General features: G+C 37.5%; 3 protein-coding genes across 6 annotated transcripts in view; 1 reads left to right on the top strand and 2 right to left on the bottom strand.

The window, feature by feature from the left end:
• The window catches only part of fam163aa (family with sequence similarity 163 member Aa), a 5,798-nt gene extending 587 nt beyond the window's left edge, over window positions 1-5,211 (bottom strand). Inside the window, exon 1 of the mRNA XM_067363916.1 lies at window positions 5,119-5,211. Coding sequence (XP_067220017.1) covers window positions 5,119-5,211 — 93 coding nt within the window. The remainder of the gene's footprint in view (window positions 1-5,118) is intronic.
• A 23,383-nt stretch (window positions 5,212-28,594) lies between these two features.
• nrd1a (nardilysin a (N-arginine dibasic convertase)) lies at window positions 28,595-51,001 on the bottom strand. Of its 4 annotated transcripts, none has more exons than XM_067362491.1 (31): window positions 50,945-50,982; window positions 50,335-50,571; window positions 49,847-50,102; window positions 47,817-47,898; window positions 47,567-47,720; window positions 47,339-47,412; window positions 46,034-46,129; window positions 45,826-45,948; window positions 45,683-45,740; window positions 45,531-45,604; window positions 45,378-45,447; window positions 44,122-44,199; window positions 43,862-43,982; window positions 43,505-43,563; window positions 43,331-43,385; window positions 43,066-43,170; window positions 42,809-42,932; window positions 40,080-40,166; window positions 39,862-39,981; window positions 39,670-39,721; window positions 39,368-39,518; window positions 39,150-39,277; window positions 38,672-38,834; window positions 35,930-35,961; window positions 35,685-35,823; window positions 35,523-35,570; window positions 34,753-34,805; window positions 34,582-34,665; window positions 33,142-33,349; window positions 32,938-33,027; window positions 28,595-31,217 (listed from the first exon to the last, which is right to left on the bottom strand). In XM_067362491.1, exons 2-31 carry the CDS (start codon window positions 50,508-50,510, stop codon window positions 30,996-30,998), a joined length of 3,282 nt encoding a protein of 1,093 aa, XP_067218592.1. In that variant the 5' UTR covers window positions 50,511-50,571; window positions 50,945-50,982; the 3' UTR covers window positions 28,595-30,995. The 4 variants fall into 4 exon arrangements, with proteins under 4 accessions (XP_067218592.1, XP_067218593.1, XP_067218591.1 ...); XM_067362492.1 differs by having other exon boundaries at window positions 50,949-50,974; XM_067362490.1 differs by having other exon boundaries at window positions 28,596-31,217; window positions 50,335-50,635; window positions 50,949-51,001.
• Window positions 51,002-58,662: 7,661 nt separating this feature from the next.
• On the top strand, window positions 58,663-61,308 carry slitrk3b (SLIT and NTRK-like family, member 3b). The gene has a single exon (XM_067363473.1). It carries the CDS (start codon window positions 58,663-58,665, stop codon window positions 61,306-61,308), a length of 2,646 nt encoding a protein of 881 aa, XP_067219574.1.
• The last annotated feature ends 10,781 nt before the right edge of the window (window positions 61,309-72,089 follow it).

The following is a 72,089-nucleotide window of genomic DNA, read 5'->3' as shown; positions in this document are numbered from 1 at the left end:
TTGAGACTTTAAAGGGTTAGTTCAGCCAAAAATCTGTCATTAATTACTCACCCTCGTGCTGTTCCAAACCCGTAAGACTTTCATTCATCTTCAAAACACAAATTAAGATATTTTTAATGAAATCTGAGAGATTTCTGTCCCTCCATTGACAGCTACGCAATTGAAACTTTGACGCTTCATGAAGAGATCGTAAAACTAATCCATATGAATTGAGCGGCTTAGTCCAAATTTACTGAAGAGATTTGATCGTTTTAGATGGTGAACAGATTGAATTTAGGCTTTTATTCACATATAAACATTCATCAACTCACACATCAGTTGTGGTGAATGGAAGCTCAAGCATGTTTGCTTAATGCATACGAGAATGCTGTTCCGCAGCACGTTTGAGCTTCAGGAAGAACCAATGAGGTTCATTCTCGTGTTACGCAGCACGTTTGAGCTTCAGCAAGAACCAATGAGGTTCATTCTCATGTTACGCAGCACGTTTGAGCTTCAGCAAGAACCAATGAGGTTCATTCGCATGTTTCGCAGCACATTTGAGCTTCAGCAAGAACCAATGAGGTTCATTCTCGTGTTACGCAGCACGTTTGAGCTTCAAGAAGAACCAATGAGGTTCATTCTCGTGTTACGCAGCACGTTTGAGCTTCAGCAAGAACCAATGAGGTTCATTCTCGTGTTACGCAGCACGTTTGAGCTTCAGCAAGAACCAATGAGGTTCATTCTCGTGTTACGCAGCACGTTTGAGCTTCAGCAAGAACCAATGAGGTTCATTCTCGTGTTACGCAGCACGTTTGAGCTTCAGCAAGAACCAATGAGGTTCATTCTCGTGTTACGCAGCACGTTTGAGCTTCAGCAAGAACCAATGAGGTTCATTCTCGTGTTACGCAGCACGTTTGAGCTTCAGGAAGAACCAATGAGGTTCATTCTCGTGTTACGCAGCACGTTTGAGCTTCAGGAAGAACCAATGAGGTTCATTCTCGTGTTACGCAGCACGTTTGAGCTTCAGCAAGAACCAATGAGGTTCATTCGCATGTTTCGCAGCACATTTGAGCTTCAGCAAGAACCAATGAGGTTCATTCTCGTGTTACGCAGCACGTTTGAGCTTCAAGAAGAACCAATGAGGTTCATTCTCGTGTTACGCAGCACGTTTGAGCTTCAGCAAGAACCAATGAGGTTCATTCTCGTGTTACGCAGCACGTTTGAGCTTCAGCAAGAACCAATGAGGTTCATTCGCATGTTTCGCAGCACATTTGAGCTTCAGCAAGAACCAATGAGGTTCATTCGCATGTTCCGCAGCACATTTGAGCTTCAGCAAGAACCAATGAGGTTCATTCGCATGTTCCGCAGCACGTTTGAGCTTCAGCAAGAACCAATGAGGTTCATTCTCATGTTACGCATCACATTTGAGCTTCAGCAAGAACCAATGAGGTTCATTCTCATGTTACGCATCACATTTGAGCTTCAGCAAGAACCAATGAGGTTCATTCTCATGTTACGCATCACGTTTGAGCTTCAGCGAGAACCAATGAGGTTCATTCTCATGTTACGCAGCACGTTTGAGCTTCAGCAAGAACCAATGAGGTTCATTCTCGTGTTACGCAGCACGTTTGAGCTTCATCAACAACCAATGAGGTTCATTTGCGTGTTACGCAGCACGTTTGAGCTTCAGGAAGAACCAATGAGGTTCATTCGCATGTTCCGCAGCACATTTGAGCTTCAGCAAGAACCAATGAGGTTCATTCGCATGTTAGGCAGCACGTTTGAGCTTCAGGAAGAACCAATGAGGTTCATTCGCATGTTTCGCAGCACATTTGAGCTTCAGCAAGAACCAATGAGGTTCATTCGCATGTTCCGCAGCACGTTTGAGCTTCAGCAAGAACCAATGAGGTTCATTCGCATGTTAGGCAGCACGTTTGAGCTTCAGGAAGAACCAATGAGGTTCATTCGCATGTTTCGCAGCACATTTGAGCTTCAGCAAGAACCAATGAGGTTCATTCGCATGTTCCGCAGCACATTTGAGCTTCAGGAAGAACCAATGAGGTTCATTCGCATGTTCCGCAGCACGTTTGAGCTTCAGCAAGAACCAATGAGGTTCATTCGCATGTTAGGCAGCACGTTTGAGCTTCAGGAAGAACCAATGAGGTTCATTCGCATGTTCCGCAGCACATTTGAGCTTCAGCAAGAACCAACGAGGTTCATTCGCATGTTCCGCAGCACATTTGAGCTTCAGGAAGAACCAATGAGGTTCATTCGCATGTTCCGCAGCACATTTGAGCTTCAGCAAGAACCAATGAGGTTCATTCGCATGTTCCGCAGCACATTTGAGCTTCAGGAAGAACCAATGAGGTTCATTCGCATGTTCCGCAGCACGTTTGAGCTTCAGCAAGAACCAATGAGGTTCATTCGCATGTTAGGCAGCACGTTTGAGCTTCAGGAAGAACCAATGAGGTTCATTCGCATGTTCCGCAGCACATTTGAGCTTCAGGAAGAACCAACGAGGTTCATTCGCATGTTCCGCAGCACATTTGAGCTTCAGCAAGAACCAACGAGGTTCATTCGCATGTTCCGCAGCACATTTGAGCTTCAGGAAGAACCAATGAGGTTCATTCGCATGTTCCGCAGCACGTTTGAGCTTCAAGAAGAACCAATGAGGTTCATTCTCGTGTTACGCAGCACGTTTGAGCTTCAGCAAGAACCAATGAGGTTCATTCTCGTGTTACGCAGCACGTTTGAGCTTCAGCAAGAACCAATGAGGTTCATTCTCGTGTTACGCAGCACGTTTGAGCTTCAGCAAGAACCAATGAGGTTCATTCTCGTGTTACGCAGCACGTTTGAGCTTCAGCAAGAACCAATGAGGTTCATTCTCGTGTTACGCAGCACGTTTGAGCTTCAGCAAGAACCAATGAGGTTCATTCTCGTGTTACGCAGCACGTTTGAGCTTCAGGAAGAACCAATGAGGTTCATTCTCGTGTTACGCAGCACGTTTGAGCTTCAGGAAGAACCAATGAGGTTCATTCTCGTGTTACGCAGCACGTTTGAGCTTCAGCAAGAACCAATGAGGTTCATTCGCATGTTTCGCAGCACATTTGAGCTTCAGCAAGAACCAATGAGGTTCATTCTCGTGTTACGCAGCACGTTTGAGCTTCAAGAAGAACCAATGAGGTTCATTCTCGTGTTACGCAGCACGTTTGAGCTTCAGCAAGAACCAATGAGGTTCATTCTCGTGTTACGCAGCACGTTTGAGCTTCAGCAAGAACCAATGAGGTTCATTCGCATGTTCCGCAGCACATTTGAGCTTCAGCAAGAACCAACGAGGTTCATTCGCATGTTCCGCAGCACATTTGAGCTTCAGGAAGAACCAATGAGGTTCATTCGCATGTTCCGCAGCACGTTTGTTACGTGTTACGCAGCACGTTTGAGCTTCAGGAAGAACCAATGAACCAATGAGGTTCATTCTCGTGTTACGCAGCACGTTTGAGCTTCAGGAAGAACCAATGAGGTTCATTCTCGTGTTACGCAGCACGTTTGAGCTTCAGCAAGAACCAATGAGGTTCATTCGCATGTTTCGCAGCACATTTGAGCTTCAGCAAGAACCAATGAGGTTCATTCTCGTGTTACGCAGCACGTTTGAGCTTCAAGAAGAACCAATGAGGTTCATTCTCGTGTTACGCAGCACGTTTGAGCTTCAGCAAGAACCAATGAGGTTCATTCTCGTGTTACGCAGCACGTTTGAGCTTCAGCAAGAACCAATGAGGTTCATTCTCGTGTTACGCAGCACGTTTGAGCTTCAGCAAGAACCAATGAGGTTCATTCTCATGTTAGAACCAATGAGGTTCATTCGCATGTTAGGCAGCACGTTTGAGCTTCAGGAAGAACCAATGAGGTTCATTCGCATGTTCCGCAGCACATTTGAGCTTCAGCAAGAACCAACGAGGTTCATTCGCATGTTCCGCAGCACATTTGAGCTTCAGCAAGAACCAATGAGGTTCATTCGCATGTTCCGCAGCACATTTGAGCTTCAGCAAGAACCAATGAGGTTCATTCGCATGTTCCGCAGCACATTTGAGCTTCAGGAAGAACCAATGAGGTTCATTCGCATGTTCCGCAGCACGTTTGAGCTTCAGCAAGAACCAATGAGGTTCATTCGCATGTTAGGCAGCACGTTTGAGCTTCAGGAAGAACCAATGAGGTTCATTCGCATGTTCCGCAGCACATTTGAGCTTCAGGAAGAACCAACGAGGTTCATTCGCATGTTCCGCAGCACATTTGAGCTTCAGCAAGAACCAACGAGGTTCATTCGCATGTTCCGCAGCACATTTGAGCTTCAGGAAGAACCAATGAGGTTCATTCGCATGTTCCGCAGCACGTTTGAGCTTCAGCAAGAACCAATGAGGTTCATTCTCGTGTTACGCAGCACGTTTGAGCTTCAGGAAGAACCAATGAGGTTCATTCGCATGTTACGCAGCACGTTTGAGCTTCAGGAAGAACCAATGAGGTTCATTCGCATGTTCCGCAGCACGTTTGAGCTTCAGGAAGAACCAATGAGGTTCATTCGCATGTTACGCAGCACGTTTGAGCTTCAGGAAGAACCAATGAGGTTCATTCGCATGTTCCGCAGCACGTTTGAGCTTCAGGAAGAACCAATGAGGTTCATTCTGGGACATTGGTGAAATAGGGTAGATGTAACGAAGCCTCGTTTACATTGGCAGTTTGATACACGCTCTGAACCACTGATTCGAAACAAAAGATTTGTAAAGCTTCAAAGCTTCATGAAGCAGTGTTTTGAAATCCCCCATCACTAGATATTGTCGAATAAAGTCGTTATTTGTTTTTTTTGGCACACAAAAAGTTTTTGAACCACTGTAGTCACATGAACTGTTTTAAATATGTCTTTAGTAGCTTTCTGGGCATTGAAAGTGTTAATTATCTTGCTTGCAATGCAGGCCTCACTGAGCCATCGGATTTCATCAAAAATATCTTAATTTGTGTCCCGAAGATGAACGAAGGTCTCACGGGTGTGGAACGACATCAGGGTGAGTAACTAATGGCAGAATTTTTATTTTTGGGTGAACTAACCCTGGTAAGCACCCTGCAGTGAAATGTAAATGCAGTGCTCACCTGGAGTCTACAGTAACAAAGCACTGCAATGATACAAAGGAGTATCACTGTTGCGAGAATTCCTCCGGTTATGACAACAGTTCCAGCTGTCATCCGACCAGATCTCCATCAAACCCTGAGAAAAAGAGAGAGAGAGAGAGTCAATTGTCTTACTGAAACTTCATTTCCATATGTAAAACCAGAGAGAAACTGTGTTGTTAATCCGGTCACATCACCAAAACAAAGATAAACATTTGAAACCATTTTAGTTAAATAACATTCAAAGAATCCTCAGTACAGCGCAAACATTTGATTTATGTGTTAAAGCCTGTGGATGGGGTTATACTCAGAAGCACTTACATTAGAAGAGAGCAGAGGGGACGACAGGCCACAGAGGGTTTGTACTGCTGCTTCTCCTGACGCACGGCTCATTGGTTGCAGACACTCACCAGTATACTTTCTGGATATCACAAAAGAAGTGGAACCTGTGATATGTAAAAACAGATTTGTTAAAATAGATAATAAAAAAAAAAAAACATTCTGGCCAAAAGGAGGCAGTATAATATAAGCAGTAGAACATCACCACAGCAAAGTATACTTGTATGGCATCACATATAGGTACACAAATGATGCTCGCAAACTATTTAAAAAGTAAATTTTAATAGTTAAGAGAACAAAGAATAATGTGTTAAGAATATTTTAATATATATGCAAACAGTGCAAGTGAAATGTGCAGAACAAATGCAACAACATAAGGTAGAGAGGCAACATTACTAAAGAGCACTTTGTAATATGGCACTGTTGAAACAAAAATGAACTAGTAACTAGTATGGCAAGCCGTTTTAGCTTAAAATGTTCCCAGCGTTACTCGTCGTAATTGCATTTTTACTAGTAATTAAATTAGAGAGCTCTTTAATGATAATTTTTACTAGTAAGAAATGAATTAGAGAGCTCTCTAATTTAAGGGGCTGTTTACACAGCACCGTTTTCAACTAAAAACGGAAAACGTATGCATTTTGGCCATTAATTTACATGACAACAGCGTTTTGGTGGCCTGAAAAAGAAAACTTTTGAAAACGGGTTTCAAAATGCAAGTTTTTGAAAACGATACCGTTGTTATCTCCGTGTAAACCGCAAAAACGCAAATCTGAAAATGGTGAAGGCATGCACATGTGTATTATGTGTTTACTCTATTACCTTATTTTTCAACTCAAAGGTAAGGTGTTTTCTGTGAATGTGTTGTTTCCCCGCTATAGGGAAACAACGAGAAGAATAACAGAGTTCAATAAACTGTAAAAACAAAATGGATAGGCATACGTGTTTGGCACGAGTGCTCTGTAAAAGAATGTGTATGCGCAGGTGCGTAGTCTTTCTTTACAAAGTGATGTCGCCATCTACTTGTCTGGCATGTGTAATACAGAGTTTTTAGTCATTCGTGTGAACGGGGATCGTTTTGATTACATTGTCATCTGTACAAAGAAAAACTTTGTTGTCATGTAAACTAGTGACTATGCAATTACGACGAGTAACGCTGGGAACATTTTAAGCTAAAACAGCTTGCCATAATCTAGTAATTGTACATTGTCTACAATAACTGTACATTTGTACATAACTTCTAAAATTGTACATCTGTAAATTACTGTACATCATAAACTACACACTTGTAAATAACGTATCTGTACATTCATTAAAACAATTCTATTTTTCTTTTTATTTCTACTACTGCATCCTATTGCATTATTAAAATTTTTGTTTCGTTATATTATTGTTATATTACATTCCTACTGTGTTATTCCTATGTATATCTGCACTATCATGTATTTCTTCTGCACTGGAAGCTCCTGTCGCCAAGACAAATTCCTTGTGTGTGTAAACATACTCTGCAATAAAGCCCTTTCTGATTCCGTAAAATAATAAGTGTTGCCTTAACTACAGAACCCAGCTGTCTCTGGTTCAAAATCAGGGATGCTCTCCGACCCAGCACACATCCTCCTCCTGACCATTTTTTTCCCCCCAGAGTAAAAGCACTAAATTATATACAGGAATGGTGGAATGCTAATGCTGTTAAAAGCAATGTGCCATCTATTCTCCCTGGAATGAGTCCAAGCAGTGTGTTCCTGTCCCCTGCGCTCCTTGCCAGCGGTTAAACTCTAAGAAAATACTGATCTGAGTTTATGTGGTGGGCTGCTGGGGGTCAAACCCCTCCATCATGGCAACAGTGACAGCAGCGGGCCACTGATGGGACATGTTTGGATAATTACAGTTGATGGGCTAGACAAGGTCGCTGTAAGTACACTGAGAACATTTGAATAACAAGGACTGGTGGGGACTGGAGAGAGCTTGTGTTTATCCAAGTATTTTCTTGTGCTAATTTGTGGTGATACTAAACTGAGAAATTTGACATCAAAGTAATGTTATTTCTGCACACAATACCAAAATCTAAAGTCTGTTCACTTGGTGACAATCTTGGCAATGCAGCTATTTTCAATTATCTACTAGAATAGAGAAAGGCAAATTCAAAATATATATATATATATATATATATATATATATTTGCTAAGCTTATAATGCATACAGCAAATAATGCATATGTACAGTAAGCCGTTAACGAAAAAAAGAAAGAAAAAAAGATTAGGACACCGTTGCGGAGTGAGTAGGTATGGAAACTTGGTAATTGCAACTTTTTATCTCAGAATTCTGACTTTTTTCACTCAGAATTTTGTGGTATAAACTGGTAAGAAAATGTCAGAATTGTGACATTTTTCCTCAGAATAGAAGGTATGCGTTGATGTCACTTTCCCGCCGGAACACGCTCCCTCAGCTGAGCTGAGTGGCAAAAGCGCATAACTGGATTTAAAAGAAACTGCAAAAACGCGAGTAAAACAAATGATTACACTAAAGGTTGGGCTTGAAAGTGTTCCTTATAACATTCAAATAAACCTAATCCATGGATATTGGCATGTAGCCAGGAATCGTGTTTCCTGAGCTTTATAGGAGGCTGATTTCTATGCCGGGGAAATACATAAAGCCAATCTGCCTGTGAACGCTACAATATAGGTAGGTCTAAATAGGAGTGATCACTTATATATATCAATGTTATACAGTGGTGGTCAGAATTATTGGCACCCTTGGTAAATATGATCAGAAATGACTGTAAAAATAAATCTGAATTGTTTATTCTTTTGATCTTTAAATCATAAAATTAGCAAAAATTTAACATTTCATTGAAGGAAAAATTGAAAGTGGGGGAAAAAATCACATTATGAAATAAATGTTTTTCTCCAAAACACTTTGGCCACAATTATTGGCACCCCTAGAATATTTTATGAGTAAAATATCTCTGAAGTATATTCCCATTCATATTTACATTTTTTTTTAGCACAACAGGGTGATCATGAACATGAAATTGTCCAGCCGAGACTTCCTGTTCCACGGGAGTATAAACATGAGGAAACGCAAAGGCCAAATTCCCTTAATCATTCATCACAATGAGTAAAACCAAAGAATATAGTTCTGATGTGCAGCAAAAGATTGTTGAGCTTCACAAAATGGAAAGCTGTAAGACCGCTTTCATTTCATTTCCGAATAGCTGTAAGAAAATAGCTAAAGCATTGAAAATCCCCATTTCCACTATCAGGGCAATAATTGAGAAGTTCCAATCAACTAAAGATGTTACAAATCTGCCTGGAAGAGGACGTGTGTCTAAATCGTCCTAATGTGCAGTGAGGAGCGTTTGAGTGGACAAAGACTCTCCAAGGAACACAGCTGGAGAATTGCAGAGATTAGTTGAGTCTTGAGTCTCAGAAAACCTAAAAAAAAATCAAACAGCACCTACATCCCCACAAGCTGTTCAGGAGGGTTTCAAGAAAAATCCTCTGCTCTCATCCAGAAACAATCTCCAGCATATTCAGTTGTCAGACACGACTGGAACTTCAAACGGGACCAGCTTCTACGGTCAGATGAAACTAAAAAAAGAGCTTTTTGGCAGCAAACTCACCAGATGGGTTTGGTGCACACATGGATGAAAAGTACCCCATGCCCACGGTTAAATATACTGCTGGATCTTTAATGTTATGGGCTTATTTTTCTGCTGGAGATCCTGGACATCTTGTTCAGATTCATGGTATCATGGATTCTATCAAATACCAACAGATAAAAAAAATCGAAACCTGACGCTTCTGCTAGAAATCCAATAATGGGCCGTGATTGGATCTTCCATCAGGACAATGATCCAAAACAAACATCAAAACCAGCACAAAAATGTGTCACTGAGCACAAAATGAAGCTTCTGCCATGACCATCCCAGTCCCCTGACCTGAACCCTAAAGAAAATGAGTCGAGTGAACTGAAGAAAAGAAGCACCATCATGGATCTGGGAATCTAAAGGATCTGGAGAGATTCTGCATGAAGGAATGGTCTCTGATCTCCTGTCAGGTGTTCTCCAAACTCATCAGGCATTATAGGTGAAGACTCAGAGCTGTTTTCAAAGGAGGTTGCAAAAATTATCATATAAAAGGGTGCCAATAATTGTGGCCAACGTGTTTTGTAGATAAACATTTATTTCATAATGTGATTTTCCCTCCACTTTCAATTCTTTTTCTTGCAAATTTTATGAATTAAAGATCAAAAAGATAAACAATGCAGATTTATTTTTACAGTCATCTTTGATCATATTTACCAAGGGTGCCAATAATTCTGACCACCACTGTATATATCGTCATATACAAGCCCTAAAACTTGTATAGTTTTTGTCAGTGTTTATTTAAAAACACCCAATTATGCAGAATATAAGATGCTAAATATTTAATTGATGAGTTGTTAACACAGTATATAACAATATATAGGGTATGATTTTACCCCAAAATCCAACATTTTGACATAAAATGATAACTGCAAAACATGTTTCTCTGCTTGGAGTGCAGTAGTTTCTGTGAATTGCAGCGATTAGTTTGCCTCTTTTTGCAGTAGCTTTTGGCAGTCTGTAAAAATATACCTCAGATTTCTTGTCAAATCTATTTGTACAGTCAGTTGCAAAGCTCTTTCCTGTTTTGGATGTGTTTTTCATGGCATTCAGCTGAAAACCAATGCTGCCGCTCAGTCTTTTTGCCACTCAGTGGGCGTGACCGCAGGCATAACGGCTGACGGTGATGTCACGTGCATACCCTCTATTGGACTTTATAACTCATGAGTTTAAATCTCACAATTCTGAGAAAAGAAGTCACATGCCTTGATGCCTTCCTACCTTGGAATGCATCCTCAGAAGGCAGCATTTTTTTAAGCTTTCGAACGCAACTGGGATGTGATTAGATCATCTCTCGAGTAATGAAATTGTTCTGCATAAGCAACGTTTGTGTAATTAGACACATTAAAGGGGATTTGTCTATTGAAAATATAATATTTACTTTAAATCTGTAAATGACTCCTAAATTTACTTTTCAAATGATGAAAAAAAATCACTTCAATAAGGGTTAATACATTTTGATAAACGATCCCAGTGAGTAAAATGAACTGAACTTCCCATTACAATTAAAGGGTTAGTTCACCCAAAAATGAAAATTCTGTCATTTATTACTCACCCTCATGTTGTTCCAGTAAGACCTTCATTCATTTTCATAACACAAATTAAGATATTTTTGATGAAATCCGAGAGGTTTATGACTCATCTATACACTTTCAAGGTCCAGAAAGGTACTAAAGACATTGTTAAAACAGTCGACGTGACTGCAGTGGTTCAACTTTAATGTTATGAAGCGATGAGAAATACTTGTTGTGCGCAAAAACAAAACAAAAAAACTTTATTCAACAATATCTTCTCTTCTGTCATTCACATATGTTGTTTTCATCCAGCTCTTCCAGGTTCTCCATCAGAACGCCAACTCATTATTGGCCGGCTCCTGCGTCAGCATCCCACGCATGCGTCGTGCTGATCACATGATCAGCTTTGGCCAATACTGAGCCGGCGTTCGGACGTAAACAAGGAAGCCTTCACTGTGCTTACTGCGTAAAGATAATGACACAGAAGAGAACAGATTTTTGAATAAAGTCGTTATTTTTGTTTTGTTTTTGCGCACAGAAAGTATTCTCGTCGCTTCATAACATTAAAGTTGAACCACTGCAGTCATGTTGACTGTTTTAATGATGTTTTTAGTACCTTTCTTGACCTTGAAAGCGTATAGATGAGTCATAAACCTCTTGGATATCATCAAAAATATCTTAATTTGTGTTCTGAAGATGAACGAAGGTCTTACAGGTGTGGAACGACATGAGGGCCTTTTAAATGTTATTTTTCTCGTTACATGACAGCCTCTTGTTTGGAGACATTAATGCAACTTCTTTACTAATTTTTGGGTGAACTAACCTAGTATGCTATTTTGAATTCAGCCGCTGTGAAGATTTTACCAATAAAATGATCAGTTGATCTTTTAGCTGAGAGCTATGTGGGTCTTCCTTTCCTACCACCAACTTTTAGAGCAATCATATTAATTTTGCAATGAATGGCCTGCCTCGTTCTGCTTACACCCAATATGACTCTGACCCTACATACTGCATAACCATATTAAAGATAAAATCACACTGCAGTGAACACTGAAGCCAAAAAAGCAGAACCATTAAATTGAGCTGTGCTTTACATTGGTCCTCAAGTCCCTGGAGAGATTTTTTTTTTTTGTAAATGGAGAGTCAATTATTCATAGTGAAAAGAAAAAGACACCACTGTGCACAATGAACACTGAGATAATACTACTACCATACCTTTTGTTTGGTGGATTATATTGTGGTGTTTTTGAGGTTAATGTAATGTAATAATATGAGAAGACCATCCCATATACATGTATGTGTTATGTGGGCATGTGAGGAGAAGCAGACAGAGATGTGGTGCAAGAGGAAGTGTGACCCGGTGCAGGCCTTGTCAGCATGCTCGTTTATCACCTGGCTCACTCTATTACACCAATGAGTCTGCAGATCAATAGACAGATGCTCGTATATCTCCGTTGCCATGGTAGCCAGGGCTTCTGACCCACTTCTCCCCAAATACCCCAACACCCCTCTCCTTCGCCCATTCTCTTTATCTTCTTTTTTTATCTTTCCCCCTCCATTTCTAGTTACCACTTTATTTCAGTACGTCACCAGTATACGTCATCCATCTTCACACACTGCGAAGGTAGCACAGAAACCACATCTGAAACAGTATACTATGAAAATGTGTTTTGGTATTGGTATTGACTTCATATATAATATAAATACTGTGTATATATATATGTATTAGGGCTTTTCAACGATAACCGTGGTTACAAAATAAGAGTCTGTGTTTATGTAATATATGTGTGTTTGTTTTGTGTATAATTATTATGTATATATAAATACACACACATACATGTATATATTTAAGAAATATAAGCAATATTTTTATATATTTAAATTATATATAAATGTAAATATTTATATAGAAATATAAGATATTTTTCTTAAATATATATACACATGTATGTGTGTATTTATATTATATTCAAAATTCTTTGATGAATAGAAAGTTCAAAAGAACAGCATTTATTTAAAATAGAATATTTTCTAACATTATAAATGTCTTTACTGTAACTTTTGATCAGTTTAGCTCATTCTTGATGAATAAAAGTATTGATTAATTATATTTCTAACCCCAAAAATACTGACCCCAAACTTTTGAATGGTAGTGTTTAATGTTACAAAAGATTTAGATTTCAGACAAATGCTGTTCTTTTGAACTTTCTATTCATCATAGCATCATGAAATAAATAACTGTTTTCAACAATGATAATAATCAGAAATGTTTCTTGAGCATCAAATCATCATATTAGAATGATTTCTGAAGGATCATGTGACACTGAAGACTGGAGTAACGATGCTGAAAATTCAGCTTTGATCACAGAAATAAATTACACTTTACTGTATACTGACATAGAAAACAGCTGTTTTAAATTGTAATAATATTTCACAATATTACTGTTTTTGTTTGTATTTATAATCAAATAAATGCAGGCTTGGTGAGCAGAAGATACTTCTTTTACACATATATATATATATATATATATATGCATCTGTGGAAAAATCCTTTACAGGCAGTAGACAATTAAGGTCACATGGAGTTGCAATAACTTAGGACACTAAAGAGACCCTTCTACTGACTCTGTAAGGCTCTGTTTACACCTGGTATTAAGATTTACATTTTTATGCATTTGGCAGATGCTTTTATCCAAAGCGACTTACATTGCATTATACTATACAGTTTGTATCTGAGTCTGTGCAATCCCTGGGATCGAACCCATGACCTTGGCATTGCTAGTGCCACGCTCTAACCACTGAGCTACAGGAATTCAAGGAAGATGCATTTTGGTCAGTCGGATCACAGGTGGACGACTCTAAATACAGGTGTAAATGGGGTCTAAAACATTTTGAGTTTGTCCACTTTTGACCACTTTCAGAGGTAGTCGAAAAAGCATTCGACTGGATTGCTTTCGTAGTGTAAATGCTCATGTGGTCGAATGTGTTTGAACAGCCACAAAAGACCGCTTACTGACCTAATGAGTAAACTGGCCAGATTTAAACTTTGATGGCTAAAGACCTAGATTTAGTTTGCAGACTAAAAAAATGTACCAAGCACAATGTTCTCTCACCATTCCTGATTTCTAACACATAGTCACCACATTCGGCCGGTCTTGTTTTTCTGTTGACTCCGGTCATGTTCATATATAAATTGTGTGAGCTTATTTTGTTCAATAGATCGAAAGATCTGAAAAAAAACCCATACATTTACCCACCCATAAATCAAGACATAAGTGGTTGAAAGTGGACAAAAGAGACAGAAAAAAAAAAAACAGGTGTAAACGGGAATGTGTCTCCCTCATCTACTTGTGATCTGATTGACCAAAACACATCTTGATACCAGGTGTAAACAGGGCCTAAAACACCAGGAGAAAGATGCCCAGAGTCCCTGATCACCTCTGGGAACATGCTATAGTGCTGGCATGAGGACTGCAGATGTAGACAGAGCAATAAACTGCAATGTTCGTAATGTAAGATGCCTAAGACAGTGCTACAGGGAGACAGAAGGACAGTTGATTGTCCTTGCTGGACTTAAAGCAGCTTTGATATTGACCACCCCTCCCCCCTTTGTTCAGGGACTCATTACATTGCTATTCATCAAATGTCTGTGAAATTTGTTCAGTTGTTGAATCTTTTTATGTTCATACAAATAGTTACACATTAAGAAATGTGTTGGGAAAAAAAAAACAGTTGAACGTAAGTTGTTATTTATATATATTGCATATTTTATACATGGCTCATGCATCTTTACAGTCACCTTTAGATCTCTGGAACATCACAGAGCTCTCGTCACCTGCTCGGGTTTCTTGGCTACTTTCTCTTTTTCTCTCCTTGCCTCAAAATATATGACTCTTCTCACTTCCTTAGCTTCCCCTCTGCTTCTTTTTAAAGAAGCACATGATGCCACTTCCCCTCAGTGCTCTGGTAGTGTCTGTCCTTCCTGCCTTTGCTCCAGAACAGTTATGGACTTTTTATCTGGCAGCTCTATCTGACCTCTTATCTGTCTGACTGCACCAGGCCCAATATAGCTGGGGGGGTTCCACATGTTTATGACACAAATATGTCTGCAATGTGAAAAGTAAAGTCAAATCATATTAAACATGATGGGAAAACAACACTGAACTGAAATTAGTATAGTGTAAAGAAGTTGCATTAATGTCTCCAAACAAGAGGCTGTCATGTAACTAGAAAAATAACATTTTAAAGCGTAAGTTCACCCAAAAAAGGAAAATTCTGTCATTAATTACTCACCCTCATGTCATCCCACACCTGTAATACCTTTAAGATAATTTTTTTAATTAAGATATTTTTGATAAAATCCGATGGCTTTGGCAGTTTGATTCACGCTCTGAACCACTGATTCGAAACAAAAGATTTGTAAAGCTTCGAAGCTTCATGAAGCAGTGTTTTGAAATCGCCCATCACTAGATATTGTTAAATAAAGTCATTATTTATTTTTTTTGATGCATAAAAAGTATTCAAGTGTTCATTTCATCAAAAATATTTTAATTTGTGTTCTGAAAATGAACAAAGGTCTTACAGGTGTGGAACGACATGAGGGTGAGTAATTAATGATAGAATTTTCGTTTTTGGCTGAACTAACCCTTTAAGTTCCGTTTGGTATGAATGTGTATAACATCCATTATGTTGTCATTTGACCTACAGCATCAGTTGCGTCGCTTCACTGCCATTCACAAATTCTCTCCCGTGGCCTCATGGGATATCAAGTGTCCACTGGATGCACACTTCAGGATCTCGCTTTTTGACTACTGTTTTATGAATACTATGAATTCGGACATACTACTCGACTTGCATACAGTTTTCTGCCTACTAAGTTGTATGGAAGTAGGTGTTTCAGACACAGGGCAGGCTGCAGTATGAATTCCCATGCTAGTCCAAGCTGGTTTACGTAGTGCAATTAGCTTTATTCTTGTTGGTTAGCCTAGTTAAGAAGCATGGTGGGGCACCAATATCAAAAACAACAAACAGTAGGCTGGAGAGCAACTACTGTGGTCTTTTCAGCAGCAGTGTTGTTTTCTCAGTGTAAATAACCTCATATATCACTATTTAAAGTGGCAGCAAAACGGTTCATGTCACTGAGCAAGCTAAACAGGGCAAAATAAATGTCCTATGGTTAAGAAAATGCTAAATATAAATGACAAGCATTGAACAAACTTCTGTTTGACAAGTTGAACACTGCGTGACCATCAAATAGCTAATTTCCTTCAACATTCTCATTTTCCTTCCTTATGATTTCGCCAGCTTTGGAAGAAAACACAGCAGCGTGGTGCTAATAGAAAATAACTTGCAAAGAGCTGAGATTGCACTCTGTATGGACAGCCCAATGGGCCATTATTGGAACAGCCCAAGCTTTCATTTACTCTAATTGCGGTTCTAGCCTTTATAACATATACTTTAACCACTGGGACTAATAAGAGAGGAGAGACGGAAATCAAATCCCATTCAGCGTAAATTCTCTCATAATCCTTTTCGTTGTGGAGAATTCTCTTACAGTGGGCTGGTTTCTTAAAGGATTTAGAGAGATCATGTTCAGCTTCTCTTTGGGAACTGAATTGCAAGTAAAAGGTTTTATATTAATGCATTTTCTTATCACAGGTCATTCTGGAGTTTTTCTTTAAATTGGTGGTTGATTATGATTTCACTTTTTAAACTTTAGTTAGTGTGTGATGTTGCTGTTTGAGCATAAACAACATCTGCAAAGTTACGACGCTTAAAGTTCAATGCAAAGGGAGATATTTTCTTTTACAGAATTCTTTAAGGACAAAACACAAACCCTACAATATACATAAAGCCCTGGGAATATGCAACAAAGGGGGCGAGGCCATGTTGGGCTGCTTTAGAGAAGAGGAAGAGTTGTTGTAGTTGAGTGTTGTAACCATGCCGTCATTTTACGCCGGACTGCTTCACAAACGAGGGTCAATTCAATGCTGGATTTGCACAAAAGATTAACATGACGACACATGCTAGTAGATGAGTTGAATCAACTCCACAGCAACTGCATACATTTATCCACTAACCATTCAGAAGTGTCCAGTTTCTTTCTAAAAGTTGTAACTTCTTCCTGAGTCTCTCCATCAGTGTCGACTCCGGTTTGAAAACCATCCTCATTTTGGCTGCGTGAGATTCTCCAGCTTTGTTGTTGTTGAGCAACTGAAGCGTGAGCTGTTAAAGCTCCGCCCTCTTCTGGAAAGCGGGACGGGAGCAACACCTAATTTGCATTTAAAGGGACACACACAAAAACGGCGTGTCTTTGCTTAAACCCAATTAGGGGCAAATCTGACAAGCTATAATAAATGATCTGTGGGGTATTTTGAGCTGAAACTTCACAGACACATTCTGGGGACACCAGAGACTTATATTACATCTTGTGAAAGGGGCATTATAGGTCCCCTTTAAAAAAATGTGGATTGTACTCAGTGTCAGACCAGACCCGGAAATAGATTAATAATAATATTTGTGTGGGATAAAACTCAAATTAACATGCCATAACTGATTCTATCTGTCACATAAATTAGCATTCTGTCATCATTTACTCAGACTGTCATTACAGACCTGTATGAAAAATCTAATAAAAACAAAAAAAAAACACTGACTTTCATTGTATGGACAAAAAACGGTCATTTTCCAAAGTATCTTCTGTTCCACAGAAGAAACCACACAAGTTTGGAATGAGATGAAGTTGAGTAAATTACAGACTTTTGGGTGAACTATCCTTTTAACACCAGATTGCTCTGGAAATAAGGTCCTGTAAGTCATTTTGGATAAGTTGCAGTTAATAATATCAAGTAGCTGACAGCTGTGAGAAGCATCATACATGCATATATTAAATACTCCCTGATGTATAGAACCACTCAGTTCAGCTCAAAGGGCTTTGACACAGTCAATGAGAGATAGTTAAGAAACTATTTAAAGGAATCACAGGACTGACTGACTCTGAGTTGTATCAGATCAGACTCGGAGCCCATGTCTCTGGTGACAGTTGCTGAAATTTGAGTTTGGTGAGAAACCGATAATGAGAGAGAGCTTGATAAGCTCAGTGTTCCCACCTTCATTTTACTCATTCCACCATCATCAACTCTAAAGATCCTGGTCATTCAGCTTTAAAGTCTCTTGGATTGATTGAAATAGATCTGTGCTTCAAATTCTTGTTCTGTTTCCCACTTCTCATTTCCAAGACATCAAATCTAAAATCATAAACATTTTAGAGTTTTTCATAATACAAATGAGACATCCAAATCTATAAAGTCTGAAGCAGCTTTAGTTTTAGCTTCTCTCTCTAGCTGGGCCTGTATGCCAGCGGGTCTCTGCTGCCTGATTTATGGACGGCCAGCATGCACATCCCGCCCCAAGGACAAATCAAGAGACAGCTTCAGATGTCAGGCTATAAAGCAGCTGCTGACTGGGTTCTTATTCAGCAATTGCCGCTACACCACTTAATTCACTGGCGTTTATTTAAAGCACAAAGAGAGACTATCAAAAATTGTGGGTTTTTTTTAAGGAAATCTTGACAGACATGAGGCTCATGGTTCAAGGTGACAATCTATGCACAAAGGCTTTATTGTGTCAGTTTGATCTTGATCAATGTGCTTTAAAGAAAAAACACTTGCAAAGCACCGATTGTGAGTAAAAATAGGTGTTGGGCGAGTATATGAAACAGTGTCAATCACCAGGTGGCTGGTAACATTTTTATGAATCCTAAGGGTCGTTCACACAGAACGTTTTTCTATTCCAATGCGCTACTTTCCCATTGTTTTTCTATGTAAACACGCTCTTGACAGATGTGCATGACCGTTACGCTAGCGTCTTTTGCAGTGCCTCGCACATGAGCGCTGTGTTTTTTTTTAAGACGCTGTGTCAAGTTAAAAGAATTTCAACTTTTACAAGCAGGGCCACTCATCAATGTCAGTTCCAAAACAGTGGACCAATCAGAAGGAGGGCAAGAGTTTCAAGCTTCTGTTTACAGTAGCAAGTTGGCATGGCAACATTTTTATTTTACAGCAACATGGCGGAGGATTTAGTGTGATTATTTTCTTTTTTTTTTCCATGTCAAAAATAGTATCTATCTATTTCGATTATTTCCGTTGTTGCCATTATTGCGTCACGTCTCAAAAGTGCGTCTCGAGACCCTCGCGTTCTGTGCTTTTTTAAAAACCATTCCTGAGCACCGTGTCTCGTGTTTTTAGACGCAAAGGCGCGTTCTGTGTGAACATCCCGTAACAATGCACTGTTGTGCGAACGTGATACGTGAACAAACGTGAATGATGCTCTAGCCAGTGCTACATCGTCACAAAACTTTGAGCCTTTTCCAATTTAAATATTCAAGCTCAAGAAGATGCAAAAAGGAAGTTAATTCATTACTCGCGCTTTGTGGGAAGTTTTCTGTGTGCAAACATACGAATCACATCTGAAGCCGCATTTCAGACAGCACACGAATACTGAATTGAGCTTTCACTTCTTGCGCTTACAATCATACAAATTCACACAACATTATGAAAAAATGATGGCCACCTCTGCGACTATCCTAGTCAACATACACATAGTTATGGCTTAAGTGGATGTAAACAGTTGAGAAAGACAGCACATGTGTGCAGTATCAGTATGTTGGATCTGTGCATTATGTCTTAAAGTGACAGCAGCCTAATATTTCTGCTTCTGTGTTTTTAATGTTAAAGGGTTAGTTCACCCAAAAATGTTTTGTTTTGGCGCACTAAAAGTATTCTCATCGCTTCATAACATTAAGGTTGAACCACTATAGTCACATGGACTATTTTAGCAATGTCTTTAGTACCTTTCTGGACCTCAAAAGGTACAATGACGTTGCTGCCTATATGTAGTACAGAAACCCTCGAATTTCATCAAAAATATCTTAATTTGTGTACTGAAGATGAACGAAGGTCTTACTGGTTTGGAACGACATGAGGGTGAGTAATTAATGACATAATTTTCATTTTTGGGTAAACTAACCCTTTAATCAAACAAGAAAAGACGGAAAAAAAACTTTATTAAGTAACTTTACTAAGGATTACTGTTATATAGTGGGGACTATTTAGTGTTATTTTACATTTGCTCACTTTATTCAATTTCTGTACCTGAAAATTGTAAATTTTCACTGGTATCTAAAATGTTGGTGTCATTACTGCCTGTATTTGCAAAAACATGTCGACATGTTTCATGTCGGTAAAAAAATCGGTAAATTTTCGGAAGTCACCGGCCATTGGCAGGTGTGGCAAAAAGTTTGTTTTATATATGTGTATATATTCATTTATTTATTTGTATTACGCTTTTTTATTTCATGTTCAGAGATGATGATAATTTCTAAAATAATAAAAAAAAAATGTTAAAAATCGAAAGCTCTTAAAGAATTAGAGATGTTCATGTCCACATGCTACATTATAGCAAAACATAGTTTTAAGAAGTAGTTGTATTGATTTAGCAATATTGTGGCCATAAAATGGTAATATATTGGCAAAAAGATAAATAAAACTTATTTTATTATTTTATTTTTTGAATTTTACCTGTCACTCAAAGTATAAATGCACATATATTTGCTTACATATACAAAGCTTGATTGCTTGTATCATTGCGAAATGTAATCTATATTATCACCCAGCTCTAATCTGCTAAATGAATGGCATGAATACAAGATATTATAAACATTACCATCATGATTTTCTATAAAGCTGCTTTTTTGCGTATTGAGAAAAACACTTCACAGATACATTTGACTTGACTTGATGAGCAGACAACTATTTCAGGACAAGAAGTCAAATAAAAAAAATCATGTAAATAAAATCTCATAAAATTTGTTCCCACATTGCAGACGTGACTGACAAAAGCTCGAAACGAACCTACAGCAAAGCTGCAATGCTAATGTGTTCATTCAGGAGAAAAATGAACTTTTTAAATAATTGTTTACACAGCGTGAGTCAAATAAAGTGCAAATGGCAACGCAGTCAAGTGTGCACATGTCCAACTCAGCAAGAAATATTAAACTTCTTTCTTTGGATAGCTCGAGCAATACCGAGCTGATGACTCAGATGCCGTGTGCTCTGTTCACTCGTAAACACATTGTAATTTGTTTTTGATGTGTGCTACATAAGTCAGCAACAAACAGGAACCGCCGCAATCACAATGCTGAGAGGCTTCTCTTGACAGCTTGTCGGCCTGATCTATGATGTCACTTATAACAACGCTGTGGGGAGATAGTACGGTGAACGTCCTTCTTCATTATTAAAATGAGTCTCTCCTCCGCAGCCGCGCAGAGCCGGTTCTCGCGCTGTGAAATGGAGAGGCAGGAGCTCTGATCATTTTTGAATGAATCCCTTCCACTGACTGTTAAATAATGGCATGAATATTTCGGTGAGGAAGCCTCTAACTTTGCACTTGAAATCATGGCAAGCCTGCAATTTTAAAGTCGGCCCTTTTCAATTATTCAAATATCATTCCTGTAACAATATTTTTCCATCACCAGGCCATTTAGCCAGGTAGTGAAGGAAGGATTTTTCACCCCATTCTCTTCAAAAAGCACTCATCTCTGCTGTGTAAGGAGAGAATATATTTATGTCTAAATCTGGGACAGTTGCATGGATTTCAAAAAATGAACAGAGAAAAGAGGAATATCATCATTCTCTTTTCTTTGTCCAAGAGTATAATTTATACAATGTATGTAGGTACGATTATTATTACTTTAAAGGGTTAGTTCACCCAAAAATGAAACTTCTGTCATTAATTACTCTCCGTCATGTTATTCCACACCCGTAAGACCTTTATTCATCTTTGAAACACAAATTAAAAAATTTTGATGAAATCCGAGATGAAATCCCTGATGAAATTTGATGAGGTTTTTTATCCTCCATTGAAAGCAACGAAATTACCACAATGTCCAGAAAAGTAGTAAAGACATAGTAAAACAGTTGACGCGATTACACTTGTTTAACCTTAAAGGGTTAGTTCACCCAAAAATGTTACTCACCCTCATGTCGTTCCACACCCGTAAGACCCGTTCAGATTTTTGTCAACTTGCGCGATTCGCGCGAATCACGTGTTAAGCGAAGAATCGCTCAATTCACGCCACGTCATTCACGCATATCGCGGCGCAGGATGTCAATTCGCGTCTTTGCATTGACTTAACATGTAAATCACTCACGCTTACCGCTTCATTCGCGTCCGGTGTGAATGCACCATTAGGAACGCAAATTAAGATATTTTAGTTGAAATCCGGTGGCTCAGTGAGGCCTTCATAGCCAGCAATGACGCTTCCTCTCTCAAGATCCATTAATGTACTAAAAACATTAATGGTCCAAAAAAACGAAATAATGACTTATATAGTGATGGCCGATTTCAAAACACTGCTTCAGGAAGATTCGGAGCACAAATGAATCAGCATATCGAATCATGATTCGGATCGCATGTCAAACCGCCAAACTGTTGAAATCACGTGACTTTGGCACTCCGAACCGCTGATTCGACACACTGATTCATACGAGAATACTTTTTGTGCACAAAAACAAAACAAAAATAACAATTTTATTCAACAAATTCGTCTCTGCCCTGTCATTCTCCTACACTATTTTCTGACATAAACATGGAAATGCAGCACTGCGACAACAGCGTAACAGACTGACAGAGAGGAGGAAAAAATGTTGAATAAAGTGTTTGTTTTTGCGCACAAAAAGCATTCTCGTTGCTTTATAACATTAATGTTGAACCACTGTAGTCACATGGAGTATTTTACTATGTTTTTACTACTTTTCTGGACATTGAATGTGGTCATTTCATTGCTTTTAATGGAGGATAAAAAAAAAACCTCTCGGATTTCAACAAAATATCTTAATTTGTGTTCTGAAGATGAACGAAGGTCTTACGGGTGTGGAACGACATGAGCGTGAGTAATTAATGATAGAAATTTCAGTTTTGGGTGAACTAACCCTTAAATGTTAAGTTGTTCCAAATTGGTTCCATGGATGTAGTCAAATATGAAAGTTTAAGAATCCGCCATTGAAAACCCTTAATTGGCAGCTAATTTTGGGGGTCAGTAAAGTTATTTACAGTACATAATCAAATAATTTTCCAGCAATTTCTCTTTTTACCATAGTATAGTAGTATTACATCATGTTCATGTACATGTGTCATCACCCGTTAGCATTCAACAACATTGCTTGCAACAGACAAGAATTGTTAACAGAAAAACCCTTGATGGGCTCTTCCTTGAGACTGTGTGGTTTACCATAGCTTGACTCAGTCAAACAGGCTCCCTCAAGCAGTACATCTGCCAAGAGCACACTGCTGGAGAGCTTGCCATGTAAATCCAGCAAAACAAACAGTTGAAAAGCAGCTCCAAACACACCAGGCCCCCTTGGCAGATACAACATCACTGGCCTAGAAATCATGTCTCCACTAAAACAGCATCTGTGTATGTGTCGTGTCTGCTAGAAACAGACAACATATGCTTTCCCCTGTGGAAAACATGACATCTTCGCCAAAAGCTATAGCTTTGCATGAGACATCTGACTACTATTAGGCTCAGATGTCTCAAAAATGAAATATACACCATGCCTATCTGTCTATCTCTTTCCCTTTGATCAATCTGAACTAATTTAACCACTATAAAGTAGAATAATCAAACAAAATAAATAAATCTGGCACAATGTAATCACTTTATAATTTTTTTTATATAAATAAAAATGATATACAGTGATCTTCAATGCAACAAAATTGATTAAAATATGAATATAGTACTTTTTTTGGAGATGGTGACAATGTTATATCTTACCTAGAGTGCCAGAATCACCAGATTCTAGTTTTTTTTATCCTTCATAATTCAAGTTTAACCCACACAAGGCATACAACATGAACAAGTGGAAAACAATTATGTGCATTGTGTCCAAAGGTTCAGGATAGTGATCCCACTTCATAACTGTTGAATGTTTACTATGTGTGTGTAAGAATTTTTTTGTTATTCATGCATTAAAATTCATAACACATTTAGAGATTGAATTGCCACTTCAACACTTACATTAGACTGCATCCACATCAAAACCATTTCAGCACAAGTGCATGTCTGCTCATAGAAGGACATTTCATTTACCTTAAACCTGTTTCTCCTCCTCCCAGAATGTTTGTAAAGCAGGGTATTATTCCGAATGCCCGCTGTCTGTCAGTGCTGAACACTACTGTAACTGTTCATCTGGGAAAGGATCGTCTGAGGCTTTGCTTCGTTAGCAGAAACGCAGCGTCCACTGCACAGCTAGCTTTTATTATTTCTCTGAACGGATGGCTGTCACATCATCATTTGTTGCGGATGTAATTCCGTGTATTCCCAGCGAACAGCCGCGTGTGTACCGTGAGAGACAATATCACACATCCGAGTTCGCAAATGAACGAGTAGTATTACCCAGAATGCGAATTGTAGAGTACGGGCAGAGGGAGAGAGAGAGCCGACGGTCCCTCAGGAGGATGCAACAGCCTGTGAGATGATGCTGCACGCGCGGAAAGGGTCAGGAAATGAACCCACACCTTTACAGACGTTAACCGAGAGGAAAGCGTCAGCCTATGAGCGTGCGTCATGCGTTTCACATGACCACCGTCCAGAGAATATATTACAAAGGAATAAAAAGTGACAGCATTCACATGCCACTTGGCTTTATCTTTAGGAAACGTGCTTGGTGAGTTTATAATAGTCAGGTAAGTAGGGAACATGAAGTCTTAATTTTTATGACTACTAGATAGAGAAAAGTAAGCATAGGCTATAATCAGAGCTGGGTAGATTACTTATGAATTGTAATCAGTAATATAATCTCTTAGATTACATTTTTTGGTAACGTAATCTGACTACTTTTGGATTACATTTAGATTACTTTTGCGCTAACCCTTATTTGATGTCATAGGATAATCTTGTACTATTTTGACTGATACAAAGAAAAAATATATTCCAAAAAATATATTCTATTCACCAACAAAAGCCTCAACAGACTTATGATTTTAAAACATATTTACTTAAAATTAAGTACATTTAGAAAACAGCCACATTACAAAAACAAATATTTATAACATGAAATTCACAGCAATATCACTGCTACATCAAACATTTCATATATATTTCTCTATATTTCACCTATATTTTCCCCTCACCGCAGGAAAAAACTCAAAGAATCACAAACGAAGCGGCAGGTTTACTATGAAAAAAATATAAATGTTAAAAAAAATGAAAAATTAGGAGAGTCAATTAATTGTGAACAACTTACTGCCATTGTCTAAATAATATAAAATCATGTAATCCATAAAAAAGTAACTGTAGTCTGATTGCGAATATTTTAAAAAATAGTTTACTCTAATTACAAGTACTTTTTAATTTTTGGAATCTGATTAAGCAATTCAGATTACATGTAATCTGCTACTTCCCAGCTCTGGCTATAATATATATATAATGCAAAATATTTTATAAAAAATTATACAATTTTTTCTTTCTGAATATATTAAGGGAGAGAAGCTCATAATTTCATGTCAGTGCTGTTGCAAGAAACTGACAGATGACTCTATCTGGTCCAAAATAACCTCTATATCAACAAAAAACAATAATAATACTATATCCAAGGCAAACTATTTTATATACATAATATATTAAGACTTTAACATATAGTATATAGTAGAATTTACAGGCTTTTTTCTTCATGTATCACTGCTGTTGCAAGAAACTTGCAGATGACTCTTGAAAATGTACCATTTTCAAATCACTTGTTTGAAACACTACTGATTTATTAATTGCATATTTCATATTCATTCAATTCACAAGACTTGAGCAAATAAGCACATCAGTAAATTAATATTCAAACCCCAAAAAAGAGTGAACTTTCCCTTTAAGTATCAATATTTGTCAGTCTGTTTTTGGCAAGCAAAACTAATGAAAATACCCTCTGTTTACAAACAGACATGTTCCAGTATGTGGGAAGATTAATTATGTTTGCAGACTTAAAAGGTTAGTTCACCCAAAAATGAAATTTAATTACTCACCCTCATGTCGAAACCCATAAGACTTTCGTTAAAGATCTTTCTTTGGTTCAAAAGAGAAGCATGACGCATGCGTGTTGTATTGATGCGAGAGCAGATTTTGTGTGAATGCACGTTGGAGATATATTTTGTAAATAAAGTGGTAAATTATGCTTTTTTTGCACAAACCACTTGCTTCATGAAATTGAGGTTAAACCACTGGAGTCAGATGGATTACTTTAAGGATGTCTTTACTACCTTTCTGGGACTTGAAAGTGGTAGTTGCATAGTCTGTCAATGAAGGGATAGAAAGCTCTCAAGATTTCATAAAAAATATCTTAATTTGTGTTCTGATGATGAACAAAAGTCTTACGGGTGTGGAACGACATGAGGGTGAGTAATTAATGACAGTATTTTCATTTTTGTGAGAACTAACCATTTAATTATTAGGATTAGTTCACTTCTGAATTCAAATTTGCTGATAATTTACTCACCCTCATGTCATCCAAGATGTTCATGTCTTTCTTTCTTCAGTCAAAAAAAAAAAAAAAAACTAAGGTTTTTGAGGAAAATATTCCAGGATTTCTCTCAATATAGTGGACTTCAACAGTTACCAACAGGTTGAAGGTCCAAATTGCAGTTTCATTGCAGCTTCAAAAGACTCTACATGATCCCAAAAGAGGAATAAGGGTCTAATCTAACAAAAATTTTCTTAAAAAAAACAAAACAAATAGATACTTTTAACCACAAATGCTTCATCTAAAAACTTCATCTAAATTTCATCAACTTCAAAATCATCCGATATCCTTGTTTTACCTCTTTTTTTTTTTTTTTTTACAGGCATTTAGCTTAATCTTTGCACGTTTGCTTTGTAGACACTGGATTGGTACTTCTGCCTACGTCACACAACCTTTGTAACATGATTACGCAATGTGTGACGCATCGCAGAGCTAGTGCTAGATGAGCATTTTTGGTTACACATTTAATTTTTTTTTAGAAATGACCGATCGTTTTGCTAGATAAGACCCTTATTCCTCGTCTGGTATCATTTAAAGCTCTTTGAAGCTGCACTGAAACTGTAATTTTGACCTTCAACCATTTGGAGTCCATTGAAGTCCACTATAAGGAGAATAATCCTGGAATGTTTTCATCAAAAAACCTTAATTTCTTTTCGACTGAAGACATCTTGGATGTCATGAGGGTGAGTAAATTATCAGGAAATTTTCATTCAGAAGTAAACTAATCCTTTAAGTCAAAGGAGGACACGATCACCCACATACAGTACGCTCAAACTCAAGCTGCACCTCTCGTGTATGCATGCATGCACATTTATCTGTGCTCACACACACAGCAAGGTGCCACATCACAGACACATTTGATTATGACAGCTGGCAGGGATTTGTTGCATAAATTACAATATTACCAGCAGAAGGGATCTGTGACAAAGCTGAATGAGCCTGCTGTGTCAATGCATTTAATGCAGGTAATGCGCTTTAGTGCAAAGCTACCATACTTGTCATTTGACATCTTTCTAATTCAATATTACACACGACAAGGGAATGCAATTCCCTCTTCCCTCACTGCCATTACACTATGTCTTTAGATGCAAAGGAATGATTACATTAAAACATGACTTCGATAAGCATGAGATGGTTTTTTTTGCTGCAATGCCAGACACACTGATCTTTTACCAAGTATTTTTTTTACGACAGTGATAAAGATCAGTTTTTAAAACTCCATAATAGAACAGTTTTATAAACTAAAACATGTATCTGTTATTAAATGAATTAAATTAGGCTGTCTGAATCTAGCATTAGATGCCATTATCTCACTATCGAAAGGCCAAACCCAATTAACCTGACTTACAGAAGCCCTTGTTTCATTCCCTTGCTTTGCTGCCTGGGAGGCACATAATTCATGTCCTTCTTATATTTTCATGATCCGTAAGAGCAGCAAGGCTCACAGCTCCTTGAGTAAAACTGAGAGAACTCTGGCTGACTTTCCCCATATATCTGCCTTATTTATTTATATCATCCAATCGTTTTCTGTCTTAGCTACACCTCCTCCCACTTAAGCAGCTTGTCAATTAAGACACCCGCCGGAGTGAGATGAAGTGACAGCGTGGTGACGAATCGTCCAACTACAAAAGGCAGGCAGTGTATTCCAAGGCGGTCTAAATATTTAGAACGTGATCCCTGTGCCGGTTTCAGCAGACTGATGAAACTCTAGCCAGTGTACTTCAGGACAGCAGTGTCAGAACAACGAGAGGCGGGGTGGTCAGAGAAGAAGAGCTATTCTGGAGCACAGAGATCATCTCTCTTGCTGTGCTGCTATGTGCCACCTGCCTGGACAAGGAGACACAATACCAACTCTGTGTGATGCCTGGTAAGAGTTGGCACCGTGACAATTCTCAATGTATTTTCAGCTGAATCTAAGGTCACCTTTGGAGAGTTGAAGGCATTAAAATGACATATAAATCACATCCATATACGACTGATACAGCTCACATAATTTCAATATCCTGCTATCCACCTTATTTTTCAAGTATAAGAACGGGTTCAGCCCTTTGTAATTTCCGGTGTTATATGCGTTTAGCTGTACAAAACAGCTAGTAAAGCTGCCTGATATTGTAAACTGGTATTTCTTACCAAAATATTTTAATGTATTGTCTTAATTAGCCTATAAACACACTGGTTTGTAGCTCAAATAGTTTTACCTTTTACTGCACTTTATTCTTCTCATTATTTCCCTATAGCAGCTAATTGGAAGTCTCGCACATTCGCGTTGAAAAATAAAGTGGGTACACAGTTAACCATTTGCAACACATTTAACTTCAATAATCAGACAAAACAGCATTTATTTAGGCCATTTAGGCCTATATATAGTTAGTGTGTGATGTTGCTGATTGAGCATAAACAACATCTGCAAAGTTATGACGCTCAAAGTTCAATGCAAAGGGAGATATTTTCTTTTACAGAAATCGCTTTTTAAGGACTTCAACAAACGGCTGGTAGGGACTACAACAAAAGGGTTAGTGACATCACTAACCCCAAAATTTACATAAACCCCACCCCTGTGAACACACAACAAAGGAGGCGGGGCCATGTTGGGCTGCTTTACAGAAGAGGAAGAGTTGTTGTAGTTGAGTGTTGTTGTCATGCCGTCATTTTACACCGAACTGCTTCACAAACGAGGGTCAATTCAACGCTGGATTTGCACAAAAGATGAACATGAGTCATGTTGACATGTTACATGACGACACATGCAAATGGATGAGTTGAATCAACTCCACAGCAACTACATACATTTATCCACTGACCATTCAGAAACGTCTAAAAGTTGTAACTTCTTCCTGAGTCTCTCCATCAGTGTCGACTCCGGTTTGAACAATGTAAGGCTGAACACCGTTACTGACAATCCTCATTTTGGCTGCATGAGATTCTCCAGCTTTGTTGTTGTTGAGCTGTTAAAGCTCCGCCCTCTTCTGGAAAGCAGTAGCTCATTTGCATTTAAAGGGACACACAGAAAAACAGTGCGTTTTTGCTCAAACCCAAATAGGGGCAACACCGTCCTCATTTTGGCTGCGTGAGATTCTCCAGCTTTGTTGTTGTTGAGCAACCGAAGTATGAGCTGTTAAAGCTCCGTCCTCTTCTGGAAAGCAGGACGGGAGCGGCAGCTCATTTGCATTTAAAAGGACACACAAAAACAGTGCGTCTTTGCTCAAGCCCAAATTTGACAAGCTATAATAAATGATCTGTGGGGTATTTTGAGCTGAAACTTCACAGACACATTCTGGGGACACCAGAGACTTATATTACATCTAGTGAAAGGGACATAATAGGTCCCTTTTAATATAACTCAGATTGTGTTTGGCTGAAAGAAGATACACCTACACTCTAAAAACTGATGGGTTAAATATGGACAAAACCAGGGATTGGGTTGTTTTTGCCCAGCCATTTTTTTTTTCAACCAATTTTGGATTTATTTTTTTAGCCAGCAATATATTAATATAGTAAAAGGCATGTTTTTGCTCACCCCCAAATAGGGGCAAATTTGTGGGGTATTTTAAGCTGAAACTTGACCATACCAGAGACTTATATTACATCATATGAAAGAGGTCATAATAGGTGCCCTTTAACCCAACCTGCTGGGTTTGTCCATATTTTTCCCAGCTTGGGTTTTTTTAGCCCAGCATTTTTTAGAGTGTAGGATGGCTTGAGGTTGAGTAAATTTGTGGGGTAATTTTTTTTATTTTTTGGGTGAACTAATCCTTTAACACACTGGCGACCGCAACGAGAACCGATTTGGCTAAGATCCGTGGGTTTTGTTGCAGACCTTGGTCAAAAGTCAAAGGTCATGTGTGTGTGCTCTGTGATGTCAGACGAAAAGAAAAGTCCTTAGAGTGGCGGATAAAATTGTAACATTTTGATTTTTTTTTTTTTTTTAAATAAAGTTTTTATTAAGGTTTTATTAAGAATAATGTGCACCAATTAATTGCATGAAATAATACCAGAATAATAAGAAAGTATATAGTAAATTCTGAATCCATGTTGACTTTTAATTTTGAAATAATCAAATGGTGATTCATAATAAAGATGAAAATACTGAAATGCAGACAGGCCATTAGTAGTTTTACGGTGCTTTTAATAAATATATTTGCACACTCTAAATTCAAGCAGTCATATTAGCCATCCCTCAGATTGCAGATTGAAGTTGTGCCAAATGCAGAATGATGCTATAGCAATAAGAGAAGAGAAGCATCATCATTCTGGCCTTGCATGCTCAAATGCCCACCTCTGAAGCATCATTACACATCCTCAGTATCAGGCATCATCAACTGGCTACATAAAAAGCAGTCCAGCAATCTCTCTTACTGCATCTCGTTCAAATATATGTCATACTTTTCAGCAGTGTCATTACATTATAAATTTATTAGTACAAACTTAACACTGCAGTCCTATTGATAAAATACACACAATTCTGAGTAATTTAAGTCATGATTATGCTCTAAAGGTCCACTACAGCCAGGGAGGGATATAATGAGACCTTGTGATCTGCGTCTGCAGCAGGACCCCCAAACTGAGCCCCATCCGTGCCCGCACACACAAACACACAACATTCACAGCAACGTCATTTCAACAGCAGGGCTCATTATGTGAATGTACACACGGCTGAAGCTCGAATGAGAGTATGGGGAGACCGCCATTCCATGCTCATCTTTGCTCGAGTATGACAGAGTAGACAGGAGAGGATGGAAGACGGAGGTAAGGGAGCGTGCCTGCTTGCCAACTGGCAGAGTGAGTCCATGCTTTTGTTTATTTGAGAATCTTGTGGTAAGGGTAGAGATTGAGGGTGGAGGTAAAGGCCTGGATGTCTGTGATGGTAGTGGCTGAGGCCAGTAAAGTGGAAGCAGGAAGGAAGGTGAGTTTGGAAACCTCCCCATACAATGACATCTTACTGCCCTCCTCCTCCTCCTCTCCAGTGGCCGGAGGTTCCTTACTAGGAGGGTCGTTTTCTTCTACTCCATAACCAACAACCTGAAAAGAAACCAATTATCCTTCAGACTGGGATCTACAACTCTAGACTCGCAATACAATATATGTATTTCTTTTTAGATTATATTTGCATTTTCTAAAGGAAATAACCTTGCTTGCAGTTACCTAAAAGTTTTTGGTAAAATCCACAAAAGGAGGGCAAACAAACCTCTGCACTGAGTGTATACATTAACAATGATGTATGGTTAATAATAATTAAAATATAAATTTTAATATGAATAATACATATTTATGTATGTATGTATGTATGTATGTATGCATGTATAGCTCTGTCAAATAATTAATCATATTTTTCTGTAATTAATCGCAATTAAATCAAACCTAACATTAAACATTTTAATATATTTTTTATATTAATGATGTATGTTTTATAATTGATTAAAATATACATTTTAAGAATAATAAGTATTTGCATGTATATATATATTATATATATAGCGTGTATATATATATATATATATATATATATATATATATATATATATATATATATATATATATATATATATATATATATATATATATATATATATATATATATTATATATATATATATGTGTATATATATTATATATATATATATGTGTATATATATTATATACATATATATATATATATATATATATATATATGTGTATATATATTATATATATTATATATATATATATATATGTGTATATATATATATATATATATATATATATATATATATATATATATATATATATATATATATATATATATACACATACATACACACACTCTGTATATATTCTGTATAAAAAATAATATATAAAAATATATTTTTTACATTAACAATGATAAATGGTAATTAATGAATAAAATATACATTTTACTATGAATAATATATATATACATATAATATACACACATACACATATACATATATATATATATATATATATATATAAACAAACACATTTTTCTGTAATTAAATCGCAAATAATGGCACCTAACATTAAAGTTTTTAATATTTTTTTTAACACTGTAATACTTTGACATTGAATCTCCAAAATAATGTAGAAACAACATTTAGATGTTAAATATTTGTTTAATGGCATCTTTTTCCTAAGCACTATGAATGAAGGTCAGTATCATTGATACTGATACTGATGTCTATTAAAACAATTTTAGTCATTAATTATAGCCATTCAACATTTCAGTATAATTGAAAGCTGTTAATATTAACATTTAATAGGCTTTAAAAATATAACTTTTAATTTGCATGAACTTAAATAAATCTTTAGATAAACCCACTGTACTAAATGTCACTTTTATCTGTGCATTTAATATATCCGGGCTCAACGCTAAGTTTTTCTCTACTGGCCCAGTCAGGTCTGTTCAGATTTTGACCTGCCCTGCCAAAATGCACAAAAAAGTTAGTTTTCATTGTTTTCAGTGCCAATACAGATTTGAGTTTTTTTTTTGTGTCTTATCGTTCTTGAATTGTTTAATAACACTTGAATGAATGATAGCATGATCATATACTGTAGCGCAGCCAAAGGATGACAGGAAAAAATGGAAACTGCATTAATAGTGTTAAATATTTTTTATATATACACAGGGGTTGGACAATGAAACAAACACCTGGGGCCTGATGTAGAAATGTTGCATATGCACAAAATGGACACAGAAATGTAGATTCACTAAATAGAGCGAACGATATGCGGATAAAACTCACATGCACACTGAGCTTCCTGTTGCTTTCACCCCTGTGTTCCATGAACCAGTTCACCAGTTCAGCCTTGGTCATGAGTTTCAATGCATCAATCTGTTGAACAAGTAAAAAAATATAACAATCTCCAAGTATATTCCCACAATTCATCATCAACACATTGCTGAGCTGTCAGACTTTGCTCATGTATATATATACAGGGCTCCTCACCTCTCGGCTGAGTCTGTCGAAGACGTATTGCTGTGTGACCACCTCTGTCCAGTTCCTGTCCACCTCCTCGCCAAGATGGGTGTCTTCGCAACCCTTCAGCTTGACGAGAGCAGTCACCTGTGTCTTAAAAGCCTCATCACTCAAGCTGTTCATCTTCTCTCCAAAGCTCACCAGAAACTCCTCAATCTTTGTCTCCACCAGCTCAGTGCTGGAGTGCAGGAAGTGAGTGAAAGGAGGAGAGAGTTTTTGTCAGTTTCAGACCGCATTCATGCGGCAAATATTCCGGCACCCAGATTAACAGGTTACATTATGTACAATGTGCATAAACTGTAACTGGACAGAAAACACTATAAACATAATAGGGTTCCCACACTTCCTGACCTACACTACCATTCAAAAGTTTGGGGTTTGTTAACATTTGTTCAAATATTTTTTGAAAGAGGTCTCTTATGCTCACCAAGGCTGCAATTATTTGACCAAAAATACAGTAAAATAGTAATATTGTGAAATTTAAAATGTATTACTTTTTTATATTTTAATACATTTTAAAATGTAATTTATTCATGTATTGCAAAGCTAAATTTTCAGCATCATTACTCCACTACGTGGCACTAGCAATGCCAAGGTCATGGGTTCGATCCCAGGGATTGCACATACTCAGATACAAATGTATAGTATAATGCAATGCAAGTTGCTTTGGATAAAAGCATCTGCCAAATGCATAAATGTAAATGTAGATAATGATTTGGTGCTTAAAATTTTTTTTGTAATTATCAATGTTGAAAACATTTATGGAAATTTTTCTTAAGGACTTTCTGAAGAATATAACGTTCAAAGAAAGAACAACATTTATTTAAAAAATGAAAAATGTTTTGATTCATTTAATGGATCCATCCTTGCTAAATAAAAGATGAATTTTCTCCACTTTTCCAGTTGTTTATGAAGACTGGATAAAGATTTTTGTGTTTAAAATCATTCGATAGGGACCACAAGATTATTTCTAGATAAAGAAGTACTTTACAACTAAAATAATTTAATAAAAACTACAGAAATTTCCATAACCTTTTAAGATTTTTAGAAAAATAACACTTTTGAATAATTATTCTGATGTTTTCTATGGTAGGTAACTCTGATATAAATTAACACAATGTTTTGCAATATAGACCTTTATGAAATACAATATTTTGCATGATTTAATACATGGATGTATTGTTAACATTCAGTGTATTTCACTTCAGAAATAATAAAGAGCCAATCAGAGTAAAATAACACTGCAATTTAGTTGAGATAGAGGTGGAGATAAAGGTTAATTATGAATCTGAAGTCAAGAGGCAGCAGCTGCAGAACATAAATCAGATCATTCTGATGCAGCAGTGAGAAGTGCAACCAAAAAAAAAAAAAAAAAAAAAAAAAAAAAAAAAAATCACAGCAAGAGCTCACTTGAACTTCGTGGCCTGAGTCTCCACTGTGACTGAGAATCCAAGGACACCTGATGTGTTTCTACAAGTTGGGTAGACGTGATATCTGTGAAAACAGATGGAGTACAACTAATTAAAACCAGCAAATGGAGTAAGATAATGTCTTAATGTCATCCTTGCACCACAGACTTACCCTAATGTCTCTTTGGTTCGGAGGAAGTCAAAACACGGCTCCTCCATGTGCATCTACAACACAGCAGTCACAATGATAAGACATGAGTTAATGTAATGCTGCCCACGTACGAACACACTTTACTCTGCAGCCAAAACAGCAGAAGTCGCCCTATATTGGATTTTTCTGATATGTGGTGCAGAGAGGTAAACATTTCTGATCAATTAGCCATTATATTTTCAATGCGAGGAAAAAAACAACAACATTCCCTTAGTTTTCCTTTAGTGAGGCTTTAGTTTAATATCCACACAATAATCCCAATTAAGAAAAAATGTCAGGGATTGTCCACCATGAAAAAAAAAGATACCGCTTATTAACATTTGTTTTAGCTGATATCTGATAGTTCCAAAAGCTGTTATCAGCAGCGATTAATTGGCAAAAATAAATAAATCGTTGGACCTTTAGGACAGTACATTACACTTTACAATGAGAGCCAGCTCAAGCTGTCAGAGTGTTTTAAAGTAACTGCTGAGAAAGACAGAGAACTGGACAGCATCCAAAGTCAGTCTTCAGTATAAAGTAAAGTGGATGAGTTGAGCTTATGGCCATGCAGATGTGTGTGCTCAGCGCCCTAGAGAGCAATATCTGAGAACTTCTTTTGAAACTGGCTGGAGAGACTGACTTTATTGCTTAAAAACCCCTGGGGTGGCTGTTCTTATACATATATAAAGTTTACTGTAAGTGATACCCTTCGGTATGAAGTCAGCTACCAAAACGGGAGTCATACTCACCACTAGTAGCTCCATCAGAGTGTGTTCACGTAGGTTCTTAGGACCAGACTACCAAAAGACAGAGGTGGAAATTAGGGAAAATCACTGCTATAAGAGCAATATACAAAAAGTAAATATGCGCTGCTGTCTTGTTAATTGGTTTCAGCAAAATACAAATATTACCTGGTAATACACAGTGACCTCAGAGTTAGCATCTCCCTTGTTGAGAGACTTGACTTTGCAGAGATGATGTTTCTGAGGGAGCTCTACCACTCTGAAGAGAACAGGGACCTCTACTGACAACTTCTTGAATTTCAATTTGCTGAAAGGGGGAAAAAAAATGCAATGCTATTTTTGATTCTGCTTTTTAAAACATTGTGGTAATGCTACACAAAATTACTGGTAGAAATAAAAACACAAGTGCTTACTCTGTAACATACTGCAGAAACCCCATGGATTCCTACAGGTGATGAGAAATGAAAGATTACACTGTTTGTTTCTTAACAGATCAACTGTAGTTCTGAGAATAAAAAAGTTTTTCACAAATGTTGTACAATATATAATTATATAATATTCTAGGTGTACATTAATACAAGTTTAGCACTAACAGCAGCATTCATAGGATGTTTTGAACATTTAATGTTCCTTGAAAAACAAACACGCAATGTGTGCCCTAGTGAAGAATAAAAATACCAAAATGTATTTATAACATTTATTTTATGCTAAGTATTCTACAAATACATTTGCATATTTATGTACTTAAAATGAATACCCAGCCATTCTACTTTTGGAATACTAAATTAATATACTTATATAATACACGATATGTAATTTTTACCACTAGAGGTCACTTATTCAAAACAAAGGCGTAGCTTGATGACGCCGAGATTGAGCGGAAGACCCGTAAGATCTCCGTTCATCTTCAGAACGCAGTTTAAGATATTTTAGATTTAGTCAGACAGCTTTCTGTCCCTCCATTGAAAGTGTATGTACGGTATACTGTCCATGTCCAGAAAGGTAATAAAAACATCATCAAAGTAGTCCATGTGACATCAGAGGATCAGTTAGACTTTGTTAAAGCATCTAAAATACATTTTGGTCCAAAAATAACAAACTACGACTTTATTCAGCATTGTCTTCTATTCCGGGTCTGTTGTCAATCCGCGTTCACGACACCGCTTCTGCTGCTGCTTCTTCTTTCCTGTTTTACGGCGGTTGGCATCCAGCTTATTGGTGCATTACCGCCCCCTTCTGCTCTGGAGTGTGGTTCACGACTCCACAGTGACACTGCTGACGTAAGACGCTGCTGATGTAAGCTGCTGGTGACGTGTTATCTGGTGCGCCTGAGCTTCGTTTACAGTCTGAGGGAGACGCAAGCTGTATTCAAGCTATTCTACATTGTTTGTATTTTGGTATTGCTATATTTTTTTAAATTGTGCGCAAGTGTGCATGTCGTGGATGTCCTAATCGCCAAAAACAACCATGGCGATGTAAAAGTGCATTACCAACGCTGACAGATGAAAAGATTCAATGGAATCAATTCAATGGAATCAATTCAATGGAATCAGTTCAATGGAATCAATTCAATGGAATCAGTTCAATGGAATCAATTCAATGGAAAGGATTCTGGAAGAGAAGACAATGCTGAATAAAGTCGTAGTTTTTGTTATTTTTGGACCAAAATGTATTTTCGATGCTTTAATAAACTCTAACTAACCCACTGATGTCACATGGACTACTTTGATGATGTTTTTATTACCTTTCTGGACATGGACAGTATACCGTACAAACATTTTCAATGGAGGGACAGAAAGCTCTCGGACTAAATCTAAAATCTTAAACTGTGTTCTGAAGATGAACGGAGGTCTTACGGGTTATGTCTTTAGTATCTTTCTGGGCATTGAAAGAGTTAATTATCTTGCTGGCAATGCAGGCCTCACAGATCCATCGGATTTCATCAAAAATATCTTAATTTATGTTCTGAAGATGAATGAAGGTCTTATGGGTGTGGAACGACATGAGGGCGAGTAATTATTGACAGAATTTTCATTTTTGGGTGAATTAACCCTTTAATGCACTTTAGTTATACGGAAGTAGTGCTGAGGTCCAACTAAATCTATACTTTAGTATATTTGATTGTGCTAAAGTGGAACTATACTTTAGCTACACTTTAAATATCTTGCATTTAAAGACTGATATTCTACAGTGATCATACTGTCCTTACTAATAGTGATATTAAAACATTTTAGGCTTAAAGGGTTAGTTCACCCAAAAATGAAAATAATGTCATTTATTACTCACCCTCATGTCGTTCCACTCTCGTAAGACCTTCGTTAATCTTCGTAACACAAATTAAGATATTTTAGTTGAAATCCGATGGCTCAGTGAGGCCTCCATAGGGAGCAATGACATTTCCTCTCTCAAGGATCCATAAAGGTACTAAAAACATGTTTAAATCAGTTCATGTGAGTACAGTGGTTCAATATTAACACTGCTTCATGAAGCATCGGAGCATTAATGAATCAGTTTATCGAATCATGATTCAGATCGCGTGTCAAACTGCCAAAGGCTGAAATCATGTGACTTTGGCGCTCCGAACAGCAGATTCGACACACTGATTCATCTGTGCTCCGATGCTTCCTGAAGCAGTGTTTTGAAATCGGCCATCACTAAATAAGTCTTTATTTAGTTTTTTTGGCGCTCCAAAAATATTCTCATCGCTTTATAATATTAATATTGAACCACTGTACTCACATGAACTGATTTAAAAATGTTTTTAGTACATTAATGGATCTTGAGAGAGGAAATGTCATTGCTCCCTATGCAGGCCTCACTGAGCCATCGGATTACAACTAAAATATCTTAATTTGTGTTCTGAAGATGAATGAAGGTCTTATGGGTGTGGAACGACATGAGGGTGAGTAATAAATGACATTATTTTCATTTTTGGGTAAACTAACCCTTTTATATTAAGAAATGTGCATTGTGCAATAAATAAGTTCTCCAAATAAAGTTTGATTATAATATTTCTATCAGTAAGTCTCAAGCGATATATGTCAGTAAATATGTTAATCAATTTGTAGTATACTTAATATGGAATAAATGTATTTTCAAACACATTTTGGTAAAGGTTTTTCACTTGGGTGTATATAAAAAGTGTAAAAACTTACACTGCTAGTAAAGTTTCCCTGCACTAGTCCTTCAGCATACAGCTCAGACTTGAAGCTGCTCACAAACTCCATGAGCTCATCCACACTGAGCCCATCCAGCACAGCCTGGTACTTCTGAATGGTTGACCAGCGAGAGTGCTCTAGAATCAGAAGCCTCACGTCTCTGAGGAAACACATATGACAAACACAGAGAGAGAGCTATGAGAGGAAGATCATGCATTTCTTTTTCCCCCCCAATCAAACAGATGCATATAGCAATAGTTGATTCGCATGCATATCGGCCAGGAAACATACCAGACTTGCAGTTTAAAGACCATGTGAAAAAATATTAAAGACTTACATTATTCCACTAGATTCACATTTTCTAAATGAAAGAAACTGGGCTAAGAATGTTGGCGTACGATGTCACTACTTGTGTGTGGGGCTACGGGGCAAATAAAGTGTAACTGCAGTAAAGGCAAACATAAAACAGACGCACTTTCCAAGCTTCTCAGGCTTGATGAGGATGTTAAAGTAGGTTTTCTTCAGCTGCTCTGCAAACATGCTGAATACGTCAGAAGCGGCGGAGAAATCGGCAAGATAATCCACGATCAGGTTGAACAGCAACTGCAACAAATGTCAGCAGTTTAAACAATAAATTTAAGAAAATAATAAAACCAATTTCTGTATATAACCTGATTTGCACACGATATTTACCGGTAGTTTGTGGTTGAAGCCCTTAACCTTGATGACCAGACCATGCTCTCCTGCAACCAATTTATATTCTAGCTGGGCCACATCAGCCTCGTAAGCCGGCTCCGCCAGGTTATGCACCAGGATATTCACAAACAGGTCAAAAAGCACCAGGCTAAGAGGAAGAGAGAGGAGAGAACAAAAAGAGAAGGTCAGATGAAACGGCAAATGGATGAGCAAGAATAGAAACTAGAGGGTTTCCATGGCTACAACATTTACAAGATCTGCTTGAACGACTGTACGTGTTCACATGATCTTCAGCTTACTTTTTTGGACATTTCTGAACCACAGGTGATATGAGGTGGAAACGCACGTATGCTGGAGGAAGAAAGCAAACAGAAGTGTGAGCTGGGCAAGTGGGCACAGAGGTTCGGCAAGAGACTTTTTGAACTTCCCATTCGATCTGTTTTGACATCGGATACATGATTTATTGACTGTAGAGACAAACACAATGACACCTTTGGGAATCTTGAACTTGTTGTCCTTCTTGTACCACAGACACCCTCTCTCATTGTTCATTATTCTGACAGGGTACTCCGTGTCTGGACAGTCAGAGGTTTTGAGGGCGAAGTCAGTGGCTGGGGAAGAAAAACAAACAATTGCAAACGGTCTTGAAACAGGCTGCAGATCCAGTACCTGACAACAACATTAAAAGACATCAACCAAAGACACCCACCGATGAACTTATTCTCAACAGGTAGGTGAAGGCTTGGGTTTAAATCGAAATCCCCCGCCCAGAGCTCTCTCCAGTGCTGCTGTATGTCTGTAACGGAAAATAAAAACATGGTCCAAACAAGGGTTTGTGTCTCCAGAGCGGCACAATATAGAGGAAAAATGCTTAATGCTATTTCTTGCATAATGTGATTAACTAAAAATGTATTATTTCCAAGTAAATTTAAAACCAGGAAACAATAACATCTGCCTCAGAAAGGAAAGCAACTCCTCAAAGTGCACTTGAGCAAGAAATAACAAATCTTTTACCTAAACATCAATCTGTAAAAACTATTATTCAGCATTAATGTCAATCAAATAGTCATCTCACCACAGGTAGGCTTATATAACAACTGGGGACACACCGAAATTTTAGCTACCAAACATTTTCAGCTTTGGGACAAAACGTTTTTGGAGTATGATCAGTGACTGAAACAGATGTTTAATTAGCGCTTCTCTGATGGCCCGTTTTTAATGTGTTCGGCGTCTATTTCGCGCACACAACATGGATAAGCTACAACAGATAAACATGTCAGCTGTGCAAACACTAGCTCTGGATTGACAGTATTCATTTCTCATTTTTAATCGGTTTCTTAAATCTTTTAGTCTGTGCCGTTTTCTGTTGATGCAGAGCCTGAACAAAACTTCACTAAACATCTGTAGCACACCAGCCAAAAAAATACTTTGTTACTTTTAATATAAGCAATGTCTCAACTTTAAAATTATGTCAATTTTATTACGAAATTCAAACAATAATTGTCATTTTGGCGCCCTTTAACATGGCATGACAGATCGCCGTAGCACCTCGTTTCAGGCGAGTATGAACCGATCATCTCATATCCTCTTTACTGCTCGTTACAGCACAAAATAAACATGGGTGAACACCAGAGGGTATGTTGAAAGATACATTCCGACTTATTGAAATTAATCCTATTTCACGTAATCGCTCAGTCAGTGTTTCAACCGGGGAAAAATAAATCAGCTTGTAGGCTATACATTGACTCTTAAAAGGAACAAAATGAAAATTCTGCCATCATTTACTCACCCTCAAGTAGTTCCAAACCTGTATGAATTTCTTTGTTCTGCTGTACACAAAAGGAAGATATCTGGAAGAATGTTTGTAACCGTTTGTGATTTCACCCCCCCATTGACTACAATAGTATTTATTTTTCCTACTATGGTAGACAAATGGGGGGGTGAGATCACAAACGGTTACAAACATTCTTCCAAATATCATCCTTTTGTGTGTGGAACGACTTGAGTGTGAATAAATGATGACAGAATTTTTGTTTTTGGGTGAACTATACCTTTAACATTACATTTACCTCAAGCAAGCTATTCAATGTCCATAAATTAGTTAACTAGAAAAAAATAATTTTAATATATGCACTGCATTACATATTCATTATATTTATACTTACATTAATTAATGAAGATATCACTAACAGGTTATGTTTGAATAAATCTGTCATGAAAACAAGTTAAAGTTAAAGCTCCCCCACCCCCGGAGCTTGCGCTTGCCTTTAACAGCATAAACAAAGTTCACATAGTTAATATAACCCTCAAAATGGATCTTTACAAAGTGTTCGTCATGCATACATCGGATTATGTCAGTATTGTACTTATTTGGATGTTTACATTTGATTCTGAATGAGTTTGATAGTGCTCCGTGGCTAACGGCTAATGCTACACTGTTGGAGAGATTTATAAAGGATGAAATTGTGTTTATGAATTATACAGATTGCAAGTGTGTAAAAATGAAAATAACGACAGCTCTCGTCTCCATGAATACAGTAATAAATGATGGTAACTTTAACCACATTTAACAGTAAATTAGCAACATGCTAACAAAACATTTAGAAAGACAATTTACAAATATCACTTAAAAATATCATGTTATCATGGATCATGTCAGTTATTATTGCTCCATCTGCCATTTTTCACTATTGTTCTTGCTTGCTTACCTAGTCTGATGATTCAGCTGTGCACAGATCCAGACGTTAATACTGGCTTGTCTAATGCCTTGAACATGAGCTGGCATATGCAAATATTGGGGGCGTACACCCCGACTGTTACGTAACAGTCGGTGTTATGTTGAGATTCGCCTGTTCCTCTGAGGTCTTTTAAACAAATGAGATTTATATAAGAAGGAGGAAACAATGGAGTTCACTGTATGTCAGGGCACCTTTAATTTCAGTGCATCCCTAATCATTTTTATGTGCAATATGACATCTAGAACATTAAGATAAACAAATTATGGAGAGAACGGAGAGGGTTAGATCCACTCATGCTTACAGGCTTGGACTTAAGATGTATTTCCCTTCTGATTAACCACCCACAATCTTGTGGTTGTTGTTTACTGCTGTTATGTTTAAAACCAAAATACTCCCACACGACCGAGGAGCTTCCTAATTTTGGCATCAGATCTTCATCTGCAGCTGCAGTGGCTGCACTGATTAATTTGGATAAGCTAGCTCATGCTCTCCACTTCAAACTGGCACCAATTCCGCTTGTTTTTTTTAAGTGTATGAGTATATTAAAAGTAAATGTAAGTATATAGTTCATTAAAAGCTTATTGCGATAGGTTAACCTGCAATGTTACTTGAATATTACAGCTTTTTAACTTTTCAACTTATTATCCTGAATATTGTTTTTCCAACTGAACTGAAAAAAATGGAGAAAAGATGTACAAACCCTCCACACTGTATTGGGTCCCAAACCACTTTTCCCTGAGTGGACACTGGCCTTCATGCTCAGGGGACAAAAGGAGCAAGTTGGCCTTCTCTGGTGTGAGGAGGTTCAGTGCAGCCGAGATCACCTAAGAGAAAAAGATGTACACAATTATAAAGAACTTTCTTTCACTTGGCATGCTAAAATAGCACACATTTGTACCCATATTTTACAAAACCTATGATAAATTAAAATCAATAGTGCCTGTGAAGGACAACTACCTCTGGTTTGAACTCAAACATTAGCTGGTCTCCTGTTAAAAAGTCCTCTTTCGGGAAGAGCTGCATGTTTTCACAGATGTCCTCCACATACTCAATAGGATCAGTCTGTAAAAGCAACACTGCAAGTACTGAGTCTACACACAAATAATCTACTTCTAATATTGTTCCAATAGCCAGAAAAAAAATAAATAAAAAAAACTCAATTTTTGGTGAGAAACAGCTAAGTGTTCATAAGCTGACAATACTATAAAATGCTTAACCGTACCTGCTCCTGATAGTGGAACTCATTGGCCTCGATCTTTTGAATTTCTTCATATATTCTGGTGAAAAAAACAAAGCTTTTCATAATGCCTTTTAAGCTACATTATTGAGTGCAAAGTTCTGCAAAGATTCTACTTCAATAAATCCTTGCGTAGCACACTTAATGTAAAGGACCTACCTTTGTTGGGGCCCAAGAGTCCGAAGCATTTTCAAGTACTGGAAGACCAGATGAGCAACCTGAATGAAGAAAAATATGCAAATGACCATGGATGCATTCATTGTGAGTGGGACTAAACTTTACTGCAATCGTGCCTTTTTTAATTTGGGATGCTAAAGGGGCCTCAGAGGCTTTGTAATCCTATTTTACACACATCTAGCAAGGCTGTTAGTTTCTCAGCTTTCCCCCTGTATTTCCTTAATGACATTAAGTGTGAAAAGAATATTATATCTTAAGGATCCTTGTAAATATAGTGCATATTTTTGACATGAACTAAGTGTAGAAATGTAAAACAATGCAGTGTCTGGGCTTGCAGACCTCATAGAAGTTCTGGAAGCCCTCGTCGGTCAGAGTGATGGAGATACTAAAAATTGAGTAGGTGGTGTTCTGATCAAAACCAGTTTCACTGTTTCCACCAAACAAAGCTAGAGCCCAGCACCTTGTCAGAGAGAAGGAGAGATCCAGTTGAATAGTTTTTTGGGGTTAGTATAAAAATTATGCACAACACTCTATTATGCTACATGTACAGGTCACAAAGAAAGCCGAAACCACCTCATGAAAAAAAAAAAAGGCCTTACTTCTTCCTAAGCATGGACAGAATACTTCCAGTTCCCTCGTGGCCAATCAACCAAGCAATGTAATGCAAAGGCTTTACCCTGAGGACCAACATAAAGAGCTTTGGATAAACGTCACATTATTTGAGAAATAATACTGGCATTCCAATAAAGAGCAACAAAATCGATACGTAAAGACCCAGTGAAATGGCTTAATGCCATCTTTATAAAGAAGATGTGGATATACTATAGATGTTCTCAAAGCTAACAGACACAGACTTAAAGGGTTAGTTCACCCAAAAATGAAAATTATGTCAGTAATTACTCACCCTCATGTCGTTCCACACCTGTAAGAGCTTTGTTCATCTTCAGAACACAAATTAAGATATTTTTGATAAAATCCGATGGCTCAGTGAGGCCTGCATTGCCAGCAAGATAATTAACACTTTCAATGCGCAGAAAGATACTAAAGACATATTTAAAACAGTTCATGTGACTACAGTGGCTCAACATTAATGTTATGAAGTGACGAGAATAAACAAAATAAATACTTTATTCAACAATATCTAGTGATGGACGATTTCAAAACACTGCTTCAGGAAGCTTCGAAGCTTTACGAATCTTTTGTTTCGAATCAGTGGTTTGGAGCACCAAAGTCACATGATTTCAGCAAAATGAGTCTTCGTTACATCATAAGTGTTTTTAAAATTTCAATAGTTCATGTAACTTTGGCAGTTTGATACACGCTCCGAACCACTGATTCAAAACTAAAGATTCGTAAAGCTTCATGAAGCAGTGTTTTGAAATCGCCCATCACTAGATATTGTTGAAAAGTCATTTTGTTTTTTTTTGGGTGCACAAAAAGTATTCTTGTGGCTTCATAACATTAATGTTGAACCACTGTAGTCACATGAATTGTTTTACATACATCTTTAGTAGCTTTCTGGGCATCTGAAAGTGTAAATTATCTTGCTGGCAATGGAGGCCTCACTGAGCCATCGGATTTCATCAAAAATATCTTAATTTGTGTTCTGAAGATGAACGAAGGTCTTACGGGTGTGGAACGACATGAGTGTGAGTAATAAATGACATAATTTTCATTTTTGAGTGAACTAACCCTTTAAATCAACATAAGTCTCCTGTTGATTTCATTGTGATTTTAACAACACTTTTCAAAAGATGTTTAAAGAATGAAGTAAAAATACACTTTAAAAGTGCTACACCTGGATCACTATATTTTTAAGAAAAAATTTAACTGAGCACCACCTTGGCTGGTTTACCTGTAATGCTTCTCTTGAGGGGGTAGAGCCCATGTGATGGTGAGGGCATGTACTTTTCTAACAGGCACCACTGCAACAAACCACAAACAAAATATTAATATTTAGTTTCTGAGTTTGTTAAACCTCATTTGAACATTAAGTTCTTTGACATACCTCGGTAAAGTTTGTTGAAGGAAGGTGTTTCAAAGGGGCTCAGTTGGTCTGAAAAATCAGGCTTTGCCTGCCCACTGAAAGGAATTGAAAAAAACTTTTTAAACACATTCATATTATCAGATTTTCAAAACTCTCAGAAACTCTTCGCTTACTTGTTGGGCACCTGACTGAAGATTTCTCTGACCCATTCCTCAAGGGTGTCGAGATTCTCTGTGAAGGTAAGAGTAAAGAAATTTTAGGATAATTTTCCATTCGAAATTCTATATCCAAGTCAAGTTCTGTGAACATTACCTACCTTTAGACTGCACAGCTAAGGTCATATAATGAGCAGAGTAGTACCTCTTCCAGAACTCACGGAGTCGATTGTAAACGTTGATATTCTTTTCCTTAGGTTCAGTCTTCAGGGTCTGCGCATTTCCTTAAATACAGTCACCAAAAAAGCAACTGAAGCTCTAGAACATATCAAAGAGCTACTCTGAAGCAGTTTTGTATGTTTGACTTACCCCAGCAGAACTTGCCCATGGGATGGTTGGGCTTTGCTAGGCTACCAAAAAGCATTTCCTTACGGTGAGAGTCTGAAGGCTTAGCAAGCTGATATTCTGTGACAAAAACAAAACAAAACACAGGGCTGTTAGGCTGCCTAGTTAAGCTATCAACACTAGGGCTGGGTACCGAACTCGATACTTTTTAGGTACCGAACGAACTGCCTCGATACTACCGAGTATCGAAAAGTGTCTTGTCATTCGGTACCAAATTTCGGTACCTCAGAATGGAGCCGAGGAGAGGGGCGGAGAAATGCTTTCGCTGTCTCGTTGAGGAGCAAGTAACGTTGCGCTACATTGTTATTTATATCTAAATATATAAAACTATACGCGCGAGAGAGACCCTATGTGCGAGAGGGCGATTGAATCAACGGTTTCGTTTTCAGTTTATCTCCGAATGGACGGGTGAGAAACGGCTGTTTATGTGAGCAGCCGGTTCACTACAGATACTGTTAACAGAAAACAAAAGTGTAGCACTGCCTGCAGAAACAGCGGAACGCGCAATGTTTTTTGTAGTCTAAGGTACAACACACAGCAGCTTTACATCAGCGTTCGTCCCTCAAGTCTATGGAAACACGCGACCGGTTCGTGACGGCCTCTAGTTCGCCTGCACGAGCACAGTCTCTGCCTCTGGCTCCAGAACGCAAACAATTCTGCTGAAAAAGAGGTATCAGCGTCCTCCTGATACTGCGGATAATTTGCGGGTCGGGCCAAGTAATAAAAAAAAAAAAATAACATTCAAATTAATTGCGGGTGGATGAGAGATGAATCATTAATGTGTTGATTTTAATAAAGACACAGAACTCTTATTTCACGGTAAGACGCAACGAACTTGCGTCACTCTTACTTCCACTTTGATCTTGTTAATAATAATAAATTTTTTGAAGAACAATTGCTGAGTGATTTAAAAAAGAGCCTCACATACTTAATTTTTGCATTGAAAACTAAACTTTATTAAAACTATTTGCACTGATTTATTGTGTTGGGTAAATTTTTTTAATTTGTGCTTTTTTTATTCCCCGCAGTGGCTCAGGAGATGAGTCTTTGAGTCTGAAAAAAAGTCAACAAAGTTAAAATATAAAACCAAAGATTTTTTTGAGGTTATGTAATCTTGTTTAAACATATTTTATAAAACTGGTACCGAAAAAGGTATCGTTTAGGTATCGGTATCGAAGTCAAGGTATCGGTATCGTATCGGTATCGAAAATTTTTGAACGATACCCAGCCCTAATCAACACTATTGTAATCAATAAAAGCTTTACTCACCACTGTCCACAGCCTCGACCTCACGATCAATGGCATCTTCAATCATAAGAGGGCAGATGAAAAACTGAGCCCATCTGAAAAAGAGACGATTACATTATTTTAAAGGTTAGGTATGGCCAAAGGTTAATAATTTTTTTGTATGAAATATTACAAGTGCACTTAAAAAAAAAAAAGACAAAAAGGACATCAGGATAAGGTGATATGATCACATCTTTAGAGCTACTTCACCTGTCAAGGGCTTCTTTGAAGCGTTTCCTCTGCACATCAAATTGGAAAATGGTTCTCTCACAATCAGTGGAAGCATTATCACTGCCACCATGCTTTTTCAGGAATGCATCAAAGCCATTTTCAGAAGGGTACTTTTCACTGCCCATGAACACCACTGGGATATAAGAGATACGGTCAGGTGAAGGATTATCACTGAGAATAAAGCACTTCTGAATACAGTAATGGAAGAACAGATGCAGATGTGACTTACTGTGTTCGAGGAAGTGTGCAAGGCCAGGTAGGTCATTAGGGTCACTGAAACTCCCTACGCCAATACAAAGGGCCGCTGCAGACTAATTTCAGAAGAAAAAATCTGAATGCACTAGATGCACTGCAATCGTTTCAGCAAACTAAATCTGATATTTTTATGCAATCACCAATTTTCATGTTATAGTCAATAACTGATAAATGAGTGATATTTAGAATTCTATGTTACTTTTGTCTAAATAAATTAAAAGTAAATCACTAAAAACTAAGATCAGTCATTTTAAAGATGACAGTTTGAATAAAAATGACATGGTCAAGAAAAAAAAAGAGAAAGAAATTGGGACATGTATTGGGGAAATTTCAGATCATGATGACTTTAAAAGGGATAGTTCACCCAAAAATGAAAATTATCCCACGATTTACTCACCCTCAAGCCATATGACTTTCTTTTTTCAGATTAACACAATTGGAGTTAGAATATCCTTCTAATGTTTATAATGGTAGTGAATGGGTTTGAGATTTTGAAGTCCAAAAAAGTCCATATATAAAATTTTGTAAACTATAATAACTGGCTTCTGGAAACAGTCTAGTTCCGGCAGAAGAGCGACCTCTGACCCGACACATGACGTACTGACGAACACGAAAGCGCAGAGGATAGAGCAAAACAAAACCTCAGAGGATTTTAGTATAAGAGAAGAGGAGCTTTTTTTTTTGAGGAGATTTGCTTGAACCACGAGAGACGTCTACTCTCACCTAAGAGTTCGCTACACCTACATCCTACGTTACACATTGGGTCAGAGGTCACTTTTCCACCGGAACTCGACTTGCGTATGGCCGTTGCCGTATTAAAAGATATTATAGTTCATAAAGTTTTAAATATGGATATTTTTCTTTCAAAAATGCATCGCTTTGCTTCAAAAGACCTTTATTAACCCCCTGGAGCTGTATGGATTACTTTTGTGATGGATGGATGGATGGATGTGCTTTTTATGGGCTTCAAAATCTCAAGCCTTAATCATTATCATTTATAAAGCTTGGAAGAGCCAGGATATTTTTTCCCCATTTTCATAAAATGTAATATAAGTCTCGGGTGTCCCCAGAATGTGTCTGTGAAGTTTCAGCTCAAAATACTCCACAGATCATTTATTATAGCTTGTCAGATTTGCCCCTATTTGGATGTGAGAGAAAACATGTTGTTTTTGTGTGTGTCCCTTTAAATGCAAATGAGCTGCTGCTTCCGGCCCCCTTTCCAGAATAGGGTGGAGCTTTAACAGCTCAACAACAACAAAGCTGGAGAATCTCACGCAGCCAAAATGAGGATTGTCAGTAACGGTGTTCAGCCTTACATTGTTCAAACCGGAGTCGACACTGATGGAGAGACTCAGGAAGAAGTTACAACTTTTAGACGTTTCTGAATGGTTAGTGGATAAATTTATGCAGTTGCTGTGGAGTTGATTCAACTCATCCACTAGCATGTGTCGTCATGTTCATCTTTTGTGCAAATCCAGCGTTGAATTGACCCTCGTTTGTGAAGCAGTCCGGTGTAAAATGATGGCATGACAACAACACTCTACTACAACAACTCTTCCTCTTCTCTAAAGCAGCCCAACATGGCCTCACCCCCTTTGTTGTGTTCTCAGGGGCGGGGTTTATGTAAATTTTAGGGTTAGTGATGTCACTAACATGGGAAGAAGCTCACTGTAGTCCCTACCAGCTGTTTGTTGTAGTCCTTAAAAAGCGATTTCTGTAAAAGAAAATATCTCCCTTTGCATTGAACTTTGAGCGCTGTAACTTTGCAGATGTTGTTTATGCTCAAACAGCGACATCACACACTAACTAAAGTTAAAAAAGTGGAATCATAATCAACCACCCATTTAATATAATTGTGTTTGGCTGACAGAAGAAAGTCATATACACCTAGGATGGCTTGAGGGTGAGTAAACTATGGAATAAATTTCATTTTTGTGTGAACTATCCCTTTATTGTAAGTTCAACCAGTCAATAGTCTGAATTCATAGACAACGAAACACAAACCTGTTTTTCAGATCCTTTTTTCTTCTTCCTGTCATTTTCCTCATCCAGCTCCTCAAAGTCACTATCCTGACTGTCCCCTTCCTCTACAGATTCCTCGTCCGTTCCTTCCCCTGAGTCTCCCTCCTCTTCCTCTCCCTCTGCCTCTTCCTCCTCCTCCTCTTCTGAATCTTCATCATCCTCATCTTCAGTTTTCCCATCTAAACCACTCAGATCAGAGATCAGAAGAGCCCTCAGTCCGTTACTCAGCTCAATGTATCTGGATGAAAAGAGAAAATATTCTGTTAGCAGGTTCAGTCATGCAGTGTTGTGTTACACGCTCAGAGATGGAACCAGAGCTCGTGTTTTACTTCTGTGATCTTATATTTCTGTACTCCAGTGTATTGTTCATAATGTAAAATGATCTTTTAAAAGGTTCCACTTGTTACTTTATGAATAAGACAGATGTAGACTAGATGTCACAGTTTTAAATGTGTACTTCTGGACTTTACCTGTATTGTTTGGGGTCACTTGGGGACTTAATAATTTGAGGGTCCCCTTGGTTGTCACCTCCACCACTGTCCCCTGGAGGTGCGTTGGGGTCTCTGAGTGGTTCTCCCCGGTCTGGACCAGCAGACTGAGCAGGGCTGCTGGCTGCAGCACATTTAAACTTGTTTGTCTGGGGCATCTTGCGAAATGATGCTACTTTAGCACTGGAGTTGAGGTGAACTGGGCGGTTTATGATCCTGCTACAAAACAGGGGAAACGCACGCGCAGCCTTGAACAGAGCGATACTGACTTTGTTTCTTCAGTCTAAAAGAAACGATATGTACATTAGAAACAGGATAACCATAAAATAAACACATTATGTACGCTATCTTCCATGATACAGTCGGGTCTGGCTATTTTTTGAACTTCGGAGACAATTTATCATCACCACTGTGCTACAATGAAGCTAATCCGCTATAGACACAATTTAATATGAAGCAAAAACGTCTGATTCACTCTTGCTTTGGTTAATAAACGAACTCTGCTAATTTATCTAAAATATAATACGACTAAGTGAGATCAGTTTCTGGCAATATTTCACAAAGTTAGTCAAGTTTCATCGCAGTCTCATACCTACAGTCCTGATGATGGGTCAGCCGAACTTCACAGCACTCAGCCTGTCACTGTCGATGCAACAAGAAGAGTTCTGATTCGTCAAATATCATTGACGTAGAAAAACGCAAGTCTGTGATTGGCTGAAGTTATTGCCAGGGTGAATGCATGTGTTTCATCTGTCTCAGCATGATTCCATACAGTGGTGTTGTTGCTGGAATGGGGATGCTTACATTTGGATTTCCACCATCGTTTACTAAATTAGCAGCAACTTTTGTAGTTACACCGTGTCTATTCCTGTATTTTCTTTTTTTAAGTAAACGCAAGAGAATATAATCCAATCGTCCCTAACCCCAAATACTTTTTTATTGTTGAGTTAAGTATTTATAAGTGTCTATACATGCACAATGATATTTGACCTATTTATAATTACAAACGTTTTACTTTTAGAGAGATAAAATAGATCAAAATAGACCATCTTGAAGAAATATATAGCCTACATAATTGGTATATATATATATATATATATATATATATATATATATATATATATATATATATATATATATATATATATATATATATATATATATATTACAATTTATATATTATTACAATTTAAAATTATGGTTTTCTATTTTAATATACTTTAAAATCTAATTTATTTCTGTGACCAAAGCTGAATTTTCAGCATCATTACTCCAGTCTTCAGTGTCACATGATCCTTCAGAAATTAATGTAATGTGCTGATTTGATACTCAGTTATTTTCAATGTTGAAAACAGTTGTATTGCTTAATAATTTTTTTGGAACCTATGATACTATTTTCAGGATTCATTGATAAATAAAAAGTTAAAAAGAACAGCATTTATTCAAAATATAAATCTTTTCTAACAACATAAATCTTTACTATCACTTTTTATCAATTTAACACATCCGTGCTGAATAAAAGTATTAATTTCTTTAAAAAAAAAGAAAAACAAATTGCTGACCCCAAACTTTTGTTACAAAGGATTTCTATTTTAAATAAATGCTGATTTTTTAAAACTTTTTATTCATCAAAGAATCCTGAACAAGTATCACAGGTTATAAAATAATATTAAGCAGCACAACTTTTAAATCAGCATATTACAATGATTTCTGAAGGATCATGTGACACTGAAGAGTAATGATGCTGAAAATTCAGCTTTGCATCACAGAAATAAATTATATTTGAAAGTATATTAAAATAGAAAACCATAATTTAAAATTGTAATAATATTTCACATTATTATTGTTTTTTATGTATTTATTATGAAATAAATGCAACCTTAATACGCATAAGAGACTTCATTCAAAAACTTTTTACTGGTAGTATATGTAATCTGGATTACGTTTTCTTTTTTCTTTGTATCTGTCAAAATAGTACACAATTATCCAACAATATATGTGACATCAAATAAGGGTTAGCACAAAAGTAATCTAAATGTAATCCAAAAGTAGTCAGATTACATGTCTAAGATTGCCTTGTGATTTTGTTAAGATTGTAAGATTTTGTCAAGCCATTATTAACCCAGTAAAGGCTGACATATGAAATAATAGTTAAAAAAAAAAAAATCTATTTTTTATTTTTAAATGGAAGTTTATTGAATTTTTGGACAAAAAAAAAATTATAAAATGTTTGCATATGTGTTTTATGTTTTGTATATCATATTTGATACATCAGTCTTTTATGGCCCAAATAGTATGGAGCTCACACTCAAGGAGAAAAAACACATCAGTTTTATTCATAGTCCCAAACTGAGCAAAAATATGCAATTTGGTGCATATGTTGTTATGGCCAAAAAAGTCTGATTGCTTGATTTTTATAACATTTTAAAAGACTGCTTACATAAAATGCATAAAATATCAATTAGTACTCTATATCTCCCAATAATATAGTCTTAGTAAGATGATATTTAAATGCTTAGTTTTATAATCAAAGTAGTTTTAATTTTGTGTGTGTTGAGTACATAATGCAATAGTGATTATGTACAGGTTTTTAAGCTATAAATTTTAATGATGTTAATAATTTAGAGGCCTTAGAAATTCATCAAGTAAGCATTAAACCTTGAACTTGAGCAAATGATCCCTGAAAATGTAATTTCAAACAGTAAAATGTAGAAAATGAATTAGATACATACAGCATTTCATGATAATAATCCCAAAGGTACAATTCTGTCAGTTCCCAAATCTTGCATACTAAAACGCCTGTTTATTTGAATTGTCTTCAATATATCAGACGGCTGACCAGCCTATTGAACGTTCAGTACACTAATATAAGAGTACAAGCACAGTAAGTGTTCTTTTGAACCTTCATTCCTTTCCATTTAATTACCTACAGATACCCTGTGAAAAGAGGCTGATAAACGCTGCATCCATGACAACCAGTGTGGAACAGTGTGCTGAGCTGAACAGCCATTATAAGACTATCAAATGTTAAGAGTTGGTAACACAGTCGCATATCACATTAATGCTGCTGTTGTGGATTAGAGCTGTTGGTTTGTGAATCTTATGAGATGTGTTTAATGAGTTCTAGGCCCTGCTGAGGACACAGGGTTCTTGTTTGCTGATGTGTAGAACAGGTAATCTGTGCTTAGTAATTTAATTCTGGTTAATTGTTTCTATATTTTATGATTTGAAGGCTCTCCGAGTGGAGATAATCATAATCATTGGATTCCCTGTATAATCCTGTGTGGGTATTACAAGCGCGTGAACGCGTTTGCATTGTTTAGTAGTGGATGACTGTGACTCTCTCCGTCAGTAGGGGGAGCTCTCGTCATGGCATTTTTTTTCTACTTCATTTATTATTTCTGCTTTGATGTAATCTTTTAGCATTTCAAGTATGATGCTTCACATGATAAGAGGTGATTTCCCTTGGAGCACTCCTCCTGTTTTATGAAACGCTGTGTTGCAACATTTTGAGTTTGGGTCTGGTGTGTTTCATATTTTTAACAAGGTACTTTGACAAGGAAATGCTGGGCCAGAAAAACACTCAAACCGACAAACAAATAAGACACTGAAAAAGCCCTTGTGAAAACATTTATTTATGTTAAGGATAATAAAATCATGCCCCAAGCAAAATACATTTTGAGCCCGTTCAAAATGAATAATATGACACAAAATTAATGGTACAACATTTAGGGTGAATACGGGTAAAATTAAACAGTTTCTGAACGTTGATTTTAAAATATAACTATAAGTGCCATTCCATATTAGAACTTAATGCTGATTTTTAATGGACGAACACAATGGTAATGATTAAAGGGTTAGTTCACCCAAAAATTATAATTCTGTCATTAATTACTCACCCTCATATTGTTCCACACCCATGAGACCTTCGTTCATCTTCAGAACACAAATTAAGATATTTTTGATGAAATCCGCGAGCATGAAATCCAACATTATTACCACTTTCAAGGGCCAAAAAGGTAGTAAGACATGGTTAAAATAGTCAACATGACTGCAGTGGTTCAACATTAATGTTAAAAAGACACTTTATTCAACAATTTCTTCTCTTCTGTGTCAGTCTCCTATGCAGTTGACGTAGTCAACACAGTGCAGCACTTCCAGGTTCTACATCAGAATGCCGGCTCAGTAATAGAAGAGAAGAAATTGTTGAATAAAGTCATTATTTTTTGCATACAAAAAGTATTCTAGTCACTTCATAACATTAAGGTTGGACCACTGTAGTCACATGGACTATTTTAACAATGTCATTACTACCATTCTGGGCCTTAAAAGTGGTAATAATAATGTTGCAGTCCAGACAGCTCTTGGATTTCATCAAAAATATTGTCAGTGGAATGAGGGTATAATGACAGAAATTTCATTTTTTGGGTGAATTAACCCTTTAAGCTACCCAAGCTGAAAGGTTTAGCATGGTCTTAAAGGGACAGTTCACCATAAAATGAGAATTCTGTCATCATTTACTCACCCCCAATTTCCCCCCCCCCATACTATGGAAGTCAATGGGGTCCATCAACTATTTTGTTTCAAAATATCTTCCTTTGTGTTCAGCAGAACAAATAAATTCATACAGGTTTGGAACAACTTGAGTGTGAGTAAATGATGACTGAATTTTCATTTTTGTGTGAACTTTCCCTTTAAGAAAAGATTTAACAAAAGATTCTGATTGGTCAATCATGGCATTCAGTAGTCACATATTTCCTACTATTCGCCGTCGTCCATGGCAGTTCTGTATAGAGCAATTCAGTATTAACATACTGTAATTTTGCTGCCGAGTCTTGTTGCTAGGCTGATCGTTTTGCAAATTTTAGTATGCAATAAAAAATATAGATGTTTATATTACAACAATCAACCATTTATATCGTAACCTAAAAAAATGCATATTTTTAGCATTTATATGTTAGTACCCATCTGTACGGACACTGTCGTTCTCCTGCATGAATTAAAAGGGCTTCTAAAATAGCACCCTTCATACACTGCACTTAATCCATCAGGAGTATGCATGGGGACTCCAAAGGACAGGTTCCCATGGCAACTGATTTATATCCTAATTAAAATGGGAGGGTAGTTTAATTAGCTTAACACTGGTTATGGCCGACCGTCCTTGGTGGAGGTGTGAGGAGAGGGGTCATTGCTCTGTGTTGTATCCATGAGGAGTGCCTCACTAAAAGGTTAAAGCACCTGTGGATCCAGATAGCTCCCTCTCCAGCCCCTCAGTGTCAGCTACGCTCTTCATCTTCTGTTTTCTAAAGCTGGATAATTAATGACCAGCTTCAGGCTAAATGAGCTTCAAATGGCCAGATTACATCTCGCGTTTTATTTTTCTTCCGGAAAAATTACACCCGTGTCTCTTCAGTTGCAAATTGAGACGGTTTTGTCAAACGGTCTTTGTTGGTTTCATGTGAGAGGGGTTTATAATTGAACGAGAGTGCTTTAAATGATTTGTTAATTAGTCAAAGGTGGTTAAAATCATGTAAATCCTTAATACAATCATTCTTCAAACAAAGCTAATCTTTTGTAATTATATTAATTGCATACAATTACTTGCTTAAATTGATCAGTGTGTGGAAAGCATGACATGGCTATTATAATATGGAATGGAGATTGAATTGTTTTCTTTTGTTGAAGGCGGTCGAAATCTGCTTTAGGTCAGAATATGGCATTCGTTTTCAGAGATGGACCCCATTACTGTCCTGTCAATCACTGGGTCCTCTTCCTCACCACCGTTTGATGGCTGTCCATACCTTTAATAGCGAATATAATTCCAACCCCACAATTCCTAATCATTTGTTTGGATTTTTTTCTCTTCAAAGCAGCAATCTGATCGAGAAACACTGCTTTAATCACCTTTAACAGGCTTTAGAAGAAAAGGGAAGCTGCTGTCGCAAGCTAATTCACTGGAACATGTTCAGATCTGCAGCCCTGATCTGTGTGACGGCATTAAAGATTTTTTTTTCTTCTTAAGGATCTTCAGGAAAATGCTTTAATGCTCAAAGGCACAGAGAGCTGCTGAGACAGAGTATTAACTAGCTTTAGCTTAGATTCTCTGTTACCTGTGGGAAATTCACAATAAAGGGAAAACTAAAGTCGATATGCCTATGTGTTCAGAATATTACTCTGGATATATGAGAAGTGTAGTAGTTTGCTTTGGTTTTAATGGCCTACATAGTAAGTGAAGCTTGCAGGCTGGTGCATTCCACGATCAACCAAAATGATCAGATGAGAATCACATTTATGCATATCACTGTCAAACTCATTATGAAGTAATTAACTGGTGATTTATAAGATAATTAATCAGCCATATGAGAAATCAGCAAAAGTGGGCATCAAGTCAACATTGTTCATTCTCAGTTCCAAAATAAGCAACATGCCCATGTATGAAGCACCACATTGTTGTGCAATAGCAGATGGCACTATGTTTCCATGGCAACCAAATTAAGGTTTCATTAAATTGTTAGAGCCCTATACAATGAAGGATGATGAATAAGTTATCTGAAGAAGTCATATCGCTCTGGTAACGGTTGCAGTGTAATTTAATAGGCTAATGTGAGTGAAGTAAATGGCGTTGCATAGCAAACTCAACTACTTTCTCTCGTAAATCAATGCAAATCTGAAGAAATATGTCGAGGGTAACACATTAAAAAGCCAAGTTAAACCTCAAAACGGTGTGTCGCGCGCCGAACGCTGCGTTCATGTTATTCTCATCATCTCGCGCATATTTGGAGCGTTTCATAGCAGGGCTGCAGGCGGGCGGGCGCGCGCTCGGTGCAATATATTTTACTTGCAAAGCGAAGTCCGAGGCAGCGCCATCCTGTGATTTTATTTCAGTGCCAACTTGCATAGCCTACTTGAACCGGTTTTAGTTTCTGCAACTGTTTCCAACCGACATGTACTAAGATCTCGCTCATCATCAGTCCTCACAGTGGTGCTGAACTGCAGCCTTCGCTGTCTTCACTGTTGAGCGCTCGTCAGGGGAGCGGACCTGCATCCTAAAGCAAACCTTTCTGAGACATTGCAGTCCTGTCACGTCTTCGGCTCTCCTATTTGCCTCCAACACGAGAGCGGAGAGAAGAAGAAGAAGAAGAAGAAGAAGAATCGGCTCAACGGTGGTGACATGGCAAGAAGCAGCATTATTTAAAGTGGTCAATCTTCTGCTCTTTTAATTCCACTGCAGCAACCTGAGTGAGTAGCGCACAATTCTTCTCAGTTAATGCCTGTGATATGGATCCGAACGCGGGCGGTGGTAAAGCCAGACAAAGGGGAATGCTAATAGATTGCATTTTAGCGCATTTGATTATCATTACGTGTTAATTATGTATCTGACAGCGTATGAATCGCTCTTGGTAAGATAATGAACATTAAATTGCCTTTAGCTTCCATAAGTTCAGCTTTTTCACGCAGTGCTTCAATGGTTTCCTTATGTCTGTATTGCATACTCAGTTCAAAGCTGGATCTGATCTTTGGCTCTGTTCTGTCGAGAAAGCAATGTGATTATCTAGGTTGGATATCAGTTGAACTTTGCCTTAAAAATATTTATTTTGTCTTGTTTACATGGAATATTATTTTTGCTATCATACTTTACCTCAAAGTGCTGCAACCGCAGGAACATTTTTTTATTCTGTTACCCTGAAGATTTTGCTTTGCAATAATATGCTTTGCATGCATTAGTGAGGGAGCTACATTATTTCAATGACCTGTATGCACATACCCCTTCAGCAATCAATAGAACCTAGGTCTTATTAACATCACATTCCTAAGTGCCCTGCTGTGCACATTAGCTAATAGGTGCTCGTGGAGGAGGGGAGAAAGTAATATTTTCCATGGAGGTCAAATTGATATTCCAGAGTCATTAGCTGATTTAGAAACTAAAGCGAAACCTCTAGAGAAGCATTATGCCTTTAAATGGATTATGTCACATTTTGCATCTTCTCAATATCGCTATAGTAAATGCAGCAGGCATACTTTTAAGTCGGCATTAAGCTCTGGTGCATTTGCTGACATTGATAATTGAAGCCTTTATTCGACTATATTGTTTGCAGTAAAAAAAAAAAAAACTGCAGTCAGAGCAGCTGAGCTGCATTCTGCTCCGTCATACAGTATAGATGACAGCCTCCCCTATTCTTCAGTCATATCATGACTAACTTGTCAAAAGTCAACATCATTTGGATTGAGCAGTTGTTCTTCATCCTCTCTGTATTCACACCACTAAAACTGTTGTATTTTTTTCAGTGCAGTGAAGGAGCTCTTGAGGCTATGCACTTGCCTGCATTTGGTGAAAGCATGTTGTGGGTTACACTGCTAAGCACAATTGCACTTGGATGGACGACACCTATCCCTCTACTTGATGATTCAGAAGAAATAGACGAGCCTTGCTTTGAGCCCTGCTACTGCGAAGTGAAGGAAGGCCTGTTTCACGTTCATTGTGACAGCAAAGGATTTACAAATATTAGCCAAGTCTCACAGTCATGGCTTAGACCATTCAAGCTCTACCTGCAGAAAAACTCTTTACGGAAGCTCTACTTCAACAGTTTTTTGCACTTGAACAATGCAGTGGCCATTAATCTGGGCAATAATGCCCTGCAGGACATCCATGTTGGGGCTTTCAATGGTTTGAGCTCCCTCAAGAGGTTGTACCTTCACGAAAACAAGCTGGAAGTGTTCCGGAACGACACATTTCTCGGACTGGAGAGTTTAGAATACCTTCAGGCAGACTATAATGTTATCAAGAGAATAGACAGTGGGGCGTTTCGAAATCTCCACAAACTCAGAGTGCTCATCCTTAATGACAATTTGATACCCATGCTGCCGGCATTTCTCTTCAGATCTGTCTCTCTGACGCACCTTGACTTGAGAGGCAATCGACTAAAGACGTTGGCTTACAAAGGGATTTTGGAATATATCGGTCGCAGTCTTATGGAGATCCAGTTGGAGGAGAACCCTTGGAACTGTGTCTGCGATATCATCCAGCTCAAGGCCTGGTTGGAGCGGATTCCGTACACCGCGGTTGTCGGCGAGATCACGTGCGAGTACCCTTTCCACCTCCACGGAAAGGACCTCAGAGAGATCAAACGGGGCGAGCTTTGCCCCTTATTAAATGAAGCAGAGATTGAGTCAATTCTAGCCGTCCTACACTTACCATTCTACACAGGGAGGGCGAGGCCTACAAAGCCGTCATCTATAGTCTCCCCCAATCAAAACACTGTCTCCTCCGTGGAACAAAGAGAAAGACCCCCAAAGCCGACAAAAAGACTCAGGCCCTCAAAGACACCACCAACACCACGCAGCGTGTTCCCCAATCAGCCGCCTGTAGCCGGATACCAGACAAGGCCGCCTATACCTATCATTTGCCCCATTGGATGTACCTGTAACTTGCATATTAATGACCTTGGTTTGACAGTCAACTGCAAGGAAAATGGGTTTCGGAACATTTCCGAGTTGATGCCTCGACCCTTGAACGCCAAGAAGCTTTACTTGAGTGGAAATCTCATTCAGAGAATATACAAGTCCGATTTTTGGAATTTCTCCAGTCTTGATTTATTGCACTTGGGAAACAATCAGATATTTTACGTTCAAGAGGGGGCTTTTGTTAATCTCCCTAATTTGAGAAGCCTTTACCTGAACGGTAATAGTATTGTGAAGTTAACTCTTGATATGTTCCACGGTTTGCACAGCCTTGAGTATCTGTATTTCGAGTACAATGAGATACGAGAAATCCAGCCGGCTGCCTTCAGTTTAATGCCCTCCCTGCAGCTAGTCTTTCTCAACAACAACCTCTTGCGAACGTTGCCCGTGGGAGCATTCGCAGGTACCTCGCTGACACGCCTGAACTTGCGGAACAACTACTTTCATTGCCTCCCAGTCAGCGGCGTTCTTGAACACCTGCATGCTGTCGTCCAGATCGACCTGAATCAGAACCCCTGGGACTGCTCCTGCGACATCATCCCTCTCAAAGAGTGGCTGGACACGCTGAGCTTAGTGGTCATAGTCGGAGAAGTGGTGTGTAAGACCCCCGAGCTGGTCTCAGGAAAAGATTTACGCTCTGTGAATTCTGAGGTGATATGCCCTGAGCTCCGACAGTCCTCACTGTCTCCTGCCGAGTCAGACGGGCTTTTCACTACATATCCCGAGGTGGGACCGCACCCGCCGAAAGGTGCCATACCCCTCTCTGTTCTCATTCTCAGCCTGCTGGTTCTGTTTGTGTCTGCCTTCTTTGCTGCTGCAGCTCTTTGCGCATATGCTCTTAAAAAGCGTGAAAAGCTTCCCTTTAGGAAGCAAGGGGAAGTGGGCCTGGCAGGCATTCAGATGGAATGTGGAATATTCACAGAACAACCACCGACCTTACCAGAAACTCCTCCCTCCAATCACGTGTACGACAGCATCGGCGCTCCCTCTTCGCACATGTGCAGCAACCCCGTTTACAAAAGCGGACAGGAGGAGTCAGGGCAGAAGCATCCATTCTCAGAGACAAAAGAGAGCGGTTCGCATTACAGAACACTGGTGGAGAAGGAAAAGGAGTGGACCATGGCCATCTCCAGCTCCCCCATTAACACTATCGTCAGCGTCGGCGCGCCTTGTGGTGACATTGCCGGCTTTCATGAAAACGGAATACTCTGTCCGACTGTCATTGATAGCCAAGGTCCCACGCCCAAGGTGGGATTAGTGGACAGTCTTTTTGGCACAACTTCCCAGTTTAGCAACCTGCCTGACAGACACACGCACCCTCCCTCAGAGTATCCACACGCCAAACAGGATGCCAGACAAAAGCAAACGATCACAACCACCACAGGGACAAGGACAGGATGTCCTAATCAAACCCAAAGTGATTATCCTGAGCTGAGGGCTAGACTCAAAACAAAGATGGATTACATTGATATGCTGGAAAGGTCATATCAATTCTAAGACATGTCAGATATAAGACTGCACATCCAAAATGAGAATGGTAAGATGGAAAAAGAATTCACGCGATGTAAAATGGTATGGTTTTCCCTCAAGTTGCTCTGGAGGAAATCCCTTGTTCAGATTTTTTAAAGTGCCTTCATAAGAGCAGCCAGCAATGTTGTAAAGGAGTATTTTTGTATCACAGTTTTATTTATCTAAAATACATAGATTTACATTGGAAGGAAAAGGATCAACTGCTGTTTCCAGACTTTGCAATGTTGGTAAACGTGAAGCAAATTATACGTATGAATGCAGGGCGTGCGGTCTTGGCTTTTAACTCGTTTGCATCAAAAACTTCGGAGATATTTTTTATTTAACTGAAAATTGTCTATCAGCAATAGAGATACTGCAGTTATTGTATAACTGTCAAGTGCTTTGTTGAATCTGTATTTTCAAATTGAGTAGATTGTCTTTATCTGGACTTATTGAATGGTTTTATGGACCAAGGTAAGGTCAAAACATGTAAAAGATTGCGAACTATTGATCATGTCTAAGGACGTACCTTCTCACAAAGGCAAAGACAGATCTGTGCATATATTTATTCTTAGATTTCAGTGTTGCAATTATTATTGTAAGACATCATGTTAAATCAGTGTATAATGATTATGCCTCTGGTTTAGCCTTCCTTGAAAAAAAGAAAACCCATGAATTCAATAAAGGGTGCTAAACTAAGCCAAGTTCTGCAAACTGTACCATTTTGAGTAGCAGACATGCGGATTTCGGCCTCTGCATAGCATGCACACACACACACACACATCCACGTGCTTTTAGTATGCTTCAAAAGAGATTCCAAAGAACAAAGTGTTTCAAACGAGACCTCATATGCTGGAAACTAGTAAATAACAGCGTGAAATTTGTCAGAGATATTGACACAGTCAATTTGCGAAAGACTCTGTCAGGTCACCCACATACCTGGAGGAGAGGAAGCAGAGAATAATGTGCAGCATTCTTATAGCATCCTCTGCAGTCTCCAGTCCCCTGAGTGTCCATGGGAGGGCATCAGTTAGATACACCTATTCACCATGCATAAGCTGGCTTAACCTAGTTACGCAGCATTGCGTAAGGGAGAAAAATTCCCTTTTTGGCATCATATAGTAAATGCCTTGACTAAAGCCAAACCTGGAGAGAGATGAAGCTGAATATTTATGAATATCGAAGTTCTATCATCCTGCGATTTGAAATTTGTTATTTTTAATTCCTCATCCGCACGATCCTCTTTCATAATTTCTCATCTCATTGCATGAAATGCAATTACAAAGCTCCACTTTGAGCCGACTAAGCACATCTTCCAATTTTAGAGCTACATTTAAATGTCTAAAGTGTGAACGTGTTTGCTCAAAGAAAGGGTTTTGCTATCGGTCCAGTATTCTCTTGAAATTGGTCTGAAAGTCCAAGGACACAAGTGTGAAAGGAGGGTAACGTCAGAGCCCCCGATCGGCTCTTATCGCGCCGCCCCTGTTTATTTTTGCTAATGTTGTACTTGGCAGATTCCGTCCCTCACAGGCCATCCATCATTTACACAGTTGGATGTTTATAACGGCATTTCTGCTTCTGGCATACAGACCTGCTTGTCAAAGAGAGCCGCTTCCTAACCACCTTTTCTCAGTGATAATTCGCAAAGCTTTTGTCCAAAGTATGAGGAGAGATAATCCTCTCAATGCCACTCCAGTAACCCTCATTATACGCCTCTGCCACCCAATCCCACAGACGGCCTGGCCAACTGATCCTGTATGCAGTGAATGCGATCGCAGGGGCAGTCAGCTGCTCTGCTACATAGTGCTCATGTGCCTCGCCAAGACAAAGTGGCATTTAACCAAGAGACCATGAACAGAAAGAAGTGGGCAAATGTGAAATGATAGCTTATGTTTAATGGTTGACAGGATCTAAATAACCAACAGTTACTTTCTTTGATGGTATTGTGCGACTATTTTTATGGGAATGCTCCTAACAGAAAGTGGCATGATTATGAGGTTAATAATTACTTCTGAAAAATGCTCTCAGAACAGCCATTTAACAAAACACTGTTATTATGAATTCCGAACACGACATATGGCGATGAATGCGAAAATGTAATGCGCCGCACCACGGATAATGTGTTCCCAACACGTAAATGAGCCACAAAGTACCTGCGGAATTTTCAATGGGATGCAATTAGTCAGCAAACGGTGTGTGCCGTTGCTCTCTGACATTTGCATTTTTACCAGAGACTGTGGCCTTTTCCTCTGGCTGTCATGCCTGTAATGCGTCTGCTCAGACATGCCGTCAAAACCTTTGCCCCTTGGGAAATTCAGGGACACCATAGTGCAGGCAGTTGTCATTTTACTTAGTTGAAAAGCTGGACAGCTTGGACATGGTTCAAGTGTTCTGCTGTCGTCAATGCTGTTCTTTCTCAAAATTTGTCACCGAGCGGAAAAATATGAAAAAGTTTGCACTGGCTTGCATATAGATGTGTTTCTCGTTGACAAGAACTATGTTATTGTTCGGAAAAGCCTCAGCGAATGCCTTTCTCACTGATTAAAAATAATTATGTGGTGAAGTAAATACTACAGTAATTTAATTTAAAATAACAAAGTAAATTCTATATTAGTACCTAATTTAAGCTAGTAGAAATGAAAGGGTGAATATCAGCGTTATAAAATTAAGTAATACCTACTCAACTTGTTCCCATCATGCACTGGGGCGTGAATAATTAAAAATATTTTTTTTTTCACTGTTTTCCAGCTGTATTTACACTGATTTATCATTGCTTTTCTTGTCAGGTTTAGTAACTTGCTGTTTTTGACATCAATTTCTACTCAAAACGTTAACGTTATTTTGTATTGTGTACCAAGTATTGAGATCTCTGTGTTCGGGTGGGTACCACATTGCTGTTGTCTACACAATATCTACTGTATTATTCGCTTGGATATTCTAAGTAAAACATACACTTTAAAGCACAGCTTAAGTCAGTGTTACATTGTTTGAGTAAAAATGACTTGAAACAGAGTATTGCAAAGTAAACTCCAACTAAGTAGAAATTACTCAAACCATAACTGGCCAAGTTAAAGTTACTTTTTTTGTTAATGGGTTAGTTCACCCAAAAAATGAAATTTCTGTCATTAATTACTCACATGTCGTTCCACACCTGTAAGACTTCATCTTCAGAACACAAATTAAGATATTTTTGATGAAATCCAATGGATCAGTGAGGCCTGCATTGACCACAAGATAATTAACACTTTCAGATGCCCAGAAAGCTACTAAAAACATATTTAAAACAGTTCATGTGACTACAGTGGTTCAACCTTAATATTATAAAGAGACGAGAATACGTTTTGTGCACCAAAAAAACTAAATAACGACTTTTCAACACTATCTAGTGATGGGCGAGTTCAAAACAATGCTTCATGAAGCTTCAATTGAAGCTTTCAGAAAACAAGGCTTCGTTACATCATAAGTGTTTCAAAACTTTTCGAAATTTCAATGGTTCACGTGACTTTGGTAGTTTGATTCATGCTCTGAACCACTGATTCGTGGAAAGCTTCGAAGCTTCGTGAAGCAGTGTTTTGAAATCGCCCATAAATAGATATTGTTGAATAAAGACGTTATTTTGGTTTTTTGGCACACAAAAAGTATTCTTGTTGCTTCATAACATTAAGGTTGAACCAATGTAGTCACATTAAATATGTCTTTAGTAGCTTTCTGGACCTTGAAAGTGTTAATTGTCTTGCTGTCAATGGAGACCTCACTGAGCCATCGGATTTCATCAAAAACATGTGTGTTCCTAAGATGAATGAAGGTGTAGAACGACATGAGGGTGAGTAATAAATAACATAATTTTCATTTTTGGGTGAACTAACCCTTCAACTTAGTTAAGTAGATTTTACTTAATTCAATATGTGAAATTTACTTTAAAAAATCTGAGTTAAAAATTAAGTAAATTGTACTTATTGTATATAGACCATTATTGCTGCGGAATTGTTTTGGTGATATTTGCTGCATGTGGTTTGTGCTTTAACCTTTCAATATATTGAATTTGTTTTTTTTGAAAGAGGAGAGGAATAAGAATAATGTGCTTGAAAAGGACAGGTAGAGACGGAGCTAGAAAATAGAAATGTTCTTTAGAAAAACACACATGTAGTTTAAAATTAAAAGGCCACAAGTCACCTATTTTTTTTTTTTTTTTTTTTTACAAATGTAATCCCTAGTGATCACTATAACATACTATTCTATACACTGAACAAAAGGTGTGTTGAATTTACATGATTTAGTAGTGTACATCGGCCCCACATGAATCAATTAAGTTACACAAATATAATTTGTTAATGTAACTTCAACATGATGAAATTAAATAATTTTTAAGTGACCCAAGTAAGTCATCTCAAAGTGAATTTTGTGAGGTTCATTGATTCATGATTCATTCATCCAAAACATCCATCCAATATGTCCATTCAATTCAACTTCATATATGTGTTATGTGACTGCTACTAGGTAATCAACAGCCTATTAGCTAACAATAGTGCACACACTACAGCATATTAAATGTTAGCTTTCAGCAATGGTAACCCAGTGAAATTGAAAAAGTTCTAATAATTCCAATAAGTGAACACTGAACACTATTAAACAGCATCCCCCGTTTTCATCTTACTGCAAAACACATAAAATAACATCACATTTTTAAACATTTTCTCTCTTGATCCAGCCATATGCACATGCTGGGAACTGACAAACTCTGCCCATTTTCAGTTAATGGAACAAAATTCAATTCAATCCCAACACAAAGTAAACTTCAATATTAGATATATTTAAGTGGATTGAACACAATGAAATTAAGTTAGGACAAAATGTGTAGGAATTGTGTTGCTTTAGCTTATTTTAATTAAGTAATTTGAACAAGCAGCAAAAATCTTTTTTTTTTTTTTTTTTTTTTTTTGCCAGTATACAATACTATACTATACACTGTAAAAATGGTAACCAGCAATTATTATTCTGAACTATATGTCATCTAATCTTTACATTTTGTTTTGGTGGATTACTTTTTTTATTTTATTTTTTTGGTGTATTTAGGCTTATTCAGTGATGCAAAAATAAACATTTTAATTTTTTAATTAAACAGGACACACATTTTTACAAGCAATGCAAAATATATTCCGTACCATATTGGTTATCGGCCATTTTATTAATTTTCTGCAATCAATGAATATTGTATATTGAATATTTAATTGTCATTTCCCTTTTTTCATTTTATACTAAGTGAGTGTCAGATGATGGCAATGGTTAAAGTGAATCTTTAAAAAAACACTAATAATTTAACAACACTGTTAAATTGATTTTTTTGGTAATTTCAAAATGAAAATTTACTTTTCATATTGTACATTTTAATGCAGTGATGCCTAAATTCACTTGTAGCATTTTAAATTATTTTAGTGTTTTTATTACAATAGTAATACAGTTTAATATGAATATCACCATTATTGGTTAATATTAAAAAATATTTTTTGACTCATGATTATCGGTCAGAATTGTAATCTAGGGGCATCCCGATTTAGTATGTTTTCAGTGTACGTTTCTTATACTTTACAACACTACAGTATAATTTCTCCCCCATTCCTATCTCACTCCGTGACTCACAACGACCTGATTGTCAGATCAGCTCAGAAACCCTGACTGAATGATAGATAGATTGTGGTTGATAGTATAGGAAATGATAAGAAAATATTACCTCACACCGCAAACTTCTCTAACCGTACAGTCGGTGCAAGAACAGGCTCGTGTTTTGTATGCTGTACAGGTTCAATCTCTGTTTGAAGCAGCTTTGACACCATGCTGAGAGCTTTGTCTTGGGAAAAGAGAGTAGGATGCTGTCAGACCAGATCTTTTGTTTCTCCTCCTTTATTTTTCTTTCTTCATCTAGAATTAAACTCTGCCAGCAAGTAGAAAAGTTGTTTTTAGTGTCTGCCGAGTGACTTTTTATGGCCAATTTCTTCGTGTGCCACAGAGTGCTGATATAGTAGGTGTGAGCTGGTTATTCCCTGTCCATGGTGCTGAATTTCTTTTGTGCAAAGGATATCGGCAGCGTTCTGCAAGGCTCTGTGCTGTGCTGTGCAGCTTTTGCGGTGTGCTATTTCCTGCAGTGGGAGCTGTTTTTATGCATTTGAGCATGAATCTAGAATCTGGTACACTGTGATGCAGCAATCAGCACCGTCTCTTAAGTCCACCATCTGTTGTAGTTCTTGGACATTTATGGGAGATCTGTCAGTGTAATTGTGAGTTTGTCTTGGCTGGAAGGGCATTGATCTGACCCACAGCATCTAACAGAGCAGCAGTCACTGTCTCAGTAATTACATGTTTTCATTAAGAAAACTTGAGCAGCGTGCAAGGGAGAGACGAAAGAAAAACAAAGCAAATTATTTGTTTATTTTAATATCTTGAAGTTTTATATTTAAACTTTGAAAGTAATGCATTTTATCTGTCAAATACCTGCCAAAGGGTTTATGGGAAATTACAAAAGAAGCTTTAAGAGAACTTTAAACAGCATGAAAATGGCACTTTATTTTTTAATTAGGCATTCTCAATGGAGACTTTTGCTGATCATGTTTTTTTCCCAGCAGCATGTTTCCTGGAAATATCTCTCACCTAGCAAATTCCTAACGTCTTTTTTCATCTTATACGATATAAAGGGAGAAAGAGAGAGACATGAACACACATAGGGAGTGATGATTTTATGATACTAATATTAAAATGCTGAAGTCAAGTTGTTTACGCTTGTGTCAGAGTGAGCTGCTTTGGGCAGGTGGGAACTAAATATGGAAAACGAACATAGGAGCAGGTGAAAAAATAAAGCAGAAAAAAGCTCAAATGGACAAAGGAAGCTCTTTGTTTACAAATCTCTCCTATCCATGTTTTATGTCCTACTCAATCACTTATGATGGTAAATTATGTACATTATTATGAAACAAGAGAGTGAATCCTTGATGTGACAGTGCTGGATTTTAGCTGAGCGTCGAAATGGAAGACGGTAAATATATTGCACAACAGTCTGATTCCAGAAGTAAAACTACATTACCCATGATTCTGCAGAGAAATCTCCACCAATCAGAGAATCGCTAGAAGAACAGTTTAGAAGTCATGGGGACTGTACTTATTTCCTTCATTAAAGGGGTCATGAATTGAGAAATAAAATTTTCCTTCATCTTTTGACATGGTACTATGAAAATATCCTGTAAGTTTCAGAACTCAAAATTTCCTTGTTAGTCCAAAAACAGCTTTTTATTGAAACAAAGCTGCCAAAACAACTTGTTTTGGATTTTGTCTCATTATGATAGTGTGAAGAAAGACCGCCTCTGCAGAAGAAGATCAACGCCTACTTCTTCATCACTGCCTCTCTAGCCCCGCCTACCCATTAGCCCATGTCATGCAGTAGTAAATACAAGACAAACACAGGTTTACTCCAACAACAAAGTGATTGAGATGCCTCTGAGGATTACAAGACGTTTTGCAGTGCCAATTTGTAAAAAAGCAGTATTTCCTTTCTTGTGATCATATCATTAAGAAAGTGTTGGTGAACTTTATTTTAACAAAGTTCCAGATCTCGCATCAGTAAGACACTGTTTGTTTGCTTCATTTTACTTCCGATTTGAAACAAGATGCCGTTCAGCACAGGCTTTTCAGCATGAAAATAAAAGATGATGCAGTGAAAGATGATGCAGTGCCGACTATATTAGATCCGACAGCAATGTCACAACACACTAGTGTGAGTAACAATGTTTTTACCATGTCTGTTTGACTGAGTATTTATACTGCAGTCAAACTGTGAATAGTTGTGATTTGCTGTTCTTTACTTCAGCATTTATGGGGTTAATGCACTGGCTTATGGGATACAGAAGAAAGCACGTAGAGAACGCTTCTTTTGTTGTTTTGATCAAGCTATAATCCTGAATAAAAGCTTCAGTGAGCGAATCTTGTTTTCTCATCAGTAAGACATTACAACACGTTTCATTTGATTTAAAACACGACACATGACACTTTTTTCACTTTATCAAAAAGAATGAACGATGAATAGCCTATAAGAGTGATAAACGATGGTACATATTTATTCATAACTCCGTTTACACAAAACACTAAGTTATTTGTCAATTATAACTGTGATAACTTCAAGTACTTAAACTTTATTCGCCACAAGCAAGACTTGGTTAAGCATATGTAAAAATGTATACATTTTTTCACATTGTTGGCAAATATTTCAGTGTAATAAGATGTTTTTCAACATTGGAAGATTTCAAAACGTGTAATGGTGCGGACGCTGAAAATGATTTTAATATTCAAAACTGCTGCCCAATCATAGCAGTGGGCGTTTACTTCCCAGTCTTGAATGTGACACACCCACAGAGAGTTTGAAAGAGAGGGTCAAAAACAGGAGAGAAAATAGCTTATTACTTCTAAATTAGGATGTAAATCTTGATAACATAAGTGGACTTCAGAGAACATTATAAAAAAGATTTAAAAAAGAAATGCAGTTCGTGACCCCTTTAAGATGTTAAGTAGGCTACACAGTCTTTTTATCTGACTTTTTTGCAAGTTTGTAATATTGTGGTTCATCTTATAGCTGGTTGTTTTGGTTCATGACTTATAGCACTTAAAGTCCCTATGGATTTTTATGACTAGGAAAAATATTTCCAGAACAATGTTGCACTCTATTAGCAAATATCTACAGCATGATCGAATCAATAATATTCCATAAAGCTGTTATATATAAAAAAAATAATAATGCAATTCAATTCAAATATAACACTAGTTTCCATATTAAGCTAATTACAAAAGATTTCACTGAGCTAGATGTACAGTATGAGTGCAACCCTTTAATTATTGTTTTTCAGTCTCATGTCAGAATGACAGAAATAGTCTTGCTATCTTAATGTTTGTTTAAGCAACCTGAAGCTATGCAGTGTTTCTGCATGATAAGACATTATAACAATAATAAAGAACGTTTTTTATGTTTTATATTGGATGCAACAATGTAATTACAACGAGAGCGTAATTAGAGTCTTATGCCCTACCACTTAAAGAATATGCCGCTTCCATTTCTTTTCCAGTCAATCCCAAACCAATCAAAATATCTGCAGAGAGGCATATCCACACTCTGTATTTTTTCTTTTCCCTCCATTTTCCTTCGTTTAAATGAGAGTGCTGACCCCATTAGATAAAAAAAGAAGAGAAGACAGACTGCATTCATTTTGAGAAGAGTGATTAATTACAGATGTTACTGAGACAATGAAATATAGATCATACCGACTGGGACTCCAGCCGGGTTTACTCAGTGTCAGGCTCTTCCAATTTTGATCAGAGTGGAAGGAATTCATCGCCGAGCTCTTTGCCACAGGTTTTTGTGATCATTAACATTCTCCTCAAAGGCTTGCAATAAAGCATGCTAACCAAAAAATCCACCCAAAAAGGCAGAAGGAAAGTTGTGACGTGCTGTGGTAGATTTATCTAGATATTTTTTTGCAGAGTGTTGCAACTCATTTGGAGCTTGTGTAAATGGCATTTTGAAATGAAATCTCTAAACCAAATCCTTTGGCCGACAGATGCATGAGAGAACGAAATGGAAAGAGAGGATGTGCGAAAGAAAGAGGCGAGAGAAGATATACTTTGCATGGCTGAGATAAAGGACAGATCATTAGTCAGGGCTCTTAATATAACTGCAGGAACAGGAGAGCATGGCACTGTCGGTTTTTAGACATTTGGGATCTATTTCCATTTTATATGTACTTATTTCATAACTATCGGCAGATGTTAAACATCTAATTTATACGTTAATGAAATGTGTGCATATTTACTTTTATATTGAACATGACTTGGGTTAAGCTGATTTCATTTAACCTTTTAGTTCTACTGCATTCCTCCATCTTTTCTTGCACATTTTTAATACAGGAAAAACAATGATTAATATCTGTTTTATGTATATAGAGTCCACCTACATTTTGGAACATTTCCAGATGAAACATTATGCAAAAAAAGCAATATATCATGACAAAATGCAAATTGTGATAGACAATAGCTATTAATCAGATGTAAATGGAATAAGTGTTCTTATTATAAATAACTACACATAAGTGGATACTTTAAATTGAGCTTCATGCAGGGTTCTCTATCTCTTTTTTACAAAAAAGACAGATAGATAGATAGATAGATAGATAGATAGATAGATAGATAGATAGATAGATAGATAGATAGATAGATGGACAGATAAAACAAAAATATTAAGCAGCACAACTATTTTCAACATTGATAATATTATGAAATGTTTCTTGAGCTCCCAATCATCATATTAGATTGATTTCTGAAGGATCATGTGACACTGAAGACTGCAGTAATGATGCTGAGTAAACTCAGCATTGCCATCACATTAATAATTTCAAAATTCTGCTGTTTTACTGTATTTTTGTTCAAATAAATGCAGCCTTAGTGAGCTAAAGAGACTTATTTCAAAAACAAAAAAAAACCCTCTTGAACGGTAGTCTAACTTGCAATTTCGTGTTTTAACCACAGATGGCGGTAGAGAGACCAAAGTCCTGTAACGCACATTTGAAGAGATTGATCATCCTAAAATGCTGTTCAAAACATTTATGAATAACTTTCTTCTGCGAAACACAAATGAAGATATTTTGAAGAACTCACTGGAACAAGCAACAATGGATCCTAGTGACTTTCACTGTATAAAGAAAAAAAAACATGACATTTTAAAAAAAACAAAAAACTTCTCT

Source organism: Chanodichthys erythropterus, chromosome 16, assembly GCF_024489055.1.
Source record: "Chanodichthys erythropterus isolate Z2021 chromosome 16, ASM2448905v1, whole genome shotgun sequence".
Taxonomy (NCBI): domain Eukaryota; kingdom Metazoa; phylum Chordata; class Actinopteri; order Cypriniformes; family Xenocyprididae; genus Chanodichthys; species Chanodichthys erythropterus.
This window is presented reverse-complemented; position numbering and strand designations above follow the sequence as displayed.

Bases quoted from the DNA above. Each gene is read 5' to 3' on its own strand.
- slitrk3b (XM_067363473.1), top strand. From the start codon at position 58,663: ATGCACTTGCCTGCATTTGGTGAAAGCATGTTGTGGGTTACACTGCTA.
- nrd1a (XM_067362490.1), bottom strand. From the start codon at position 50,510: ATGCCCCAGACAAACAAGTTTAAATGTGCTGCAGCCAGCAGCCCTGCT. The intron at 42,933-43,065 runs GTAGTTGTCCTT...TTTTTCTCTTAG, and splicing joins TGTTTGAGTTCAAACCAGAG to GTGATCTCGGCTGCACTGAA. The intron at 39,519-39,669 runs GTAAGCTGAAGA...TCTTCCTCTTAG, and splicing joins GTTCAGAAATGTCCAAAAAA to CCTGGTGCTTTTTGACCTGT.